Source organism: Vulpes vulpes, chromosome 16, assembly GCF_048418805.1.
Source record: "Vulpes vulpes isolate BD-2025 chromosome 16, VulVul3, whole genome shotgun sequence".
In the NCBI taxonomy this organism is placed as follows: Eukaryota; Metazoa; Chordata; class Mammalia; order Carnivora; family Canidae; genus Vulpes; species Vulpes vulpes.
This window is the reverse complement of record NC_132795.1, coordinates 82,846,710-82,918,798: the sequence shown is the minus strand read 5'-3', so window position 1 is coordinate 82,918,798 and position 72,089 is coordinate 82,846,710.

The window sequence follows — 72,089 nt, the reverse complement described above, 5'->3', positions numbered from 1 at the left end:
TTCAAAACTTAACATTTCCCACGCGTGGTGTGAAGTAAGCCTGCTGCCTTCCCATAACTGCCGAGAGTTCGGTACCTTAGCTGAGAACCCATTTTAGACTTGGCTGCATCATTTCTAGTGCCTAGATTTTGGCAAACAGCATCTCTTTCACCAGTGCTTCAGAAAGTGTGATTACTAAGTGAGATGCTGTTTGCATCCCAAGCTGTTGGAATTTCCACGAGTACTTTAATGGCCCATAGAGACAACGGGATGGAACATTTGGAATAGAGAGCATCCTGGGGTGCCCAGGAAAGGATGGCCCTCAAAGCATCCTTCTAAGAATGCCTTGAGAATACTTTGCTTCACTGACTTGAGTTTTTTTCTGAAATGCTTCAAGTACTCCCCTCTAGCCACAGGCCCTACCACAAAGGAAGCTTGGATGTTTTATTTGCATCTCTCATTCCTGCAAAGGTTTTAAAGTTATTTTACTCACTGGTAAAGGTAATAAACAGTGATATTCAGAGAGTGCACATTTAAGCTTGCCTTTCCTCACTACATAGAAGCACATGCTAATGGTCGCTGGATAATTAAAATTAAACCACATTCAATAGATAAACAAATTAAAGTAGAGCAAACTGTGTCCATGCCTCCCTAAACAGCACACACATTGTCAGAAAGGGCAGCTCTAATTATTCAAGGATATAGCAGAGCTATTGAAGGAGCTATTGATTTTTTTTAAGATAAGAAGCCGTCTTCAGTATTAATGGGTAGTATTTGTTTACAGGCCAAATTCTCTGTAATACTCGAGGAATTAAAAAGGAAACTGGATCAAAGCTACCTAAACTTAACACACTAATCAGGACTCACCAATCAATAGATCACGATCGCCATTATTATATTTAACATTTAGTTTTAATTACAAACTAATACATGAATTTATTTCCTTTGTAAATATTAATATATTTCTAACCATTCCCAGATATCCACCCTTTCTTCCGAGGTAATACCAATAGGTTTGGTGTGGACACTTCAGATAGTTTCTAATGAATTTTAAATACATTTACATGTATTTACCCATACATATTTTACAATATTGTATTGTGGAATTTTTTTGTTTGATGAATTGTTTTTTGGTGTCTAACATAATTGAGATTGTTCTATACATACCTTTTTCTAAATTGCATTTATCATTCAATAATGCGCCTTAGTGATTTTTAGTAATGGTACATAGAACTCTATCTCAGGATTTCCCTCCATTTTATTTCCTTTCTCTTTTAATATATTTGCATCAAAGCAATAAATGCCTTTGATTAAAAAAATCAAAAGGTCTGAGAAAGGTGGATAATAAGATACAACATTCTGCACCATGGTCACCATTCCACTTGTCAGAGGCAACCACTCTGAGTGTTTTTAACCACTCTGTGGTTATTAACTCCCGATGTCTAAATAATTCATGCCTGTATCATTAGTAATCGGTTATCAGTCCAGACACTATACTGATTTCCTGCTTGATGGAACATGGTCACCCTTACTCACACGTTAATACCTTCTCTCCCCATCTTTCCCCGATATGGCCCTAACGTTACGTTTAGTTTCTCTGTTAGGCTCCTTGTATAAATAAAGTACTTACACCTTTATGTTGCTGCCTCTCCCTTCAGTTCTCCTTGTCTTTTCACTCTTTCAATTTACTTCAACTTATTTCTGTGTGCAGTAAGACGGGTAGGTTAGCAGGGATGGCTTCACAGGACCCCACCAGAAGGGAACCACCTCTGGTTTAATATTCTGTGTCCCTTGTGTTGAAATGATTAATAATTTTTTCTTTGAATTTGTGTTTTGTAAGTCAAGTTCAGTGGGGTACTGGTGCATACGTAGAGGCTTATAGCATCAGTTCAAGGGGTCCCACCTCCTTCCCAGGACACGTTTTCTGAGTCACAACTTTATGCCCTGTGGGCCCCAGCTTCACACACCTTGTCATGGTCTGGTGATCCTTGGGACCTAACCCTCGTGACAGTGACTGGGTTGTATGTATGCATACTATGCGCGTGCGAGGTGGGGGTTGGAGGGTGACAAGTAGGGGGCATTTTTCATTGTTGCCCACCACCACCAGAGGGGTCCTGGGCATAGATGTGGGGAGGGTTGGGGTTAGGCATATACCCTAGATAGCTCCATAGTGCCTACTTGGGCAACTTTGTAGGGGGCATTTCAGCAAAGTGAGTTGGGGGTGCTTCTTGCCCACCTACTATTGGGGAATTTAGCGCATCTCAGCATAAGGGTTACAGTTTTTTTTTGTCACCTGTACTTCCTGGACCTTCCCTGCCCCTGGACTTGAATTCTAGTTTACACTGGGTCTCCCAAAGTACCTGAATGTAGATAATGAGATAATGAGAAAAGGAATCACTATGTCATTATGTCTTTAAAACTTAAATGTACACCTTACTAGGCTCTCCAAAGCGGTTGCTCTTATTTGAGTTACTACTAGAATTCTCCACACTTTTACCTCAGTTGTTAACATTACTATTTAAAAAAATTTAGCCATTCTTATGATTGGAAAATGACCTCCTATTGTTTTATATTATCTTGCTTTACATTACCTAGCAAACTTAACTACCTTTTCATATATTAATCAGCCTTTTGTATGGTGAATATTTTGTGTTCAATCCTTTGTTTTTTTCTTTGTGGGCTGTGTATTTGTGTGTATATATGTATGTGTGTATATATATGTGTGTGTGTATGTATGTTTGTATAGGTAGCTAATATTTGCCAGACAGTGTTTTATTTTTTATTTTTATTTTTTATTTTTGCAATTAGCAAGAGGGTTTATTGGACATTTGCGCAAACGGGCTCTCCGCCTCCGAAGAGGAAGAGAGCCCCGATTAGCAATTACAGGTATCTTTTAAAGGCAAAAGGAAAAAAAACCGCTTAAAGACAAAAGAACCTCGGGAGTCGCATAGCATTCAGGTTATTGATTTCACAGAGGGTCAACATGAACCTATTCAGGGACATTCCAATCAGGGTGTGGGGGGAAATGGTTTTCTTATTGTAAACAGAATGCTTTTAGTTGCTAAAATTTCAGGAAGACGCCTGGATGGGCTGCCTCTGGATTAGGGCTGGCCCTACTTACAAGGGGGGAGGTTTCTTCATTCCCTCCTCTTGTTTGGGCTGATTTTAACCTTAAAATCTTAGGGAACATTTATTTCTTCAGTTTGGAGGGCCCGACATTGCTGAGTTAATACCAGAGCTTGGGTAATAAACAATCTTTCTCGGATGAACTGGAGTGGCCAGTTGAGGACTCAGGGGCCGAAAGTTAGCAGCAGGAGCAGGATAACTAGAGGGCCCATAATGGTAGAGATTAGGGTGGTTAACCAGGGAGACTGATTAAACCAGCTTTCAAACCAGCCCTGCTGGGCCTCCCGGTCCCTTTGTCTTTTATTTAACCTTTCCCTGAGTTTGGCCATGGAGTCTCTGATGACTCCAGAATGGCCTGCATGGAAACAGCATTCCTCTCCCAGGGCCGCACACAGTCCTCCCTCTTTCAGGAGTAGTAAATCCAAGCCTCTCCTGTTTTTAAGTGCTACTTCTGAAAGTGAGGTGAGGGACTGTTCTAACTTAGAAACGGACTGCTCTAGTGCCCGTAGATCCTCATCTACAGCTGTTTGGAATTCTAAATAACGTCGTGAGCCCTGGATCAGAGCAGCTGCGCCAGTACCCACCCCAGTAGCGACCCCTAGTCCCAACATAACGGCTAGGGTTAGGGAGACAGTTTCGCGCCAAAAACGGGTGGGATGTTCATCATACTGATTTTCTAGAGTTTCAGCAGGGTGATAGAACACCCTGGGTATGATCTGCACCATGACACAGAAGTCGTTTGAGCTATTTAGAACCTTAGCTGACACACAGGGGGTGAGGCCTTTGTTGCATGCCCACCAAGTTCCCGGCTGGGGCTCCAGGTAAGAGTCAGTCCCTAAAATCGGGGCGGTAGTGTTGCAGAGTTCCTGGTAACCGCGGGTGAGTATAGTTAGCCTTGACAGTGATGTAATCCCAGGAGGAGGAGGGCCTCCCATCCTGTGTCCCCCATAGTCTCGCACCCCCAATTTTTACAATAGAAGTATTCCCCTCCTCCACAGGTGGGATTTAGCCTGCGATCTCTGTGGTACCGGGACAGACATAAAAGGGAAGAGTGCTTAGCATGGCCCTTCTGTCAGACGTGCCACATCCTCCCCATGGGTCTAATCCCAGTCGCCCTGGAGGGCTTTCTTCGTTAGGGGCTCTAGAGGTGTTGAAGTATCCCTCTAGGTCCCATGGGCTAGGGGCCCCTATGGTTAGCTTGCATAGGTCAGGATATAGGTTAGGCCACCAGGTTCCCACGGGGGCGGTCTTAGTTATAGACCAGACCTGGTCACCCCCAGACGTTAGTACCTGCCAGGTTAACCTTTTGAGGGCATGAGGGTCACCTTTGGCGGAGATGAAGAGGGCTAGGAGAGGCAGGAATATAACAACTGTCACTGAACAATTTTTGAAAGTCTTATCTTGAGCGGGTTTTGGGTGCGGTGGAGCTTCCATTGGGGTGGCTCGTCCGGTCCGTCCTGGCTGGCGTCAGCGGTGCTCCTTGATGGGGCGCGCTTGACGTGTGAGGCGTGGACCCAAGCAGCAATGCCGTCTACCTTTAAGGCGGTTGGGGTGGTCAGTAGTACAGTAAATGGGCCCTTCCAGCGGGGCTCAAGCGTCCTGGACTGATGTCTCCTGACATAGACGGAGTCACCGGTCTGGAACAGGTTGTGTCTCCGGGGCGGTAGACAGCCGCAAGGGGTTTCCAGATCTGGCGCTGGATAATCTGGAGCGCCTTTAGCCTGTCCTGTAAACCGGGAGTGTTAGCAAGAGGGTCAATAGCGGAATCTAGCAAGTCCGTTACTGGTGGGGAACCTCCATAGAGAAGCTCGTAAGGAGTTAGCCCATGGCGCGCGGGAGTGTTCTGGACTCGGAACAGGACCATAGGGAGGAGTTGGACCCAGTCTCTAGTGCCAGTCTCCAGTGTCAATTTGGTTAGGGTCTCTTTAATTGTTCTATTTATTCTTTCTACCTGCCCTGAGCTCTGGGGTCTGGGGTCTGTATGCACAATGTAATTTTTAATTTATCCCCAGTAATCTGGCCACCAACTGACTTACCTGGGAGACGAAGGCGGGGCCGTTGTCCGACCCTATTACCTTGGGCAGTCCAAACCAGGGGAAAATTTCTTCTAGGATTTTCTTGACAACCACCTGGGCAGTTTCTCGTTTGGTGGGGAAGGCTTCTGTCCATCCTCCTGTGGGCCTAGTGCAGCGGCTCGTGCTGTTTCATCGGCCATCCTGTTCCCCTCTGCTACTGGGTCGTTGCCTCGCTGATGCCCTGGACAGTGAATTATCTACCACGGCCGCCCCGGCTTTACGTTCACCATTTCGTAGAAAGCTACTCCCCTCGGTGTACCAGGTTGCTTCAGCATCTGGCAAAGGCTGGTCCGTCAAGTCCCCTCTGGTGCCATGGACCTCGGCTAGGATCTGGTGGCAATCATGCATTAGCAGGGAGGGGGACTCGGTTTCTGGAAGCAAGGTGGCCGGGTTTGGGGATGTAGCCGTTCCAAACCGTATCCGCTCAGAATTCAGTAACATGGCCTGATAATGGGTGACCCGGGCGTTTGAGAGCCATCGATCAGGGGGCTGGCGGATGACTGTCTCTACGGCGTGGGGGGGCCACCACAGTGAGGGGTTGGCTGAAGGCCAACTTATCTGAGTCTTTTACCAGGACTGCCACAGCCACTATTATTCGGAGACATGGGGGCCATCCTGCAGCCACGCTGTCTAATTTTCTTTTGAAAAGTATGACACGGGCCTTTTCCAGGGTCCCAGTTTCTGAGTTAGGACCCCTTTGGCTATTCCTTGGTGTTCATCAGCATATAGCGCAAATGGCTTGGTTACATCTGGGAGGCTCAGGGCAGGGGCGGTCAATAAGGCCCTTTTAATTTTGTCAAAAGCCAATTGTTGCTCCTTTCCCCAGTGGTAGGGGGTGTTGGATTTCGTGAGAGGATATAGGGGAGCTGCCAGCTCTGCAAACCCGGGTACCCAGAGGCGGCAGAACCCAGCACTGCCAAGGAACTCTCGTAGCCCTCTGGCATCAGTGGGTGCTGGGATCAGGGCTACAGCCTTTTTGCGGCTCTCCATCAGCCACCTCTGGCCTCCTTCCAGGAGATATCCCAGATAGGTCACTCGTCTCTGGCCTATTTGGGCCTTTTTGGCGGAGGCCCTATACCCCAGTCCTCCCAGTCTCTCGAGCAGGGCCCCCGTACCTTTTACACAATCCTGTTCTGTCTTAGCCGCTATGAGCAAATCAAACACGTACTGCAGGAGAAGGAGGTCCGGATGGCCAACTCGGAAGTCTGCCAAGTCCTGATGCAAGGCTTCGTTGAACAAGGTGGGCGAGTTTTTGAATCCCTGTGGTAGCTTTGTCCAAGTGAGTTGTCCTGAGAATCCCGTCTCAGGATCTTTCCATTTAAAGGCAAAAATAGGCTGGCTTTGAGAGCTTAACTTTAGGCAAAAGAATGCATCTTAGATAGAGCTCAAGGGTCCTTCTGCCTCAGTTAAAACTGAATGTTGAGCTCCCGTAGCAACCAGGAAGGTCACTGGTTGACCCCCCCACTTTAAGGGTTATCCGAGGCTCGGCGGGGGGGGGGGGGGGGGGGGGGGGCTCCTGGCCCTGACATCCCTAATCTTCATCCTCTAGGGACAGTACGGGAATGGGCTTCTTCTTAGGTCACTGCGTTTGGCCCTTCTTTGGACAATCTTTAACCCAATGTCCTTTTTCCTTGCAGTAGGCACGCTGGTCTCGTTCAACCCGTGGTCTTCTTGTCTCCCAGGTCCTTACTCTGTCCTGACTTACTCTGCCCTGAGCCCTGTACTACGGTGGCCAGTATCCCAGTCAGTTCTTTACTGCGTTTCCTCTCTCTCTCTCCTCTCTCTCTCTAAGTATACATACGGTAGCCCTCCAGTAATCTTTCCAGAAAACCTGCCGGCGTCTCATCTTTTCCCTGCACTATAGCACGTACCTTTGCCAAATTGGTGGGGCGTCGCCGTGCCCCTTTGAGACCCGCTAGGAGTACCTGGCGATAGAGACGGAGCCGCTCCCTCCCAGCAGCAGTGTCGTAGTCCCAGGTCGGGCGAACCAAGGGGAAAACGTCCTCGATTTCATTAGGCAGCTGGGGCGGCCTCCCATCTGCCCCGGGGACGTTTTTCTGTAGACGCGCGGTCTCTCCTCCGTGGTGAGGAGAGTCTGCAGGAGCTGATCAGGGTGCCCGCTGGGTCCTGGCTGAGAGACCGGGGCCTTCACCTGCAAGATAATATCAATATTAAAAGTTCCATTCCTGGGCCACCCGACGTTGAGAGTCGGCCACTCTGAGGAGCAGAAGGTGACCCATCTTCGTCTTCTGACTTGGACCGAAAGGTTGTGTGCTCCGCCGGCGACTTCTTTCCAGTGATCTAGAGCGAGGCTTAAAGGGGTGGTTACAGTTTGCCCCGCGGGTGTAGAAAAGAGGTGAGCGGGGAGGAGGAGGACAGGAAGAAAGACACAGAACAGACAGACGCACACAGATGACAGGACTGGCCCGGCGGATTCAGATGGGAGCGGTCGCCAACAACGACCGTCCCCGAAGAGGAGGGAGTGCCGGGCTCCGTTCCTCTTCCAGACCACTCCGGAGTCCGACTCCGGAGGGGGACCAGGGGTCTCGGGCACGTCTGCCTCCCCCGCTGGTCCAAATACAGTGTACAGCGTCCTGCAGGCACAATACAGACCCGGCACAGACCCGGCCAGTCAGACAAACGGACGAGACAGATATGACATTTAGCGAGCTCGGTCTTACCTCCTACCAGTCTTAGGATTGAGCCTGGGGCGTCTTGGATCCCGGACGAGCCCCCAAATGTTGGACCCTGGCTCACGGGTGCCAACGTGTCCCGGCGGACGCCCCAGAGACTCAGACCCCAGACAGGCAGATGCAATTAGCAAGAGGGTTTATTGGACGTTTGCGCAAACGGGCTCTCCGCCTCCGAAGAGGAAGAGAGCCCAGACAGTGTTTTAAGTTAAAGTATATTAACTCATTTCATCATTGCAGTAACCTTGCAAGTTAATGACTTACCATCCTCATTTTATTTTTTTTATTTATTTATTTATTTTTTTTTAAATTTTATTTATTTATGATAGGCACACAGTGAGAGAGAGAGAAGCAGAGACATAGGCAGAGGGAGAAGCAGGCTCCATGCACCGGGAGCCCGACGTGGGATTCGATCCCGGGTCTCCAGGATCGCGCCCGGGCCAAAGGCAGGCGCCAAACCGCTGCGCCACCCAGGGATCCCACCATCCTCATTTTACAGATGAAAAAAATTAGGTTACTGAGAGGCTAAGTAATGTGAAAGAGCTGCTGCAGCTAGCAACTCTTTATTTGTTGTAAACATTTTCTCCCTATTTTTGATTTGCATTCTACCTTTATTTATTCTTTTGTCTCACTGAAAATTTAAAATATTGATCTTAAAACATTTACCAAATGTTTTTAATGTCTTTTGGTATTTCATATATTTTTAAAAAGGTTTCCAAACCTGAAGTCTACATACATTTACTATTAGATTTCTAAGCATATCTATATAATTCTGCTTTTTAAATTGAGATTTTAGATTAATCTTGAATTTTTTTTGTGAAAATTTTTACTTTTTTTTAAAAAAGTGAAATGTAAATCGTTCCTATAGTTCATCTTTTTTGAATAGTCTACTTTTCACCCAATTATTTAAATGATGCCCATGTCATTCTCCAGATTCTCTATTCAGTGTATTCTTTATTTGGGAGCTCTTCCTTTTTTTCCTTTTTAGTTTCACACTGTGAGTTATTTGTAGCTTGGGATATGTTTGGATATCTGCCCTTTATTTTTCTTTTTCAAAATTGTCTTGCATGTTGTGGATTTAGTTTTCTCTATGAAATTTAACATCAGGTTACCAGGTTTGGTGAAAAGTACAGTTGTGAGCTCTACATGGATTGCTTTGAAATTATATTATTGGGGGGCTGTTGACATATTTATTTTTATGAGCATGGTATACTTCTATATTTATATGGATATTTTTTACATCTAGAAATATAAAGTTAAATATGAAATACAAAATAAACATACTAATATAAGAAAAAATAAATAAATATACCTTTTAAAATGAAGATCATGCATGTATTTGTAGAGTCTTATTTTTATCTAGGTATTCGATAGCAGTTGCTATTGCAAATGACATTGTTTTTCCTGTTACATTTTCTAACTTGTTATGGGTGGTATATAGGGTAACTGTGGGATTTTTGCTTGCTGCTCTGATATCTGACCACCTTTCTTTCTGTAGTTCAATTAATTTTTAAGCTGATTCTTATATTGATAGATCTTCAGTGAGTGTTGCCATCCAGGTCTTCCTTTTCAGTGACTTGCTGTGATTTCCACTATAGGCAGCAAATCCTTCTGAAATTTATTGTCGCAGAATTGCCTCTCAAGGACTCCACAGTCAACATATTTGCCCTTACTACCAAATTGGTACCACATGTTCTCTATTCAGTGCCTAGGTTTGTCAGTGTACCGCTATGTTAAGAGTAATTTAATTCCTGAATTATATTCTGGAAAATTTAGTCACCCATCCTGCCAAACAAAGACACTTAAAATAATGTTTTTCCATGGTCCTTAACAAGTTCATCGCTAAATGTTTCTATTTAAATTTGGTTTACTTGGGCTAAAAAACAGGACCTAGTTTAGGGCAAAGCAGAAAATAACCTTTAAGATAGCTTCAGAAATAAGACATGAAGTTAATTTAGGTGAATTCTTTGATGACTTGGTTGTGGGAATAGAGTTGCCCCCCAAAATGCAGCATACTCAATTAAATTTACACTCAGATGAATAACAAATAATCTTTTAGTTTAAGTATGTCCTATGCAAAATTTGGAACATACTTATACTAAAACACTATTTGTGTATATAAATTTAACTGGATGTCGTGTGTTTTTCTTTGTTATATCTGGTGACCCTGTCTCGGAAGGCTTTGTGAGCAGACATGGTGTGTACACACCAGTATCAGTGTGATCATCTGTTCTGATGAAGGAAGTAGCAGAAAACAGAAGAGAACCATGTTCAGACAAAAGAGCTTTCAAGACTTTATACATTACTCTGTTCAGGGTTTGAAAGATTACTTTTTCAGCTTCTCTCTCCAACTTAAGCCCTTAGGAAAGTGTGTGTGTGTGTGTGTGTGTGTGTGTGTGTGTATATACACATACATATAGATATATGTACACTTTCTGCCACTTTGGGGTTTAAATGTTTGCTTGGTTTTATTAGAGTTTTTATTTTTATTTATTTGAAAGATTTCATTTATTTATTTGACAGAGAGCAAGAGAACACAAGCAGGGGGAATAGTAGAGGGAGAATCAGGCTCCCTGCTCAGCATGTGGGGCTCAATCCCAGGACCCTGGGATCATGACCTGAACCAAAGGCATTGATGTTAACATTGATGTTAACCTGTCTGGGCCACCCAGTTGCCTCTCATTATAGTTTTTAATATGGATAACTGAAGTAATGAAAAAACTAGAAATCATGGACCTGAATTTTAGTATTACCTCTGTGACTATATAATGATGCAACTATGGTAGTCATTAAATTGGGACTGTTCGTAAACATACTGGTTTTCCTTGTTTAAGGTAAATGGTGGGATAGCACTTCCCAACCCAAGAGTCATGACTTGGTTTGATTAATAAAATAGAATATGACTAGAAACCTTATTTTTTTAAGAAGATTTTATTTATTTATTCATGAGAGACAGAGAGAGAGAGGCAGAGACACCAGCAGAGGGAGAAGCAGGCTCCACGCAGGGAGCCTGATACAGGACTGAATCCTAGGACTCCAGGATCACGACCTGAGCCAAAGGCAGATGCTCAACTACGGAGCCACCCAGGAATCCCATGACTGGAAACTTTAAAAGCCAAAGTTCCATTTGCTATGTCCTTACACCCACCACATTGATTTTGGAAACATGTTAAGATGGAATCTTGGATATCTTGAGTCTCTGAATGACTATGATGAATTGAGGTGCCCCTTCAGATCTATACTGATTATGTAGTGTGAATGAGAAAATGTAAATAGCAATTTTAAGGCTGTTTGTTACTGCTGCATCACATCACCCATGTTGACAGAAACAACTATTGGATACTGAAATGGGGATTGCTGCGTTAAAGCCTATACTATGTGGCTTTAGCCTGTTGGTTGGGTGCCAGTTGGTGGAAGACTGTTACTAGAGGCCAGATAAACATTAAACCTTCTCCTGTGATAATTTGGAAGGCAGTTATTGTAGCAACTTAATCTCTAGAAGAAGAGGTACAAAATAGAATGTTAATAATGTGTTGGTTGCTTTTTACTGTTTACTGTTTCAAGATACTTAAAAGATGAATTCAGACACGAACTGACCAATTTGCCAGCAAGAATAATAGACAAAGTCCGTAAATTCAAGGAATTGTGGCATTGGAAGAGAACTTTCTCCCAGTATCAAAGAGTAAAGAAAAAATTATTTTTTTCTAAGTTATTGAGGTTTTGGGCTTCCAAGACTGATTTGTTGACTTTCACTTCTCCTTTACTTATTCTGTGAAATGGGGTTAATTATACTTGCCTTGTGTACTGCACAAGAGAATTATAAGAATCATGGATTTGTTCATTGGTATACATTTATTGAACATCTTTTATGTGCTAAGCTTGTGCTAGGCTTTAGGAAATTGAACCTGATCTTTTCGTATATACTGTGTGATTATTAAACATAGTGGGCTTTGGCTCACAAAGGGAGCTCAAGTCACCCAGCATTGAGTGGGAAGCTGTGAAAGAATTGCTAGAAGAGATGAGGTGCACTTAATACCTGAGAGGCATGTCTAGTCAGAGACCATAATGAGAATGGTAGAAAAAGGAATAAAACAGTGAATCCGTAAGTGCTTGTGGGGCAGTGGTGGTGAGTATGATTGGGGGGGATCAGGGAAGACACTACTAGTCTCATGTATGCTAAATCAAGGGATTGACCTTTTAAAAATCAAATCCTAAGTCATCAAAGGATTTTAAATATGGAGAGAAACAGAATAAATGTTGCCCTTTAGAAATACCACTATGGCAACAGTAGAGGGTAGTTTGGAGGGGGAGAAATTACTGAGTAAAACTGAGGTAATATAGGGAAAATAGTGTGGTGGTGGTGGGGATGGAGAAAGGAGGAGAAACACTTGAGAGAGATTTAGGAAATACTATCATCAAGATTTGGGCACTGATTGACTCTGAGATCTTTGGTGTAGGTGGATGAGAGGTGGTGCTTCTGTGGATGGAATTTAAGAAGGGAATGATTTTGAGGGAAATGTGTATACAGTGTTGTCCATGTAAAATTTGCTATTTGTATTTGTCATACAGGAAGAAAAGCTCAATAAATAATTGGCTTTATATGACTTGCTCCTAGACCCAAGGTCTGGGCAAAAACCAGAGCTACCAGAGTCATTACCATCCAAGAAATAGATGAAACCTGGGTTTTGTTGAGGTTATCTAGAGAGAGGGATAAGGGCACAGGGCCAAGGATGAAGCCATGGGGAACATAAATATTAAATCATATATAACACCTGACTTTTATGGTGTACCTACCATGAACCAGGTTCTGTGTAGAAGATTTCCATGTATTATTTTACTTAGTTTCGAGTAATCCTATGAGACAGTTGCTGCTATCATACTTGTTTTATAGAGGAAAAAACAGAACGTCAGAAGTAGCTTGCCCAAGGTCATGGAGCTGGTAACTGGGGATTCAAACTCAAGTGATTCCAGAATCAGCAGGCTGAATCACTGCATTTAGGGAGCGAGCCATAAAAAAACAACAGGAAGGTGTGACCCAGGGGGTAGGCAGAAATTTGAATGGGGCCAGGGGCAGGGAGGGATGGTGGGGGGTGTGCACCAGAAAGGAACAGAGAAAAGATTGTCAAAGAAAACTCACTGAGGGAAGACTGTGAATGCTGTGGCGACATCAAGGAAAGAAACGTGTAAATGTTTCTCATGGCTGAGGCAATACTACTGAACACGCATGAGGGGGGAGACAGTAGTCAGTGAGTTGAGTGGGGACCAGAAGAATAAGGTACAGGTGTAGAGTGTGAACTGCTTTCTAGGACACTCCAGGCCATGATGAGCTGAGATTTGGAGTGTAAATGTGGGCTGTTTTGTTTTGATGTTTAAAGGGACAGATGTGATTGTGTTTAGAGGCTTAACAGAATCAGTAGGGCAAAGAGGGAAGAGAGAAAGTTGGTCGAAATGGGGAGAATGAGTCCAAGAAGCAGGTAAATGATCAGTTTGGATTGAAGAAAAGGCACTTCAACTGAGAGAGGAGAGAAAGAATGAAGGAATTTCAGACTCAGGAAAGCTTGCGGAGGAAGAATGTAGAAGGTTAAGCTATTTCTCCTACAGACAGAAGCATTTTGAGGGAAACAAAAACTGTGCACACACAAATTAAACCTTTTAAGGATTGGTAGTGTTGAATTCTTTTCAAGTTACCTGATAGAGTTAGAACAAGGAAATTTCAAACATTTGTGAATCTCTATCTGGAAAGGAGGTCCAGATTTTTCTTTTTCTTTTCAGTCTGTACATGGGTTTTTACATTATGACCACATTTGAATATGGACTTGGTTATAGTCAAGGGGAATTGCACTGGCTGCTCATGCTATAGGTTTAGATGAAATTAAAAGATTTCAAAGAGTAAACCCTGTGTATCCCCTCTGGGTACACGTCCTTCACTCGGTCTGCCCTGTGCCCTTCTAATGTTGCACTGATGCCTGACATAGGAAACCCTGTGTCTTAGCTCAGGCTCCTATAACAAAATACCATTAACTGGATGGCTTAAATAACTGCTATTTCTTACCATTCTGGAGTCTGGGAGGTCCAAGATCAGGGATCTGGCAAAGCTGGATTAAAAAAAAATTTTTTTTTAGTTTTATATATTCATGAGAGACACAGAGAGACAGAGATACAGGCAGAGGGAAAAACAGGCTCCCCTCAGGGAGCCTGATGTGGGACTCGATCCTGGGACTCTGGGATCATGCCCTGAAAGGCAGATGCTCAACCATTGAGCCACCCAGGTGTCCCAAGGCTGGATTCTCTTGATGCCTTTCTTCCCGGATTGCAGATGATCCCAGGATCATAAGCTCTCTGATCTGTTCTTTTTTGGGGGAAAGTGAGTTGGGATGGTGAAGGATAGCTGGATCATTGCCTTTTTTTTAATCTTATTTTATTCAAATTCAATAAATATAGTGTATCATTAGTTTTAGATGTAGAGTTATTCATCAATTGCATATAAAACCCAGGGCTCATTACATCATGTGCCCTCCTTAATGCCCATCACCCAGGTACCCCATCCCCCCACCCACCTCCCCTCCAGCAATCTTTAGTTTGTGTCCTATAATTAAGAGTCTCTTACAGTTTGTCTCCCTCTATGAATGTCTCATTTTATTTTCTCTCCCTTCCCCTATGATCCTCTGCTTTGTTTCTTAAATTCCACACGAGTGAAACCATATGGTAATTGTCTTTCTCTGATTGACTTATTTTGCTTAGCACAATGCCTCTGGTTCCATCCATGTCATTGCAAATGGTAAGATTTCATTCTTTTTGGGCTGAGTAATATTACGTTGTGTATATATAGACCATGTCTTCTTTATCTATTTTGTCAATGGACATCTGGGCTCTTTCCATAGTTTGGCTATTGCCATCTCTGGTCTCTTCGTATAAAGCCACTAATCTCATCACAAGGACTCTATCCTCATGATGTCCTCTAAACCTAATTACCTCCAAAAGGTGTCACCTCCAACTGCCATCACATTTGGGGTTAGGGTTTCAACATGTGCATTTTGGGGAAGATACAGATATTTAGTTCATAGCACCTGTAATCCTGGAAGACTTGTTTCCTTCTGAATAACCCCTGTTCCTTTTTTTTTTTTTTAAAAATATTATCTTGTTAAATCAGAATCTTGGTGATTTATACCTACTCAAAAGGGTTTAGGTGATTTTTTATTTTAAAAAATACTGTATTTATTTGCTTATTCTATGTGAAAACCCATTTGTCTTTCTAAATCACAAAATCTCCTTTCTCTGACCTAAAAAGTTACAAGATACATACGTACTTGCCCAAATTTAGCAGAACACATAACATAATGAACAGATGCCTCTTTTTAACCCGTTAGTTCTGTTTAACCATTAACCTCTTGGGTAGGCTTTTTGTTAATGTTAAAATTTTTGCAATGACCTCACAGAGATTTTAATTTTCTTTAGGCAAATTTCCTAAAATCTGAAGCAGGGGCTTTATTGAATACTGCCTGCCTGTTATTTCTTTAGAAAGCTGTTTTCCAGTCTGCTGTTGTATGTCAAAATAGCACTCTTATCAGCTGAATTATTGAACAGTTTGGGGGTGACTAGGGAGCTGGACAACATGCTCCAGAGAGGCCAGTTGGCATTTGGGAGAGTGGAGCCTCAGGCTACCTAGTGACAGACAAGGTTGCTCTAAATGAGAGCTGTTTTCCAAGTTTGTTGCTGGCACATCCATAATGTCTGAGTGATCCGTGATGAGTATGTTCATGTCTTGAGATGACAAAGACAGTCTGAAAATTCAGTTGTACTATTTGATAGGAAAGGCCATTTTGGAAGAAGATTTTTTTTTTTTTTTTTGGAGGAGGATTTTGAGCTGCCTTTTCACTCACAGAAGTAAATTACTGTATTTCAGCAAAAAACACTTCCTACCTCAACTGAGACTATTTAGTCTACTGTGATAAATACTTAAAAAGTTATGGCCATGCTTTACCCCTTCCTCTCAGCCAAGCATGTTTGGTAGGCTCAGTAGTCCAATGTGCCTTTGGGAACCACTTGTGACTCAGTGTGATGGTGTGGAAGGGCTGGGAGGACAAAACTGAGACACTGGGTATTGAGTCCAACTCTGCCACTAACTAGCTTGAGACCTGGTACAAGTCATTTAGCCTGTGTGGGCCTCAGTCTTTTCTTCTATGAAAAAAGGAATTGGATTGGATGAAAGTAAAAGTTGCTTTCTCAGCGTACAGTTTCATGGATCCTGTATAGCTAGAACACTTAGTATTACGTATTTTAGCAAAAAAATGCAGGAAACTAACAAAAGTGATATTTGAGTTAATAGGGAGGTTAAATTCGGCTTCCAAAATATTAATTATAATAGGAGGACTCATTTGGGGGGTCTTGATATATTGATTTTTCTTCTGGAATGCTATATATGGACAATGACTGGATCACATAGGAATGTATATGATGGAGTGTCCCCAAGAAGTATCAATTTAATTTTTTATCTGCTCCAAGTTTTTTATTGTGTTTCTTTGTAAAGCTAAACTAGAGCAACTGAATGCCCCTAAATTGCATTGGAATCTCCTTTCAAAAGAAACTCCTGGAACTCCTGGCTCCATATAGGATAATTATTTTGAGTTGGAGTAGACCTCTATTGAGACCAGTGGCCTTTCGGGCTCCTCAGCTACTCCATGAAGATTCTGGCCATACATCAGCTGGTATGTTTTAAGGTCTCTGAACCCTTAAAGAACTGGAAGCATTTAGTAGCTTTTCAAACTTACCACCATTGTATGAGATGAAGTATAATGTGGAGGTTAGTAGCATAAACCCTGGAGTTTGACTTTCCAAATCTAATTCTGGTGTCACCCTTACCAAGTGAGCTTCATAAATCCCTCAGCTTCTCTCCTCTAAAGTTTGGTTATCCGAAAATTAGAAATAATGGTGATGATTCAAAGAGTCAGTATATTGTAAGGATTAAACACACTTATATATTGAAAGGGCTTATAATAAATAATTCCTGGCACACGCAAGTGATATCCAGGTGTTAGTTATTATTATCGTTAATGTTAGTTACCTCATCACTATCATCATTAATCCTCAGGATTTATTAACAAGCACTTCAGCAAAACAATATTGAGAAAGTACTTTGTGAAAGACTGAGAGTTTGTCCATTCTTTCAGATAGTCTGAACTCTGTCCCATTGGTCAAATCACATCTGCAGATAACTAGAATTGTGGAGCCTGTATTGATGGTGTTTGTTATCTTAGGGAAGTTAATACACTAGGGTTTTCTTTCTTGTTCATATCGTGGTCTAACTCAGGTTGAATAGCTCCCCCTTGGAGATCCTCATCTGAGCTAAGGATAGAGCCTCATTGCATTGTGTGGCATTGCCATTTTCAACATGAATCTTGGCAGTCAGTGAAAGAACAAAGCAAGGGTTAGATGGGAGGTGCCCTGCTTTGTACAGCCAGAACCCGATCCTGTAGCCCCAGCCTAATTTCACATGGTTAAGTAGAGTTTCTGTATATACAGAAAGAGGAAATGAGGGTGTGATGACCTGTTACATACGGTCCTGTTGACTCCTTTTTACAGGGCTCTGATCAAGTCAATATAAGAAACCGTTCAATGCCACATCATCTTATTTTTGTTGTATAGATGCTATTAATTAGTGTTTTCTTTGTGTGAATCCCCAGCGCAATGCTAAATCTGATCTTAGTTTAAGAATAGTTCTACCTCTCCTAGGGAAATGGTTATAGCTCTTATGGAAATGGAATTGAGACCAGATTTCCTTTTTAAGTCATCAGGACACTAGAAAATTAAGACCCAAAATTTTGCCCATTTGTAACAATCACATTCCTTGCTTAGTTTCATGCCCCATAGAATTAGTTTCCTTATTCTTTTTTCTTTCAAAGGGAGTTCATGTTATTTTTGTTGTATTTTATAAATCCTGATATATAAAAGTAAATCTTTTTTTTTTCATTTTGGAACAAAATGAAATAAATAGGTAAACACACTTCTTTATGTAGAGGCATCTCATGGAAATCATTATCACAGAGATTTCCTTAAGTCATTTGAGAGGTAAACACTCCCGTCAGTAATAATGGCTTATGATAATTTGATAGTGCTTGTTGGAAGGTAGGGATAGACCCCATGGTGAGGCTTATCAGAACACCTCCAGTAGACTTGGTACAGACAGATAATTCTGTAGTAATGTACTCTTTCACTGCAATATTATCATAACTCTATCCTCTCTTTGTATTCTTATAGGGTGTTTGATTTTTTATCTCAAATGTAAATATTTATCTAAGAAAAGAGAGTCCCTTCTTCCTAGAATATTGGTTACCATAATACAGTTCAAGTTTCACATGTAGAAATGAAGAGTAGTTCTTGGGCTGAGCCGGGTGTCTTCCTGGCCTGAGAGAAGACAGGTACAAGCCTGCTATGGACAGTGTCTTTTTTTCTTTTGGGACCAACATTGACTAATTTATCCTAAGAAGATTTTATGTTCCTCTCTTTATTTTCCTCTTCTCCCTGTCCTCATTTTCCTTGGCAAACCAGTGTCCTGCTGTCTAAGGAAGGACAGAATGCTAGAGAGGGAATGCACTATGAAAGGCAAGTGCTTAAACTGTGTCTTGTCTTTTTCTCCACTCTGCATGTTTGGTGAATTTGAACTGGATATTGGAAAAGACTTAACTGGCTTAGCTAACGCAGTTATGCAGAGTTCACAAGTGGAGAGAGGACACATATTTACTTTAAAGACAAGACAGATAAGCGTGGTTGAAAGATGGTGTATTCAAAATTAGTTTCCCTTGGGCCCAGATCCCATCACCTGAGCCTCCAGCCATTTTGTGATTCACTTGTACTGTTCTCTTACAGAGGTCTTGTGAGTTAGATGATGTGGTGACCAGCCTCCAGATGGCCCCCGGCATTCCCCACCTGTCTATACTCTTGTATAGACCCTTCTGATGTAGTACCAGGGCTGGTCTATGTGGAAAACAGTATGGGGCAGAAATGAGGGTAATTAACTTCTGAGATTAGATTACAAAAGACTGCAACTTCCATCTTGGGTGTTGACTCTTACTCTATTTCTCATGGATCTCTTGCTCTCTAGGGAGTAGGCTGCCAAGTTGTTAGTAGCCCTATCCAGAGGCCCATGTAGAAAGGAACTGAAGTTTCAGAGCGTAAGACCCGCCAATGACAACATAGGTGAGGGTGGACGCACATTCTCTTACATCATTTGAGTCTTGAGATTACTATAGCAGAATGTTTGATTATAATCTTGTGAGAAAACTTAAGCCAAAACCTCCCAGCTAAGCTTCTTGACTTAGATTCTTGACTATCAGAAAGTTTTGGGGATAATGAATGCTTATTTTAGTTTCCTAACTTTTTTTTTTTAAAAGATTTTATCTATTTATTCATAAGAGACACAGAGAGAGAGAGAGGCAGAGACACAGGCAGAGGGAGAAGCAGGCTCCATACAGGGAGCCCGACGTGGGACTCGATCCCGGGACTCTAGGATCACGCCCTGGACTGAAGGCAGCACTAAACTGCTGAGCCACCGGGGCTGCCCAGTTTCCTAACTTTTATGGTAATTTGTTACACAGAAATAGATAACAAATACAGATGAGATAGAATGAATATAAATCTTTTCTCCCAAATATCAGAAAATAATTCATTGGGTTTTCTTAAACATTGTAAGATACTTGACTTTTCTTTCTACTTCAATTTCTTTGCTCTTTTCTGCCTTAATAAATATACTTATCACCTGACACAGTGAAGGAAATTAGATTCTCTACTAATGTTGAAAGCCATTTGATAGGATCTTTGGAGTGGTGATTGAAGAGATGAGATTGCTCCCGATGCTTAGTGTGGAAAGAATCTCCTCCGACAAATCTTGAAGTAATGGTCATTATTAATTATCATCTAGTCAGCTCCCTTTTCTCCCCCGCCTTCTTCTGGAGATTGAGAGGCGCATCTCTTCTAGTAAAATAAGCATTTAGACAGAATCTGCTTCTGCCTTAAAGTTAGCTTTTTCTCTCCACAAATTTTATTTTCTTCTTTTAGTATTTAGGATAATGAACAGAGAACACTATTCAGGATCCAGACATTCTGCCTTAAATTTTGCCAGGAGATGATGCAGAGAATCAGTCTCACTTCCTCCTTTTTTTGAAATACAAGAGTCGAGTAGTAAACTCCCTTGAGACAACTGGAGCCCAGTGTCCATTTTAATATTCTATTGGAGTGAAAACTCTTTAATATTTTACTAACGTTTTAATTCAGAATACATGAATTTGTCTTTTGTATATCATGATAAACATAATTTTACATTATCTTAAAAACTCAGATGATATTACTCTAAATTAATAAAATGAGAAAGTACTAAAAGGATCTGTGATTTATCAAAAGTTCCCCTCTATTTCCCATCTTCGTTCTAGGCTTTTTTTTTTTCCCCCCACAAGAGTAGGCAGTAAGTTGAATTCAAATCAATTTTCTACATATGCAGAGAATGGCTTTCATACGTTAAGGATGGCCCAAGATAAAGAGGTCCTGTGAAATTTCTTAAATGGGGTCATTAATTCTCTGTAATAATGAGTATAGGTTTTAAACAGCACAAAACAATTTGGACAAGCCTATGCACTTCTATTACTATTTAATAAAATTTGTTTTACTTAAAATAACCCTTCTGCTAAAACCGAATAGTTCCCCTTTATCTTGGGCTACACAGCATTATCATATGACATGGCAAAAATATTCAGAGTATGTTTCAGATTCATGCTGTATAAATGAAGCAGACCCCAGAAAATCACTTTTATTTGAATCTGCCTGAATTTGCTCAATCTGTCTTCATAGCACTTCTGCTGAAGTGTGTCTAAAGGGGCACAGATTTTTTACAGGGCTGCAGTGTATAAACAGGGGCTACCTCTTATCCTGAGAGTGGTTAAAAGTGAAGTTAATCTTCATCAGGAATGTGCCTTGTTTCTGTTCTGTTTGTCCATGGAAGACATTAATCAGGGCTTTCTTGGAAACAATGTTCTGGTATATGAGTTAAAATTGTAATGAATCTAAAGAGAGGCAAATGAAAAAGTCTAAAAATAGATTTCTATTCAGCATAATCCACACCCTTCTCCCTTAGTCACAGTTGTCTCAGTTGAAAATCAACCAGCAGTCAAGGGCATGGAGCTTTGCAAGGGCTTTGCCCTTTGCTTTAGAGCACAGATAGGCACACCCAACACCCTGCAGGATCACTGGTCTCTTGTGCAGAGCAATTAAACTGCCAGATTCCAGCTGTGCTGCACCTTTCAGATTTTCCTAACATTAATTTCTACATGAGCCAAGGCAAATGAGCAACTGGGAAACCTGATTAGTCTTCCCAAGGCTGCCTCTGTGGACTATCTCATTTCTCCCCAATGAAAGGAGTGTTCTATGGTTCTGCCGTGTGCATACAAAACATTCATTTATTATCTTAAAAGAAGGAAGTACTCCTAAATAACATACACATAATTCCCAATTAGGTAGTTTTAACTTTAATCATTATGCAAACCTAATGAGCCACCTTTAATTTTTGTTGCTCCCTGAGTTGGGTATCTTTCAAAAAAATATTTAAAGAAATATCATTATTCCAGAATACCCACAACAATATAAGATATATTTCCTCACGAATGCTGACCAGATAGGTATTAAATAACTCCAGGGATTCCATCATTTATGAATAAACACAATTTGGAAGTGTAACGTTTGGAGTTGAAAATTTGCCAAGCTCATTACTGTCATCATTGATTTGGTCAGGATATGTTCTAACTGAGGGAATTTCAGGTCTGCTTCTGTACTAGATACATTGGAATTGATGCACGATGACTGCCTAGGTGCGTGTACATTCTATTGTGCATAAGGAAGTGGGATTCAGCCTTTCTGGTGGCTCTTCCCGGCAAGATGCCCTGGCCCACGTGATGGTCACAAGGACCCTGTCATTCAGATTGCTGTCTGGCCCTACCATTTCTCTCCTTATGCATAGGTCTTGAGGGGCAGCAGGAGATGGAGGCCTAGAGGAGGAACCCAGTTTATGTTTGTTAAAGGACCAAGTCTTGCAGAAGAAGATGTGTGAGGGTAGAGGCCCGCGGAGAGCACCATTGGTCTGTGTTAGCTGTGTAAGTTTGGGAGGTCTTGAATGGGCCCCTCTTGTATCTGTCATCTCGAATTGCATTTGAGACAGGGATTCTCTGTTCCTGACAGTGCCTGTTGTCTAGTTCAGAGATTTGTTGATGATTGGGGATGTCTGGAGGTCTGAGTTATTGAATGTTACGTTTATGTCACGGACCTAATTTTTGCAGCCTCGAATGGAACTGCCTTAAAACTTTTGTGGTATAAGCAAAATCCTGTGGACTCCGTGAAGATATCTTTTCCTGTGCAGTTGCCAAAAGTGCAACAGAACTACTTGTGATTATTTGGAGTTTATCTTCCCCCCCCCCAAAAAAAACAAAAAAAACAAAAAAAAAACAAAAAAAAAACTCAGATATTGGAAGCAGCAAGAGAGAGAGAAGTAAATATTTTCCCAAATCTGAGTCTACGGATAACTATTTTCTTTTTCTGTTAAAAGTTCTACCACTTAATGACATGGGGTTTGTGTGTCTTCCTGAGGCCTCTGTTGTGTCCTTGTCTTTCAAAGTGGTCCCTTCATCGAAAGGAACAGGGGAGGAAGTCTTAACTTTTCCCTCATAGCATGAGTATTTAAAAGAACCATGAAGCTGGCATAGCCCATGAGTGGACTTCAGTATATGTGTACCTCCCCTGAGATGTCATGCAAACCTGGGGTATTTTTTTTTTTTTAAACCTGGGGTATCAATCCATGTATGTACATGTTTTTTTTTTTTTTTTTTTTTTGAGGAAGGACATCCATTGCTCAGTTGCTTACAAGAGTTTGGGTTCCCACACTGCCAAGAATCACTGTCATGGATGTTCTCAGCAGTATTTATGCACAGACTTTGTGATGGAACTATTAATACTACTGATGTTTTGTAAATGCTGGGGTTTTGAAAATGCAATTCTGAAAGGAATGTATTCGAAATGGTTTGCTATCAGACACACAAAATATTACTGGAGTAATAAGTCATGTTGCCCAAATAATCAAGACTGTGTGGAATGCCTCATGGTCTGAGCTTTCACTTAAACTCAGAGTTGGCTGATTTTTTTATTTTTCCGATATGCAAGTTCTTTGCTTGTTCTGCTCTCCTGGACTCCGGAACAGAAGTTCAGTGATAATGGAGCATTTGCAAATTATGTCTTTCAGTACACTGGAAAAGAAAGTTTCATTTTTTTTGTTCCTTTCAGTCTAGTAGAGCCCTGATCTCTCATGCCTGAAATATATTTTCTTTTGGAATCTGTCTTTTTTACTAAGTATTCATGATGAAAAAGAACTTTCTAGGAAGCAGAATAAGTCGAGCACATTGTGTTTCATCTTTATGATGAAATGCAGACTTCCCATTAAAAGGCAAATCTTTTTGAAAAAATTGAATAGAAGACATTTAAAAAAGAGGCTTACAGATGAAAGTTGGAGGACTAAGAAAAACTGATAAAATCAATTTGTGAATTGGATAAATTTCAATTTTTTTTAAAATTTTTATTTATTTATGATAGTCACAGAGAGATAGAGGGGCAGAGACACAGGCAGAGGGAGAAGCAGGCTCCATGCACCGGGAGCCCGACGTGGGATTCGATCCCGGGTCTCCAGGATCGCGCCCTGGGCCAAAGGCAGGCGCCAAACCGCTGCGCCACCCAGGGATCCCGATAAATTTCAATTTTTTAAAAAAATACACATGCACACACAGAACACACAATATAGTGAAAAGAGCACAGGATGCCAGGCCATCTAGTGTTGGTATAGAGCTTAATAAGCTTTATCTTATTTTTATCAAAAAATTTTATTTAGGGATCCCTGGGTGGCACAGCGGTTTGGCGCCTGCCTTTGGCCCAGGGCGCGATCCTGGAGACCCGGGATCGAATCCCACATCGGGCTCCCGGTGCATGGAGCTTGCTTCTCCCTCTGCCTGTGTCTCTGCCTCTCTCTCTCTCTCTCTCTCTGTGACTATCATAAATAAAAAAAAAAATATTAAAAAAAAAATTATTTAATAAGTGGTTTAGTAAATGATTTATTATTTCTTTTTTTTTTTGATTTTTTTTGATTTATTATTTCCCTCATTCAGTGACATATGAGTGTCGACATGGGGCTAGGGTCTTTGTTGATCTCTGTGAAAATATGAATGAGAAGTGATCCTCTTCGAAAGCCCGCTTTCAGTCTAGGAGACCGACTAAACATGCTCAGGATCAGTATTGTTACTGGAAGCTGTGTAATAGGGAGAGATCTAATGTGAGATCTTCAGATGCGAACTTGCTGCCATTGTATGTTAGCTTGGTGACCATGGCTGATCATGGCACCACCAGAGGTGGCATATAATTGATTTTTAAACCAAATTGTATCATTTCTCAGCATTGTTGTTAGTATGTAAAAGATTAAGTAGAATGCCCATAAATCCTGATAAGTGTTAATTGTTATGATTAATTTCTTTATTATTAAAAACATAGCATGAACAAAGTTGCTTGGGAGCACAGAGGAGGGAAACTCAGAAAAATGGCTAGAAAGTTTCTGGAAAGATAATATAGAAAATGTGGTATCTGAGCTAAGAGGGTAGGAGTGAGAAGGATATTCAAAGGAACACAGATGGCCTGTAAAAGCATGAGTGCTTCTGGTAGGGGTGGGTGGGTAGGATTAAGGTTATGGAGAAAAATTGCTCATATTGTTTTCCTTCATATATTGTCTTTCAAAATTTACCTTTTAAAATCTTTGTTCTTGATGTCAAAGAATACTTGATGTCTGAGGAATAATTGTCACTTTTAGGCTTCTTTATTTCCAACTAGCTAGTCTCCCAATGTGGGTTTATTAACTCCATAATTTCTCCAATAAATATAGATTTTTAATTGGAAATATATTCTAATTTACTCTTTTTATTTATGTTCAAGGCTATAGTTTTCTATTTTTCATCTTGACATTTATTTCATAGCAAAATTCCAAAAGAGTTCTACTTTCTATTACTACCTTTTATTGAACATTCTTTATTTTATACACAGTGTTGTTTCATATGTAACTTGGTGCTAAATGCTATTTCTTACTTTCTACTTAGAATAATACTATCTCAGTCTGCCACACCACTTTAGAGCAACAAGTTTATGGAATATATATGTGAGCATGTGTGCTTGTTTGCTTGTATGTATCTTACCATTATGTAAATGTGAGACAGTTTTAAGCCAAAAAAAGTTTTTTTCCCTAACTCCCTGAATCTTCGGTGAGATACCAAAAGAAGCAGGGTATAGAAGTAACAATATGGTGATACTAACTGGCAGCATGATTCATAAGAATAATGCTTGATCTCTTCACAAATACGTGCTGTCATTTCTATTATGGTATATTTGCCTGTGATGTTTTTTCTTTTAAATTTAGCCTAAACTCTCCAAGGTCATGAACCTATGATACTTGAAATTTGAATTGAAACAGTAATATATCCAGTATGGCAAATGACAGTTTCCTTGTTACTTTGAGGAGCACATTCATTTTGAATTGACTTAGAATGTAAAATAAAATCCTTATCAGTTAATGTTTTCAAAATCAATTCACATTGTCAATGCATTCAAATGCTTTTAGAGAATATAATACTCTCTGCACACCAGGGTACTCAGCAAGTGTTAGCCTTAATTTTCAGATATATTAGGAATCAGTGTACTTGAAATACGATTATTTTAGCGATACCTTTTTCACGTTTAATAAAATTCTTATCTATGAAAATGTCTGCAAAGAATTCAGTGCTATTAATCTAATTGAAACTATTTGATTTCATGGAGATGAATGTTAAAATGACTAATATTTTTTGGAGACAAATTTAATTTGCTTTTAAGTACTATAGCAAATGACATTCTTCTAGATGGCTGAATGGTATTGATGTTTATGTGTTCAGGTGTTGCACAAATTAAGGAGCTAAATCACTTTCAGAGGTAGGAGTTAAATGTGGTAGAGGAGTCATTAAAGTAATTTACAGCTGATGATATGTCAAAGCAGTTTCCTATGAAATCCTACAGAGATGGGAGGGAGTATGAATCATTGAGAATTAAAGATTTTTCATCTCTAATTACTTTAGCTCTCTTAGGAACCACTCGTAAATTTTTAATGTAAAAAATAAAAACAACAAACACCAGAGAGGGAATATCACGTTTGATATTGGCTCACCCAATTTTTGTTTCTCAAGACCAGAATTCTGGGATTAAGCTAAATTTGTGTATTTGATTTTTAACGCCTCCTCTCTTCATATTCCCTAAAACAACATCAGCCACCAATTGTTCATAAGGCCTGTGAGATTGCAATCCTTTGTCTTCTTCATTTGATGAAAATGAATGGGGGCCATCTAGAAAGCTGCCAATATAGGTTTTTCTTTTATCTTTAATGCAAGTTAACCCTTAGAATAGAAAATGATTTGAGTATCCCTGAATTTGTATTTATAAGTATGTTAATTTCTATTATTGTTTAATTTAATTGAGGGTTACAGTGAACATCTATTGTTCTGGTCACCCATCATCAACTCACCTTTTTCTGGATAAAATCACCCCATTTTTTCCTCTGGGAATCTCTCTGTCACCTATTCCTCTTTTAGGGTGGCAGGTATGTGGCCTAGATTTGCCCAATCAAAGCATTATATTCCTATAGCCACAGCAGTTGGCTCAGGAATGGATATATGAGCATAGCTATTTTGTTATTATAAGGACCTTGGGAATGAAGTTAACATGGAGAAGAGTAAGAATGAGGGGGAGGGGCCAAGTTTCAGTGACTTTTTGAACCTCTGAAAAAAAGAGCTAGATTTTTTAGTTATTTATTCCAAGAAGTTTCGCTTTTCATTTCTGCCAGTTTGAATTGGGTTTTCTGTCACTCGCAACTGAAAGAATTCTACCCAAATATGCACAGAATTTTTGAGCTGGAAATCAGTGAGTTGCAAGAGTAGTGGGGTTAAAATGAAGTACAACTTCATTCCTGTACCAATTTCAGAGGCAGAGTGGTTTTTTTCTTTTTCCCTCTCTAAATATCATTTCTTTCCAAATAAGATTGCTAAAAGTTATGTCTAGATGTAGGCATGTATAAAGAATCAATCTGGCAGTTTTGAAATAAAAATCCTGACAAAGTAATCCAACTTCTTTTATGTTTTCTGAGATAAATATCTTTTTCTATATTGTGCCTCTGAGAGGAAGACAAACCTAGGTCTCATTTTTTTTCTTTTTTGAATAGTTGCAGGGGAAGGTGGCAGTATCTGTGCCTGCTGTGTCCAATGGCTAGAGCAACAGAGAATAGCCTGGAAGTTAGCCCTGATCAGTCACCCAGGCTGAGAGGCATAGAGCTGGGCAAGCTGGGGCCATGTGCATGCCCTGAGCTCAAGGCACTGGGGCAGCCTGGCCCGAGAAGATGTCCAAATCTGTGGTGACGTGGAAGTATGCGTGCAGACCTTGGATAACCTGAGGAGAAAAGGGCCCTGGCTGAACTGACCTCATAAAATCAACTCTCTTGAACACCTTGCTAATCCTGCTTAATGCTGCAGGGTCCCTCTTTATGTTATTACTAGTTTAGGGCATGTATTTAAGTATCTATTAATTTTTTTCTAGCATTTATTCATGTTTTTTGTTAAGATCAAGGTTCTATGAACTCCATCTACCAGACTCTCATGTAATCAAAAGTCTTCAATAAGGTTTTAAAAATTAATTTTTCCTAGTGATTTTGGTTGTATTGCAATTATTATAAGATTGTCAGGTGATTGTCAGACTAGGAAATAATTATCTCAGAGGTTGGCTCAGAGAAATGGTTATGTGCTTGTTGGTGTGGGAGAAGGAGGGATGGGTGTGGATGCAGCCCAGCAAGCATCCCCTGGCTGAAAGTAACAAGCTTTCTGGAAAGGACTACAATTCAGATGCTAGCAAATCTCCATTTCCTGCTTGGAGGCAACTCTGTTGTTTCCTGTCCCTTGGTCTCAGAATCTATTCATCACCAGGAAATACTCCCAGAATGCTCTTCAAGGAGCTAAGGAAAAATAACAGCCAGCCTAGAATTTCACACCTAGCCAAATACTTTTTAAAGGATAAGGGCAAAATGAAAAAAAAAATTAGACAAAGACTAGGAGAACTTACTATCCACAATGTTTTATAAAGGAAATAGATATACTTTATCAAGAAGAGGAGTAAACACAGAGGAAAGGCATGAATTATAAATATAATGAACAGAAACAAAAAAGTCATAAAATTTAACCATCGATGGTGCTTCCTCACCAGTACAAATAAGGTAAAACTAAATTTCAAGACTGTAGCAAGGTAAGTTATACAGTTCAAGGGCAATTAAAACATATTTTCAGTAGGAGTATATAACGTTGAAGAACTTATTACTCTCATCTGTGATTTTTTTCTAAGTCTATCTTAACACATTAAGAGAGCCTTAAGGAAAAATTCCAGTCTTTAGCTTTTCAGCAACGATATAACAAGAAAAACAATTTTTTTAGCAGTCTAATCAAAGGTAGGATGAAGAGAACAAAAGAAGCCGTGAAATAAATGGTAAGCAGAAACCACAAAATAAGATGGTAGAAATAATGCAAATGTATCAGTATTCAGAACAAATATTTCAAGTAACAAATACTGTCAAGTTAGCTCATGTTGACTTCAGGTTGTATCATTCTGGTAGCCTGAGCTGATAGACACCTTGATCTCACCCAGAACACTAACAAATTCTGGAAAAAATAAAAGAAATTCTTAAATGTATAATACAAACAAATAATAACATAAAGAGGGACTCCAAAGCACTGAGCAGCCTTTGTCAAGTAACATGATATTTTTGTCTCCACCTACCTTTCATATGGATATCTCTTGAATGGTTTTGAACTCTGGGGCAGAAGAATATGTGAGGTTTCCTCAGTCCCCAGCAGAACAGAAAAGGAAACTTAGAGAACACACCCACACATAGGAAAACTCGATGTATGACAAGCATGTCATCCATCAGTGGAGATGATCTATTTAGTAAATGGAGTAGGCATAGGTGGCTATCTAAATAGGGAAGAAAGGGTAAAAGTAGATCCCTGTCTCATATCATACACAAAAATCTATTCCTGGCAGAACTGCAAAATATCAAACAGCAACATATAGAATAAAGAAAAGGTAAATGGGAGAATATTTTATAATCTCAGAGGAGAGAAAGAGAGAAACATTTAAACAAAAAAAGTACAAACCACAAAAGAAATAGCCAAATTTCACTAACTTAAAATTTAAACCTCGTTCATAGTAATACACCAATAATGTTAAAATAAAAATCAGTCTGGAAGAAGGTATTTGGTACACATGACTGTCCAAGAATTAGTGGCCAAGAACATCTAAGGTTCAGTAAAACCCACTGGATGAAAGTGGAAAAGGTGGGATAGATGATTCACAGAAAAGGACATCTAAGTGGTGTCCAGAGATTAGCAGTGATTTGCAACTGAATTAGTAAGCAGGAGCTGCAAATCAAAGCACAAAGTACAACTTTATACTAATAGAATTGCAGAAATACACGTGATGACGCTGATACACACCTATCTGTATGAACATGAAGTACAACCACTGAGGGCATGGAGAAATAAGGATCTCATCCACTGCTGAAGGGGATGGAAATAAAACCGACTTTGGAGAGAACTTTGTCAATACCTACCAAACCAGAAGATTGCCTGTGCCAATGGTAGAAGCGTGCCAGGAAATACAAACAGGAGGGTTCAGTGCTAAGTTGCTTACAATGGTGAAAAACTGACAACAGTCTAAATATCCTTTAGAGGAAAATTAACAAATTATAGCATATTCACAAAATAGAGTATTATAAAATCAAAGTGAATGAATTTGTGTTCCACTTGTCAGTATAGGACATAATGTGGACTTAAAAAAAAAAAAAAACAGAAGAAAACCTGTGAAGTGATACCTGTGGAATGGTAAAATTTTTATAAAGTTTAAATATGCAGCCTAGTTCCAATATGGGATGAAGAAGGCAATGATTTTATTTATGAAAAAGTAAAACATTTACTAAAGAATTCTGATAATGTGGGCAGTAGATATATGATGTGTATTTTGGTTTTATTATTAAAATTTTTTGGTATGAGGAAGGCGGGGGGTGAGGGTGAAAGGGTGACGGGCACTGAGGGGGGCACTTGACAGGATGAGCACTGGGTGTTATTCTGTATGTTGGCAAATTGAACACTAATAAAAAATAAATTTATTATTAAAAATAATTAAAATTTTTTTGGTATGTATGAGTATTGTATAATAAAAGAAAATAAACAGGGAGATAAGAATATCTAATCAGGACAAAATAGAAAAAAAAAGGTAAAAGATATCAATAGGTAATGCATTAAAGAGGAAGCCTGAATGACTAATAAATATATTCAGGCACAATTATAACCGAGTAAATTAAATAAAAGCAAAAATATAAGTTCACTCTATCAAATGGGGAAAAATGAAAATTTTGAAAATACCCTATCAGTGAAGGACTTTGATGGGAGGAAATTATAGTAAATTAGTATAATTCCTTTGTAAAACAACTTGGTGGTATATAACTTTGAAGATGGCCATATCTTATGTACAAACCACATTATCCTAAATATGCTTTCATGCAGGTGCACAAAGAACAAGAATGTTTATTACTACACTATTATATGAGTGGAAAACTGAAAACTAACCTAAATAAACTTAGAGGATTAGAAATATTAAGATCTATTCACATCATGGAACACTACATAGATAAAATTACTAGGTCTGGATAATGCATCAACATTGGCAAATATAAAAACTATAAATGCTTAACAAAAATAAGATTCGTTCAATGTTACATGCAACATCATACCATTTATGTCCATTAAAAACAGAATCTCTCTTCTGCTTTTGGTCTGTCATTAGACCAAGAACATGTTGTCCTAATTACTATTGTTTTACAATAGATGAATGTCAAGACATTGCGTGAGCACATCTCTCTACTTTGATCATCTTCAATAATATTTTGTCTATTTCTGGCCTTTTTTTCCCCCAAATAAATTTTAAAAGTAGCTTGTGAAAGTTAATTAAAATGTGTTGATATTTTACTGCAATTACATTGATTATATTGCTCTGATAATATAGAGAGAATTGATAGTTTTGTAATAGTGAACTTTCCTACCCATGAAGATGATACTTCCCTCTATTTTTTTTTTTTTAAGATTTTATTTATTCATGAGAGACACAGATAGAGAGAGACAGAGGCAGAGACACAGGCAGAGGAAGAAGCAGGCTCCATGCAGGGAGCCCGATGTGGGACTCGATCCCGGGTCTCCAGGATCACGCCCTGGGCCAAAGGCAGGCACCCAACTGCCAAGCCACCCAGGGATTCCCACTTCCCTCTATTTTTAAATTGTCTTCATCAATGTCTTTCAGTGATGTCCAGCTTTGTCCAAAAATATACTTTGCACCTTTTGGTACCCTGAACACCTTATATATTTGTCAGGTACCTTGTATCTCTGTTTGCCCCCCACATTTTGCCACCTACCCAAATGAACATTGTGTTTTTTTTTTTTCTTAAGTGAAAACAGTTCTCATTTTGGAGATGAAAGAAATTCTATCTCCTAACTTTTCCCTATTATTAATGAAGTTATGGGTGAATAGAGGACCATTAATATATGCCAGATTCTACCATAAATGCTGGTCAGAAATTAAGGGAAAATTAATTGCAAAGAAAACACTTCTATGGAGACGTGTCAGAAGCCATGATTTACTAGCTGTGTCTAGACTGTCTGCTCCAGATAATGGTTGGCAGGACAGCCTGAGTTATGACAGATGTGGCTGGCTGATGATCATTTAAAGGCAGCATTAATAACATGCTTTCGGAGAATATAAACATAGTTAAGGGGAGGGCTGCTCTTACAAGTACAGGAGTTGGAGATATTGCTCTGGTTCTGTTCTTCTTTCTCCCAAATCTGCTTGCCTATAAGCCATTCTGATGTTATGATTCCGAATCTGCCAAGTTCTTGGAGTATTTTCATATTACTGGCTTAATGTTACCCTAAACAGCAATAAAGACTTCTATTCATAAAACATATCCAAAGAGTTCTGATTTATGAGAGATACCAGTGTGGCGTTTTCCATCATCTTTGAGTCTACATATGGGCTCAGAGTTTCCATCTAAAAATAATGATTACTGTTGTGCCTCAACTGGAGGTAAGGCCAGCTGTCTTTAACACTTTGCACATGGCCTAGACGCTTAACACAATGTGAGGAAAAATAAGCAGATCATAAATAAGAAGTAGTTTTAGTAAAGCTTTGAAAACGGATCCATTGCCTATTTATCCATGTGGGGAAACTCATTTGGTATCCGCTGGCACATTTCCAAGAGTGTTTCTTTCTGCCCATTTGTACCACTAGGACCTTTGGGTGGTTTCAGGACTAATGAAGTAATTATCTATGTAGAAACCTTGAATTTGCCTAGCTCATCTCTATAATTCATATCAGACAGCAGTGAATTGGAGAGATTTTAGTTTCTGATTACAAGTTGTAGAATAAAGCTTCGTGGCTATCTATTTAAGAAATACATTGTCTTTTGGTTTTTCTCCTTGGGGAATTGTAGTATGCAGGGGCAAACAAATCATAAAACATTCACCTACCTAGTATGAATCTTATTCAACTATTATGTATTGGCTTACACACTCCTTTATGTTCCTTGAGTGCATGTTATGGTTTACCTGTCTTGGGTTGTAATTTCCAAGAGGATAGCATCCATGGTGGTGAATTGTTTTATGTTATATTAGAAGCAGGTAGTTGTATAACAAATGCTGTTTGAAGAGGATAGTGGTAATGGTGACTCTATATACATTTGTCTTCAGTATTGGCATAACTGACTGATTTGGAGCTTGATGTGATCGGTTGGACTGTAAACCTGGAAGTATCCTTGCATTTTTCCGTGAAATCAGAGAACTGGTTTCTAGCTTGAATGCCAAACAGAGGTGCAGAATAAACCTCTGGAAGAGTTTAGAGTGTCAGGGGATACTTAGGAAGAACCAAAGTCTCAAGATGTGGGATAGAGGCAAGGCTGTTATACCATGTGGTCATTGCTAGAGGAGGAAGCAAGGCCATTGACATGCACCTTGCAGAGAAGCTCTTCCCGATAAAAGCCAAAGCTCCTTAGCCATACCTTTGATGGAGTTTCTTACCTTAAGAGAATTTTAAGTGGAAGAAATATGAGCAATGCATGGATTTGAGTTGATACTAATGTATCAGTACTGGCTCATTCACTGGGGCAAATGTGTCCTACTAATGTAAACTGTTCATAATAGGGAAAATTGAGTGTAGGATGTATGGGAACCCTCTGGATCATCTTTACAATTCTTCTGTAAATCCAAGCCTATTTTAAAATAAGTTTATTTTTAAAAAGGAATTTTAAGAGGGATGCCTGGGTGGCTCAGTTGGTTAAGCATCTGATTCTTGATTTCAGCTCAGGTCACGATCTCAGGGTTGTGAAATGGAGCCCTGCGTTGGGCTTAGCTCTGGGCATGGGGCCTGCCTAAGATTGTCTCTCTTTCTCTTTCTCACCCTCTGTACCTCCTCCCTCTCTCTCCTAAAGAAAAAAAAAAAAAGGAATTTTAAGCAAGACCAGAAGACTAAGAACCTTAGTAAATAATAAATAGTAGTATGAAGAAAGCTTTGTCCTAGCACAGTAAAATAAAGGCTGCAAAACTTACCAGATGTAAGTTGTTCAAAAAAGGGGGACAGATCTGATGTGTTTGGAAATGAGGGGAAGTTAATTCATGAGAAAGTAGCCTTGGCTTAGTGCATAAGGAGGATGGGATGGGTCTGCCTACACCTGGGAACCTCCTTTCAGAGATTCCTGAAACTTTGGGTGGCAGAGTTGGAGGTGGGAATAGACAGGAATGTATCCAGGAGAGTTTCAAGTTTCTGGCAGAGGAGTAGGGAAGTACTCTGGTAGAAGGTTCCCTGAGATGTTTTTGACTGACAGCGAGCAGCAGAGGCAAGAGTAGGGATATTTGTCCACTTGCCATACAGGGTCTTAATTATTCTCCTTGCTCCATGGCTTTGTGTGTTTGAAGTTATCCTAGGCACATGTGGTAGCGGGGGCAGCAAGGGTGGCATCTGTTACTTTGGTGTCAAGATCCTCTGTGCCTTGGGATCAGAGGATGGCCAGTTAGGGATGGCAGCGACAGCCATGCAAGAAGTAAAAGAACAGATGTGAGATACCTCAGATATCTTTGTTCTACCACCCAACTCTGAGAATGGGGAAATTGAAGGGCCAGACTCATCCAAATTCTTCAACATCAGCACACGAGAAAACAGGAACTTCCCCCAAAATTGTGATGACTGCCTGAAATACAGCCCATATTCTCTCTGCCATGGAGCAGAACATCACTTGATTCTTCACCCACCGACCCAGCTCCACGTTTTTTTTTTTTTTCCCTTTTGGATTTGATCTTGTAACTCTGATGTTTATTCTGTTGGAAGCTCCATAGCATCTAGGTTCTGTGCACAGAACAGTGTAATGAGGACGATATTTACAGATGTTAACTCATGAACTTAAAACTTCTTGCTTAAGTCACTGACTGAACCCAAAGGGTCTATTCTCCAAGAACAAGTACAAGAGCAGAGTAGAACAGTGTGGCTAGACGAGTGGTTTCTAAGCTGCTTCTGCTGGCCATGTCTTGTAAGAAGAAATTAATTACAGGACAAAACCCTGTACACAAAACTACACATATGAAAAGCTAAAATGTTTACTAAAATAATGCTAATTCTAGCAATGTGCTATATACTATAATTTTCCTGTCCTCTATTCTATTTTACTTTTGACAATGCCTTTTGTAATTCACAAAACTTATTATATCCAGTGTGGTGCTATTTGCATTTAGAAAAACAATGGTCAAGAACAAAGAAGAAGCCAGGGACAAGTATGCTGTTTTTATAAAGTTTTATTGGAACCTAGTCATGCCCATTCATTTACATATTGGCTATGGTTACTTTTGTGTAGTTACCAAAGAGACTGTATGACCTAAAAAGCCTAAAATACTTAATATCTGTTCCTTTCAAAATGAGTTTATTGACCCCGAGTTTGGAACAAAGAAAGGTAGCTTAGGTATATAAATGAGTATACATATAAAGTATATATTTATACTTATAATTCACTTTCATATTTGTTTGAGAGAGAGAACACAAGTGGAGGGGGGGAAGGGACAGAGGGAGAGGAAGAAGCAGACTTCCCGCTAAGCAGAGAGCCTGATACGAGACTGGATCCCAACACCCTGGGATCATAATCTGGGCTGAAGGCAGATACTTGACCTACTGAGTCACCCAGGTGCCCTTCACCTTCATATTTTCATACACATTTATATCTATGTATGTCTATTTAAGTATCTCTAGTAATTTTTTAGTTGCAGTCAAAATATGCTATGGTCAGGTAGGATGAATATTCACTGAAGACATGTCTTGGGAATGTTTAGTGGTTACTGCCATTGAAATTCATGAATGCCATGAACATTGTAGGGTTGTCTGTTGAACAGTGGATTTTTAAAACAATGCTGGACAATTCGAAGAAAGAATGATAATGATTCCTAAATTTTTGGCTCAAAAGATAGACTGTTCACAGGGACCTTCTATACTAGTTAAACACACACACACACACACACACACACACACACACACAAAACACAAGAGATGCCTGGGTGGCTCAGCAGTTGAGCATCTGCCTTTGGCTCAGGTCATGATCCCCAGCTCCAGGAAGTGAGTCCTCTATGGGGCTCCTGCTTCTTCCTCTGCTTGCTTCTTCCTCTGCCTATGTCTCTGCCTCTCTCTGTGTGTATGTCTCATGAATAAATAAAATCTTAAAAAAAAAGTCCTACATTTTAGAACTTGAGGACAAGCATCACTTGATTCTTCACCCACCGACCCAGCTCCACATTTTTTTGTCCTTTTGGATTTGATCTTATAGGTTGCTGACAGGTAATTTCAGTTGTGTTCATGGCTTCAACAAATCTTTAAGACCGTAAGAGCATTGATTATTGGAAATGCTGTTGTAAGTTGGAACAAATGTTATCGAAGGCCAATTGTGCTAGATACTATGGAGAGACTCTTAGGATCCAGTGTGGAAGTCTTGGTTACACATATGATCGCAGAGTGAGAGGCAACTGGCAGTGCCTTGTCTCCCATCCAAGTACTAACCAGGCCTGACCCTGCTTAGCTTCCTAGATCAGGCGAGATTGGGTGCATTCAGGGAGGTATGGCCGTAGACTGGCAGCACATGGTGATTGTCAAACAAGTGTAATGGACTTTCAGGGTCAGGGGAGATCAGAAAAAGAGGAGGTCACATTGGAGTTGCAGAAATCATAGAGTGATAGGGACTAGGAGTTAGGGAGATGTGGGCCTGGGAGCTAGTTTCTACTGGCCTCTTGAGCAAGTTACACAAACTTTCTGGAGCTCCTGAGTCTTTACAAATAAAAAAAGGAGTTTGGTTACAAATAGGATGAGCACTGGTGTTATACTAAATGTTGGCAAATCAAACATCAATAAATAAATATATATATATATATGTGCATCTCAAAACAAAAATAAAAAAATATTTTCAGAAACATTTTATTTATTTATTGTTCTACATTTTATAGTTTCACAGTCACATAAGAAACAGGAATTAAATAAACCCTTAAGGAATTTAGGATTTTGCTATGAGGATTTGGTGCAGGACATTTCGAAGCTGGGAATCCTATGTACCATAGTGTGGAACAGGAGAGTGCCAAGTTTCTGTTGGGGGACGTAGAGTGGTTTGTCCTAAATCCTATACATAAAATATCAGAAGACAGATATTTGGAATTGTAAGTGATCAATACTACATGGTGGAGGAAGGGAGCAGTATAATTGGATTTGGCTTCATGGAGAAAGGTGCTGATTTCGATCTATCCTTTCTTAAGTGTGGTTCACTCGAATCCTTAAAGTTCCTTCACTGTGGCCTTTGGTCAATATCATTCCTCAAATTCTAGCAAAAAAAGACACAATCGAGAATTATTCCATGTTCTTGTATTTTTAACCTTTAAGAAGATTTCCTATCCTAAAGACTTGTCCAAAAATAAGGCATTATCAGCCCCACAAGAACCTGTGCCAATGGAGTATATGAGTCTGTAGCATGATTTTTTTTTTTGCATTTGTATATTTAGGAGAAATGTATTTATTATATAATATTTGGTGTCTTGCCAAAGTGACAAATAAAATCTCAAATTTTCTGAGTCTGAGGAAGATGCAAAATGACATTTTAGTATTAGCAAATTTACACAATTCTAATTTAAGCAAATTAGCAGCACTGTTTTAGGAGGTTAACAGCTTTTGCGCAGAAATGAGGTTAAGTAGTTTGTTTTGGTTTTGATAAGTCATCCTCACAAGATTGCATTTTTCTTATTAGCTGCCTTTTCATTTCAAAGGCTATGAGATAGTATTAAAGGGATTATCACTAATACTAGATAGTTGCTTTCTATTTACGCTTTTAATCAGGTTTCCAAATGATTTGTCTTTGACATTAAATTCAATATAACACTGAGTATTGCCATCTTGAAGCTACCAGCATGGCTTTTCTTGCTGTTTGCTCTCACAGAAATACTTGTATGATAGAAACTGTGTATAAATAATCACACCGCATATATTGAAGTGTCACTTTCTTCTTTCAAATTGAAGACCTTATCGATGGAAATGGGATTAACTGTATAATACAAGTGCTTGAATAAACACCATTAGTAAAGAGGATATGATATTTATTAAACTTCCCAGGAGACATAAGATAAGTAAAGAGTAGTATGAGTTACGAGTAATTTGTTGTATCATGATGAAGTAACAAACTAGCTTCGTGTGCCTGATTGATAATGGAGACAAGTTATTATAAAGCAATGTCTAAGGGTACATATTAACTCCTTAACCACTATTTATAACTGAATAATGTACTAATTCTAGGAGGTTTTGCCAAAAGGTCCACATAGTTTAGGTAGATTATATACATTTTTACCCTGCACTAGTTAGATGTCTCTAAAGTCCTAAATAACAATGTCAGTGTTCTCTATTCCACTCATCCAGCCACTTAGCGCCCTGGAAATCTAGAAGGAAGGTTTGTCATACAAGACGTGTAATTAGAAGATTCATTTAGATGTTACAGTTAATGGGTATATAAACCATCTTAAAGTTATTATCCTTCTAGACCTAGAGGGTAATACTGTAATCCTCAAGCAGCTTGTGGATCCCAGTGCTTTCTTTGCTGCCTCCCATACCTGGGATGTTAATTTTCCATTGTTGAATAGTGTGGTTGGGCAGGATTTCTGATACTGTTTATAGATATGCCATCATGTGAGTGTGATTGAAGCACAGTCATTATGTGACTTGGGTTTCAGGGAAAGGATGAACTAAAAGGGGAATATATTGTGGATGATGCTTAGAAAAATTAGTGCTCCAGGAAACAGGTTTGTTTGTTGAGTCTGACATGCTACAGAGGCAGCTAAAGATAATGAATGACCTTGGTTCAAGACATCTGAAGATAGTGTAGAAGTGGAGACATAAGAGGTAAGAGCCTTGCTGCCTATTGGTTGTTACTGGGGAGAAACTCATGAGGAGACCTTGAGCCTTGCATGAAAGATTAATTACTTTATGCATTCATTATTTCATTCATTCATCAATTGTTAATTGCATGCCATTCATGTTCTAGGCACTAGATATACTCAAGGGAACAAAGGATACACATTGGGGTGCCTGGGTGGCAGTTAAGCATCTGCCTTTGGCTCACGTCATGATCCCAGAGGCCTGGGGTCGAGCCCCACATCAGGCTCCCTGCTTAGTGGGGATCCTGCTTCTTTCTCTTCTGCTCCCCTTGATTGTGCAATCTCTCTCTCTGTCAAACAAATAAATAAAATTTAAAAAAACAACAACAAAGCACACACATTATCTCACTGTGAAATTTCAGATTCCAGTGAGGATGCACAGATAATGAACAAATACATAGTTTCTTTTTCCATAGTATAGGAAGCACTATAAAAAAAATGAAGGAGGAGAGATGGAACAGGGTATGACAGGAATGGGGAGAGAGGTTTTGTTGCCTTTTTATAAAGCTGGTAAGGATTGGGAGGTTAAGAACTTCCTTTCTGTTTTTTTTTTAAGATTTATTTATTCATCACACACACACACACACACACACACACACACACACACACACAGAGGCAGACACACAGGCAGAGGGAGAAGCAGGCTCCATGTAGGGAGCCTGATGTGAGACTCGATCCTGGGATTCCAGGATCTCGCCCTGGGCCAAAGGCAGGCGCTAAACCGCTAAGACACCCAAGGATCCCCCAAGAAGCTTCCTTTTTGAATGAGAGATATTACAGCATGTGAATAAAGATAGGAATGATGTAAAAGAGAAGGAAGAATGAAGGCTTCAGGAAACACCCTGGGAAGTTCCTGATTAAGTGTGGAACATGCATCTAGTACGAAAGTAAAAGCTCGGGTATAGAGGCATGGATAAATGAAATGATTAAAATGGAGGTTAGTGGAGAGGCCCAGGTAGTGATGATGCCATGATTTGGCCATGGGAGTAGGTGTTGAGATTTAGGTCAAGGATAAGATCATTTGGGGCAGAGAAGTTCATGGAATAAGGAAATAAGGCATTATTGGTTAGTTATGTAGTGGTTACTAAAATCACCAAAAATCATGGCAGCAGGGGTATTGGAGAGTATTCAGTGAACCAAATGTTAAATTGTACGTGGGATAGAGGACATGATCTAGGGGTTCTATAGATGACTGCAAGAATATTTACATAAACATAAACCCTTCATCATTTGGGAGATGGATACTCTTATCTGAGACCTCTTCCTTGAGCGGAAGGGAAGAGTTTGTGTTCATCCAGCAGGATATCGAAAACCAAAAGGTCTACAAAACTGAGAGTTGAGTGGGATGAGCTGAATCAGTCAACTGGAAAAATGGGTATGATTGGGTCATTACAATGAGGCAGGGCTGGGGCAGGTATGAGGCCTAGAGCCGAAAGATTGGAGGGCCGGGTGAGGGGAGTGGAGGAGAGTGTGGGAATCAGGTAACTGGAAGGCTATTTAGAGATAGAAGAGGTCAGAGCTGTTACATTTGGGCATCTGAGGGGTCCCTAAAGTGAGCATGGCAGCGGTTGTCCAGCTGAAGGGCTACGATCAGAGTTGCCAAAAAATATTGTCTTTCCTATATAGTGACTTTTTTTTTTTTTAACAATTATGAGCACTCCAACCACTCCAGAACCTCATCTCTCCATCCCAACCATTGCTTAGAAACACTTGTGCATTATCCTTCCATCAGCTTGATTTGGGCATACTGGGATGAGAAAGTTAAAAAGCATTTTTCTTAGATTAAGACTGTTAAAGCAGTTCTAGGAGAAGGACCGAGGGTTCTTATTTGAGATGGCCCCATTCGAGGGCCTTGGGAAAGACAACGCAGCATCTCCTTACCACTCCAGGGTGGATCAACTCACGTTAATTAACGTTAAGTAGGGAAGGGCGGGAAGTAGAGAGGTCCTGTTTACCCCTGGATGCTCTTGGGACCCTGGAGGCTGCTGTCATTTGTACTGACATTTAAAATTCTCTCAGCTCTTTCCATCATGTGATCTGCTTTCTCATTGAGTCTCTTTATGTTCATGGGCGGTGTAAGATTTTCTCCTGTCTAAAAAAGCTGCTCAGAATGCAGAGCCTTGCTTCTCTCCTCTTTTTACTTCCTGCTGCTGTTCTTAAAAATAATTGCTATATATAGTCAATCCACAAAACATGAGAATAGGTAGGACCTTTACAGAGTCTACATTATAAATTTAAGATTGCAATCTCTTCATTTTCACAAATGCCAAAGATGAGGGTCTCTGCTTTCATTTCGTTCCTGTCAAAGGACTAAATTTAGTTGGTTGACTTACTTTTTATCATCCAAACATTAATTTTGCAAAGCAAAGAAACTTTTCCAGATGGACTTTAAAAAGATAATATATCTGATCCCTAAAGCCCAAATCAGAGATAATACATTGGGGACTTTTTCTGGGAATTTTTTTATTTTTTAACAATCTCATTTATCATGTAGTAGATTTCCTCTCTATATGCAGAAGTAAGGTGTGTGGGTCTGCATTCATCTGTATTTTTTATTAAAGTAAAATAGGGGTCTATCTAGAATGTTCTATACTGTGTAGATTATAAAAGAATCCTTAGAACTTGGACTATCAATCTGGACATGGAAGTATTTATTTTCCTTAATTTTTGCTCCTTGTTTGTGAGAGAGATGAGCTGATTGGACATAAGAACCCCTGAAGGTTGTATGTGTGGGGGTAGTCAAATAACTCGGAGTTGGTGCTTTAGGAAGCTCTTGTCACAGTCTTAAAGTCACTGTCATTCATCTCCTTGAATCCCTAGGGAGTTTCCCAGTTACTGTTATGAACTTTCCTCACATGTATCCAGCTTCCATCCACCCAGTCATCCTTGCTTAGGTAACCTTACTTCCTTCTCACTTGGGGAGATTTTAAAACCGTCTCTGAGGCCCTTTGACTGCCTCAATTTCCTCACACGTTAAACTCCTTTCATCTTTCAAAGAAAACCACAGTGTTACAACATATGTGTAGTCTTGAGACATTTCTAATTGACTATTGTCCAAGCTGGTGTTAGGGCTCCCTGAGCTGTACTTCTGTTGAGATTCTTATAGAAGCATCTCTATAATGAAACTTGTTTTGTCTTAGTTCTGTGTTTACATTCAACCTTCTATACATTTTCGAATTTTTAACTTTGATTCATGTTTTTAAGTCGGTTTTCAAGGACTCATGGGTACTATACTTGCTGATGTCTAGTATGCTTGGGAATGTGTATTATGTTGCAAATTAGAAGGATCCTGATGCCAAGATTTCAAATCAGAATTTTAAAAGTTGTTTTACAATATGTAAAGCAGGTAGAACATTGAAGATGTATAATAGGAAAGAAGATAGGGTGAAATGTAGGCAGTATTACTTGGAAATTTCATTCGCAGTTGTCTTAGGAGCAAAATACGGAGTCATGTGCTAATTAATTTAGCAAATCTTTAGTGAATACCTCCTGTGTGCCAAGCATTACTTTAGGGACTGGGGATAGAGCAGTGGAAAAAAGGGGTAAAAAATCTTTGTCCTCAATGAACTCATTATCCTTGACGATAAACCAGATTAATCAATAGAGTGCAGAGTGCTAAATGCCAAAGAGAAAGACATTGAGGCAGAAAGGGGATAGAAAACTTGGTTTACAAACTGGAAATTTGATGGGCTAGGGAAATTTGATGAAGAGGTGATTTTTAAGACCTAGGGTATGAAGAGGGTAAATAATTTGATTTTGAAAGTGAGGGCTAGTGAAAAAATAACACACCCTTATGAATAGAGGTGGGTACTTTCTTTACTCTGTGTTTCGCTGCATTAGGGGTGGAAACAAAAGGGAGGGTAAGATACTCCTCAGGAGGTCTGGAGCCAATGGCGGTGTGCTCCAGGTCTGAGTATTGTTTGCACATGAATTTGTGTGTCTTTGGCTTAGATAACTGGTGGCCTAGAAATTAGTGTTGAAGTTGGAAATGACCCTAGAAACAATGTGGCTCAACCACCTCACTCTATAATGGGGAGATGAAATAGCCCCCAAAATACTTACTAAGTTGAATGGACCAAAATAGTATCTGTGAAGACCTAGCACTGTATATCTTTTTCCATAAAGAGTGTTGATTCATAACATTTCATTTCCCAGTTTCACCAGTGCCGTGGTGGTTATTAGAGAACTATTTTTAAACTAACTCACGAGATGTAACTGGGGAATTTGGGACACAATACCCAAACAGCCATTTCCTTTCTGTTATACCTGTTCTTTAAAACTGATAAACTTTGGCATGTTTTTTGAAACATGTTTTTTGAAGCATGTTTTTTGTTTTTTGAAACAAAGTTTTTGGCATGAAATTTTTGCCATGAAAAATTTTGAAGATGTTGACAGTATCACAAAACCTCTATAATGAAAGCTCTGGGTCTCTCATTTCTTTTCACAAGATTTTCTTCTAAGGGTTTTGTTTTGTTTTGTTTTCCATCCTCTCTCGAAGTAGACAGAAGAGCAGAACAGCTCTGAGCTATTGATTGGGATTTGGCTGCAGTTCGTGTTTCATTCTCTGTGCATCATTCAACCCTGGTCTGCTCTGCTCCTCAAGAGACATTTGATGGGGAATGAAGGTGTCCATGTGCCTGTCAGCAATGACCCGTTTCAAGCATGATGCATCCTGGAAGTTCTTCCACTTATTGCATAACACACCCTAGACTTTGTAATTGTGGATTTGGGTTTTTAGTCTTTTGTACACCTAATTTCATGGTTCTGTAGACACTGGGGTTGGGATTCGTAGCATTTTGGTTTGGTGAGCTGGTTAATTGTGTATGAAGTAAGCCTTTATTAATGCAACGAGATGCTTCCTCTCTTCCATGCACAGTGCAGTAAAGAGATGCTTTCTACCATGTGTAGTCATAGAGGACATTTTCAGAGACTGCTTTCTGCCAGGCCTACTGAAAAATTGTCAGCGTTTTGTGAGATCAGAATCACAGGCGATTAGAAGAACATTTGTGCTGTGATTCATGGAAGGCTGTTTACCTTGTCTGAGTGAAGAGTTGTATTTTGTGTGTGTGCACACAGCCGTGCATGCACGTGCATGTGTCTGAATGGTGCCTAATTACTTGGTTTTCCCTTCCTTTCTCTCATTGTTTCTAGAACTATCTAATCTTCCATTACTAACCCAGGACTTGACTTTTTAGAGAAAAAAAAAAAGAATACTTAAAAATATAAATACCCTTAAAGTAATCATGATTTAGAGACTGACGTTGATTTATTTTAACTTTTTGAGATATTTTTTACATCACCAACCCTAGGGAGAGAATGCTTTTAGTATGGCATCATCTTAAATATGCAAATTGCACCTTCTCTAGTTAACTGGTATGAAATCAAGTAGCAGATATTTCTAGCAGTAATGTTCTTCAAAAGGCTTAGCTAGCACAGGGCTACCTATCAAGAGTTCAATACAGGGGATCCCTGGGTGGCTCAGCGGTTTGGCACCTGCCTTTGGTCCAGGGTGTGATCCTGGAGACCCGGGATCGAGTCCCACTTCGGGCTTCCTGGATGGAGCCTGCCTCTCCTCTGTCTGTGTCTCTGCCTTTCTCTCTCTCTCTCTCTCTCATAAATAAATAAATAAATAAATAAATAAATAAATATCTTTTTAAAAAAAGAGTTCAATACAGAGATGGGGATTAGTTGACTGTGCATATTGTCACTTTCTTCTCATTCATTTTTAAGACTCAACTGTGCTAGCATGCATGCCAATAGAACATAAATACTTATTATGGGTCCATTGTGTATTAGTTTCTGAGGTATACAGTGGTGAGCAAGAGATAGTTTTTGCCCTCAAGGGATTCAGTTATCATAAGATGGTAAAGAAACTTCTAAGGCCACTAGTTAAATTATATACACTATATTAAGCATCCTGAATACATTGCCCTATTCATGGTGCTAGAGATACAAAGAGAGCTGATGCAGCACTTTGCCCTCAGGAAATTTACAGACCAATTAGAGGCAAAATGTACACACATGACTAGGTAACAGCAAGGTAAGGCCCTGTAAGCTGACAGGTGAGTCCTGCCCATCTTGTCCCTTTCTCTGTCTTCCAGACAAGTGGATGTCTCCCTCATACTCCATGGATGGAGCTCCTTAATCTTGCAGGGACTTAGATTTCCATACTTAAGAGTTCTCTCGTGCTTTCCGGTCATCATTTACCTTTATTTTTTAAACTTGTTTCTCACATTCACTCCTAGTTTCAGAGGGAGAATATGTAGTCCCTCTGTTCTCAGACTCCTTTCTGCTTGGAAGAATAATCATTCGGCACAGAGGATGGATTTTTTCAGGTATATTATCTCCACTGAACCATTTAAGTCACTTTTGCTCTCATTTTTTTGATCATTTCAGATTGCATCTGCAGAAGACCCCATTATTGCTACAAACTCTTTAATCAACTCAGTGACCTTCATCACATTATAGGCAAAGACCCATAGAGGTAATTTTAGCAAAAGTGAATCCCTTATATTTGATTTGATAAAAGGATAAAATCACTCTATTCAACCTAAGTGACCTTATTTGGACTTTTTATTTAACAAAATCCTGGATTAGCTTAGATTGTCAGTGACCATCCTTGCATAAGATAAAATATAATTGCAGGGCAATGTTAACGTCTTGAATTTGGTTTTAGAGGGGAGAGAGATACAATTAGCTGGAATAAGTGAGAGAGGAAAGGAGGGAAAGCGAGTTTTAGAGTAGACTTTATTTTTAGTTTCTTTATTGCAGATGCTAAATTCAGATTTCTAGATGTGAAAACAGTATGTCAGACTGCTTTGTTATGGTGCAGAGCGCATCATTTATTCCATAGATGACTGAACATGGGAATGGTCTTAGATTTTATGACTAAATCAGAAATATATTTCCTTTCTTGTAGATGACTGAATAACACATACTCCATAAAGCCCTCTGATCAAACATTTTTCTCTATAAAAAAGAGGTATAATCTTGTAAAAGGTTGGGTGGTTCTTGTTTTTGTTTATGTCCAGAGTTACATTTTATCCTTTCTTGTCTACACTATTGGAATTGCCTTTTAACTAGTTTTACTGCCTCTACCTTCTCCCTATTCAGTCAATTTTGCATTTTGCTATTGGAGTAATTTTTGGGAAACTCATCACTTTTATACTCAAAATACTGAATGGCCTCATGATGTTTGTACAAATATTTTATCCTGTTACTCTAAAATAGTTCACCTTAAAAATATTATTTATGAGTAGTTAATGTATTCAGTTTCATTGAAATGAACCCATTACTATTTGCCACACTTTATATAAGGTTTTCTGTTTCTTTTTTTTTTTAAGATTTATTTATATATTCATGAGAGAGACACACACACAGAGGCAGAGACATAGGTAGAGGGAGAAGCAGGCTCCTCGCAGGAAGCCCAGTGTGGGACTCGATCCTGGGATTCCAGAATCATGCCCTGAACTGAAGTCAGACACTCAACTGCTGAACCATCTTCCGAACCTGTTTCTAAGCCCTTTCTTTAAGTGCACTTTCCATTTTCTTAAAATGCACCTTTTCTGATCTCCTTATGCCTAAATCCTTTCTGTAACTTTAAGACTGATCAGGCCATTATTTTACAAAGGCTTTCCAGAATTGCCATCATCTCTCTTGCTTAAACTCTCAATGTACTTGGCACATTCTGATGGCATAACCGTTTCTATCCTTACATATATGTATATGTATGTGTATACATGTATGCATACGTATGTGAATACACACGCATAAGCAGGTTGTGTCTGTGATTGATTTACTTGACTGAACTTACTGAAGGAGTAATGGTGAATCTTCTCCATGTTCCACTTCTTTGAGTACTTTCTTTCATGCAGTAGATATTTAATAATCATTCCTAACTTAGAATTTGGTGTGGGGCTTATCTATATTAATCTGTGGCCAAAGATGTAAAATTCTGAAAACTCAGGAGTAAAGGGAAACTTAACATAAGTAATTTTACTGTGGAGGATAGCTATAGTGATTTTCATGTGTTTCGTGATGAGACTACAGAAGATGGTATGTGGTAGCTATTGGCCCATTCATATCAGCCAGAATTGGGGGCAGGGAAAGAAAAAGATCATCAAAAATAGCTCTTGCTAGTCTATGGTAATCTTGAAAAACTACCATCTGATTAAAATATGATATAATTAAAACACTGTGGTTTAAATCCAAAAAAGGGAAAGAATAATGGCACGTGATAGACTATGTGTTCCCAATACTATTGAGGAGGGACAGTGGGGTCAGAAACCAAAGGATGAACACAAGGGGGGGTGGGGAAGAGAGGGAGGCAAACCATAAGAGACTCAACTATAAAGAACAAACTGAGGGTTGCTGGAGGGGAGGTAAGAGGGGACATGGGCTAGATGGGTGATGGGCATTAAGGAGGGCACTTGTGATGAGCGCTGGGGGTTACATGTAAGTGATGAATCGCTAAATTCTACTCTTGAAAGTATTACACTAGTATTACACTATACATTAACTAACTAGAATTTAAATAGAAACTTGAATCAAAAGCAAAAAAATAAAGCCAACAAAGCAGTAACAGAAACTTCAGTATATTTAAGAGGACAAAGATTAAGCCCTAAGAAAAATAGTGACTGAAGTGTGTGGTAGCACAGAAAAAAGGGTGAAAAAGTTATTATAGTGGTAAAACAGTATGGATTGTCTGAAGAAAAAGAGATCTTGCAAGCATTACCAAAAATACTAATGAAAAGACAGTCAACAGAACAAAATTTAAACGTCCTTAATACTAAAGGAACACAAAACAAAACTGGGTAGCATATAGTCTAGAGATGGAAAAAAGTGCCAGGAAATCTTAAACATCATTCAGTAATGTTATTTATTAATAGTAAAATTGATAGTGTTCTTTTGGGTGTCCTTTTCATATATTGCAAAGTAATCCAATAATTAAACTGACATTTTCAGTGTATGAAAAAACAGAAATTGAGTCAAAGCAATTATGCTATCTTAATGTTAAGTTTGCTTTAGGAATATTAGGTTGATTCATGATGATAGGATTTATTTCCTATTTCTGTCCAGTGTAAGGGCCCGGGAGCAATGGCACTTTATCAGGAATCATCATTTTACTGTCCAAGTTTTGTTTTATAAAAACCATTTATCACAGAAAGGAATCAAGTTTCCTTGGAGAAGTGACTGATTGCAGGATGGAGGCAAGAAAAATATGAGGTGAACTTTAGGATGCTGTGTTGTGCTAAAAAGCAGGGAAACAAAGACTAATGGGTTGGGTCAAAGGGTCATGAGGGCAAGATTTAAGAAGTTCTCATTGGCCAAATTTGGAACCTTTTGTTCATCTTAAAGAATACTTGACCGTATTGATTGAAACAGGTGATGTACATCAGTATCCAAGAGGCCATGAAGTTATAAAAGAGGAGAAAGCTTTAAAAAATGAGTTGAATTTGAATCAATAGAGCCAGTGAAGCTGATTGTGCTCCCCATGTGGGTGGGCTGCATCTAATCAGATGAAGACTTGAATAGAAGAAAAAGGCTGACCCCCCTGAGTAAGAGGGAACACCTTTAGCTGACTGCCTTGAGTTGAGACACTGGTCTTTTCCTGCATTCAGACTTGGATTGAACATGATACCTTCTTAGGTCTCCAGCCTGCTGGCTTTTGGACAGAACTTAGATCACAGGCTTTCCTGAGTCTCAGGTCCTCATATTCCAACTGCAACTATCTCATTGGCTCTCTTGGGCCTCCAACTCTGCTTATCTTGGGACTTCTTACCACCATAACGTATGCCAATTCCTCATAATAAATTTTGTTCTCTTTTTCAGAAAAAAAAAATGAGGCGATACCATTAGAACTGACTATTAAGTTCTTTCCTTCTGCAAGTTGGTAGTTAAAGAAAAATTATGTATTTATCCTGGCTTTTTAGTGGGAACCATATTTGTGGCATTCTGAATGGCCCAATTTAGGAGTAAAAGTTTTCTCTACAGAAATATGTTAGGTAATATATATAAAACAAATGATAGAGTTTAAAATACACACAAATAATATTATATATTTACATATATTTCCTATATTTGCATATATTTCTAGAAAAACTTATTATTTTATTGGAAGTTTTCTTGTTTGTTTTTTTTTAAAATGAATGCAAAGAAGCATTCATTCAACAATCATTGGAGGACCTAATATGTACCTTTGAAAAGAAATGCTGAATGTTTAATGTTTTTGTATTTTGCAAAGCCAGGTCATTTAAAACAATGGCTATCGGTGCCAGTAAACTATATAATTTCAGAAGTAGAAGGACCCAGATGGGTCGTTTGGTCACTCCATTCTCCATGCTCCTTCTCATTTATAAATAGGGATACTTTTTGGCCTATTAGTAACTGAGGAAATAAAAAGAAATTTACAAATCTAAGAAACTAAAAAAATGTGGCATACGAAGATTTGGCTTATATTTAAAAACAAAAACAAAACAGTAAGCCTTTCTTTCATATTTGTTTTTAACCTTCAGAAAAATTAAGACACACACAGATGGCCAGTCTGGATCCTTATAAATTTATTTTTCTTTCTTTGACCAAACTGATATTTCCTCTAGATTGCTATCACACTTGAGCCGTGTGGTAGAGGCAGTAGTTCAGGGACCAGGGCACACCAGTGCCTTCTCCACTCAATAACCGGCAAACTAATTTGATGTTCCTATTGACTTGAATCTGTCTGCTTTATATCTTAAACCTATGAGTGTATGACCTCTTCTGCAGAGATCTGCTGCTTCTGGGCATTTTGTAAAGAGCTGAAATTGTCTGGAAAACTACTCTGTGTGCTTTGCAAAATAATGGAGAGAGTGTTTCCTCCCTGCTGCTTGTAGCAATTCCCCAATAATAAAATTGAAAATGCATATTTTAATTTTATACCCATTTAGTTTTGGAGCACCATCTCGAGGTACTTGGGTTTCTCACTATCCCTCCTTAACTGTTATCTTTTATGATTCATTGTTTCTCTCAGCTGTAATTTCTTTTAGACTCTGCTTCATAACAAATAGCTCCATATTTTCCCAAGTTCTTCTATTTTTTTTTTTGAAATCAAGTGGAAACAAAAGATAATATTAGGCCAGAATCTCAATCTTGAAATTCCATCCATTTCCTAATGTGTTTAGCAATGAGGCAATTAAGAAACTGGCCTTCTTTTTCATCATCTCAGAAAATTAGAGAGATTTTCTTCATGGTTAAATTGGATTTCTGAAAACAATTGAAAAGGCTTTTTGTAATGTATGCAGAAACTTTTGTTTTCCTCGAGCTTTTGTATGTAATTAGTCATTAAAGAAATAAAGAACTTAATTTTCTTTTCATCCTCCTCCCCCATCCCCTCTCCAACTGTCCTCCTGAAACCTGCCAGGGCCAAGGTAAGCTACTTTTGGTGTTTAGGCAAATAGACCATTTAAAGAACAGCACGTCTGTGTAAGGTTATGGAGTAGGTAGTGGGTTGTTCCCTGACTCTCATAGCAGCAGGCTTTACCTGGAGGCCTTGAACCCCTTTGTGGGTATATTTATTTCCCTAGGTCCTTGGTTTTTACAGACAGCAAGAAGTCTAAGATGGCTTAGAGAGGAGATAGCCTTCATCATGGGTTGAAGGATAACTTTCTCCTCACTAGGACTGTTTTTTTTTTTTCATGGTTTCTCTGTTTTAATTTTAATTTTTTAAAATTTAAATTCAATTAGCCAACATATAATCCATCATTAGTCTCAGATGTAGTGCTCAACAATTTATCAGTTGTCTCCTGGCTAGACTGTTATTTCTGATACTCTGACTAGAGCTGGAGACCTTAGGGTTCACCCATGTGGGTCGACTTGCTCTGTCTGATATCTTCTCTAACTGGACTCTTTCTCCAGACCCCGTCTGCTCACCCTGCCCTTGTACTCTCTATAATGTTTTCCTTGGACTGCGATGTTGTAGTCTGATGCTGTGTCTTTGTTCCAATATCTTTCAACATAGAATCTTGCACAGAGTGGTGGGGACTCAGTAAATATTTGCTGATGGAGAATGCTAACTAACTGTGGTCAGAGTGAGCCACCTCACTGTGCTGGATTGTTGAGAATATGTAAGGAACCCTAGTGTGAGAAAACCAAGAAGGATGGAGTTGCTACCTGGGTTATTTTCCTTTACATTTCCTCTCCTCCTCAGTCTGTATTCACTTTGAGCTTATGTGAGTGTTGGCCCGTGTATGAGTGGGAATAGACCATTCCTCTGAATCATACTTGCCTTGGCTATTACACATTTCCAGACTCTACCTTTCAATCCCCTTACCAGAATAATAGTGGAGGAGGTTATCAACCTTTTTATTTTAAAGATACAGTGAGATGTCTATATGAGCCTATGGTAGAGGGAGAAAGTTGGATCGTGAGAATTTAAGAGTGCAGTGAAGATGCACGAAACATTCAAATCTAAACTTTTTTTAATGGGACAGAACGGTTTAGGAGGATCATGAGTCAATAAATGCAAGTCCTGCCTTCAGTGTATGGGACTGAAGGGTCAGGGAGGCAAGGAGAGAGGCAAATATGCTGAAGCTTGAGATGCCCGAGTACTGGGGCTCCTGAGTTCCTCACTATAGGCACCTGTTCCATTCTGTGTGCCTATGGGAAGGCCATAGGGGAGCTTGCTCTGAGACTTGGGTAACTGCTGGCCTTAAAAATGAGCTTTTGGGTGCTGGGTGGTTCAGTTGGCTAAGCATCCCTGTGGCTCTTGATTTTAGCTCAGATCATGATCCCAGTCATAAGATTGAGCTCTACATCGGGCTCTGCGATGAGCATGGAGCTTGCTTAAGATTCTTTCTCTCTCCCTTGCCTTTTGCTTCTCCCCCACCTAGTGATCTCCCCCCCTCTCAAAATAAAATAAAAAAAAAAAGCTTTTGTTCTTGTTCTGCCACTGGCAAAGGGTCTCTATAAAAACATACATGCACTTCGCTGACTGCTCGGATGATGGACATAACTCTGCCCTTCTGTGATCATCAAGGATCCCTTTTGTGAGCCTCCTTCAGGAGCCCAGAAATGACTTTCTCTTTCTACTTTAAACTTAAATGCATCGTGTGGATTCATGTGGCTGCTTTAAGATAGGGACTTGTTTTATTTTGCTCCTTTTCTTGCCTGCACCTTATCTTGTGTTAGCCTTAGACTGGGAAAATGAAAACCCCGGGGGCAGTTGGGAGCTTCTGCAGCCCAGACAGCAGGGGCCTGAAGAGTGCTCTCCTCTCTGTGTTTTTATGTCCTTTCAAAATGTCAGTTAACACCTTTAAAATAAAGTCTGCCATCAAAGACACACTCTTCTCCTCCCTGTCTGGTGTGCCAAAGATAGACATTACTCTGTCTGCTTCAGTTCTCAGCTTCCTGTCATGTTTGGCAAAAATTTAATTGCCTCTCCTTTCAGAACAACTTTTATTTGTTTTCTTAGCCTCAACATCTCCTCTACAGGAGAAGTGGGGTGTTTTTTTTTGTTTTATTTTTTTTCCAGAGAAACATAGCTTTCGATTCTGCTTCTTCATGATTGGCTTCCCAATGTCTTCTAAAATGAAATTTTGTGCCCAGAAAAGATGCCACGGGAGCCAGGCAGTGTTGGTTTATTCAAGGGTGACAGTTCCCACAGGGAGCCAGCTCGACTCAGCCTCCACTCTAGGCTGTGCCTCCACTGCAGGCAGCAGCATCTCTCTCCTGCCTGGTAATACCCGTCACAGGCTGATTTTGCAAAGTGAATTAAATAGTAATTATAATCACAATAATACTTCTTCTCTGTCGGCTTTTCTTATCTTAAACTTACGTTCCTTCTCTTTAGAAAGCCCTTGCCCTTTATCCTGGTGATTTTGTATTAATCCTTTGAAACCTGGCTCAGATGTCATCAGGGAATGAATACAGCTTTCTTCTCCATTGCCGGAGCCCTTTACACATACACAGTGATCACAGTGCTGCTGCACTCAGTGCACGGGAGGGTGACTCTGTGCACACGGACCTGACAGCTCCACACTCGCGCTCTCCTTGCCCCAGACTGTGAGATGCTTAAGGTTAATGAACATATCTTTTACTTGATTCATTCTCAGATCTTCAACATCCAGCCAAGGGTCTGATACATAGTAATCATTTAAAAGATATTTATTAACTGAGTGAATGAAGGTGAATGGTACTTTTGCACACAGATATCACAGTTCATCCCATGGTATGTGGGATGCAAGTTGATATCCCAACAGGAACATGGATTGAAACTATTCATGGATGAACTGATTATGCAAGTGTTTACATAGGACCAAAGGATGAAGGAAAAACAAAGTTTAGTTATTAAATTAAAAGGAATGACTAGCTGTCTCCTTTACTGTTTCGTGAAAGAACTGAGAACTGCTTGAGACTGGCAAGCAACCGGAATGATAAGACTTAACAACTGAGAAAATGAGAGTACATATTCAGGAGGGTAAGCTGGTATACCAGCATGAGGAAAGGACTTTCAGAGAGGGTATAGAGAGTACAGGCTTTCTTGGTGTGAGAGGTTCTGAAGCAGGGATGCCACTGGTCTTTAATAGAAGGGAGTGATCCTGACTATAGATGGCCACCCGGGGGGAAAACATCTAGAGAGGTTGCAACTAGAACTGGGGACTGATGTTTCGGAAGAAATTGCTGGAAATCCAAGCGAGGATGAATCATGCATGGGCCATGTTGTTAACACTGTCCCAGACCAAGCCAGCCAAAAAAAAAAAACAAAAAAAACAAAAACAAAAACAAAAAACCCATCTCTAAGTTCATGACCCCAGCACATCTCTTTCACCATTACTCGGTGACACAGTGTATTATGGCAAGAGAGGGTCTCTCATGGCAAAGCAGACATCTCACCCATTAGCCATCTGACCTGCAGAAGTCACTAACCCTTGCTAGGTCTCAGTTGATTTATTTGTAATATGGTAATAATGGCATTTTATCCGCCTAAAGGGAAAGGATTGCACTGAATGATGTATCAAGCTCTTTAGCTACTATAAAATCCATCATATCTCCTTGGAAATTCAACATTGTGTCACTGGATTTTCTTAAGAGTCTACTGTTTGAATTATTTCATTATCGAGCTTCATGATAGATGTTCGCCACGTAGCTCAGATAAATCATGTGACCCACCTTGGGTGACCTAGCATGACCACCTTCGGAAAGGACTTTCTTGTTAGCAGCATTGAAAGCCTGCGTTAAAGCCAGATGAGCTTTATATTTTAATAAGATGGTTGAATGTTAAAAGTTGACTTCTCCTGAAGATCTGAAGTGTATAGAGCTAGAATGATATCTAAATATTACATAGTAGTAAAACTCTCACATAAATGTAATTTTCTTTTAACTTGAAGAGATCTTGGCATTTTGGAGCTCATCAAAGATATGTCTAGCTTTCTGAAGAATTAGACATTCTAGAAGGTTAAACAAGACTTCTAATGACAAGATAATATACATATTTTATTATATGAAAAATATAAATGAAGAAAAGCCAAAGAAGAAAATTAAAATGGCCTCTTAGAAATAACTATAACATCTCTCTTTCAGTGTATTTATATGTCATACATATCTACCTTTTCTGTCTTGTGTGTGTATGGAAACCTCTATCTACATACATATACATATACACACATGAATCCATAAGCGCCTACATATATATGTATGAATATCATTTTATAACTTGCTTTACCACTTAATAATTTAGCATTTGAGTCATTCAAATTACTTTGAATCTTAAGAGAAAAATGCAAACAATAAAGAAAATTGTAAGAGCATATAAAAAAATAAAATTTTCCTTTACCTTCCCTTTCTCTTTCTAAGCTCCACTCTGCATAGGTGACTGCTTCAACTCTTTCAGTTTGCGATTTTCTAATTAATATGCTTAAGAATGTATGACTTAGTTTCATTCCAATAGGTATTAGTCTTTTGCTATGGAAGATGAGAAATCAGGACTAAATTCCCACCTCCCTTTCTCTTCCCTCTACATCCTCATTTTAAAAGCTGTATCATTACTTTTCTTAGTCTTATTGTGGGTTCACTTCTAACTGTAATTCGTATATTAAATCAGCTTTGGAATATGCACAGCAGGTCTTTTCTATGTAGGATGAAGAAAGAACATACCTCATTTTCATTTAGCCTTCTCCTGCATTCCCTTAATTTTACATCATCAGTGTGTATAGCATTGTTCTCTTCACCTGTAACCATAATTGTGTTTTCTGTGCTTGGTTTTTTTTTTTTTTTTTTTTAGAAATTTTATTTATTTATTTTTAAAGATTTTATTTATTTATTCATGAGAGACACACAGAAAGAGGGGCAGAGACACAGGTAGAGGGAGAAGCAGGCTCCATGCAGGGAGCCGGATGTGGGACTCAGTCCTGGGACTCCAGGATCACACCCTGAGCTGAAAGGCAGATGCTCAACTGCTGAGCCACCCAGGTCTCCCTCTGTGCTTGGTTTTTAAGTTGATTATAAAAATTAAAAACCAATGAAATAATGTAGTTGGTAAAAGTTCAGGCCCTGGAACTGTATCACTTGCTTCAAAGTCTTCTATTTTGTGTCTAGGTTTTTAGTAATCTTTTTATTTATTTATTTTTTTAAGAGAGATTGCCCCTGCCTGTGCACACAGATTAGTGGATGGGGGCAGAGGGAGAGAGAGAGAGAGAGAATCAAGTAGATTCTGCCCCCAGCAGAGCCCAATGTGAGGCTTGATCTCACCAACTTGAGATCATGACCTGAACCAAAATCAAGGGTCGGGTACTTAACCAAATGAGCCACCCAGATGCCCCTGGGTTTTTATAATTTTGGAAAAGTTATTTAACTTCTCCGTGCCTTGTTTTCTTATATGTAAAATGGTCATAAAATAGTATCTACCTGATAGCAATATTGTAAGCATTAAATGAGTACTTGTCCAGTCCCTAGAACAAACGGTGTGCATGGTACATAGTAAGTGCCCAGTAATATTTCTTGGAGAACCCCAAACTATGAATGGGTCCATTTCACTAAACCTGTGCTGTTCAAACAAAAATGTTCTAAGCATTTAAGTGAAATGTTTTTTCATCTTATGAGTTATTAGAAGAGAGAAATGCCCTCATCACATTGTTAATCTCTTTTAGGAACTTACTTATTAAATTAATTTAAATAGAGATGGAGAATATAGCAACAGCATAGAGAGGCTTTCTTCTTGTAGATTATTAAATTTGATTTAATGTCTGTCATAAGGTCTTTTCAGAACCAGATTTGATTCTTTGTCTGGCCTCAAAGACCAGTTCAACATGGCAATCACAAGTAGAACTGGTTGACATTTTTTCTATGGTACATTCTCCATCTCTCATTATTCTGGCTTAATGCATCAGATTGGCTTGCTATGACCCTGACTTCTTAAGAGTTTTCTTCATCTGGAAAAATTACTTGGAGAAGCGAACTAGGTGGCTTTTTGCACCTTGAGGTTGGTGCTTCAACTTTATTATCTATGCACTACCTCTCTAGTACTTTATTCAAGGCCAAGTTTCCTAGACTGAAGTTGGAGTTGTTCAAATAGCCTTAGTGACCTGCTTCTGAAAAGGGCTGTGCAGAAAATCCCATTCAGAGGCATCCATGTGTGGATAAGCACTTATATTTGGGGAACAGTAAAAGTTCAGCATGTTTGCAATTAAGGGAGTTCTGAGGGAGTAATGAAAGATGAGGCTAGATAGGTAGATGAGTTGGGGGGAGATGATGGAAGAATGTAGAACAATTTTCCAATGAATTTTAAATTTGTTCTGTGCTATATAAAGAGGGAATGATGGGAACAGTTACTGTGGAAGAGTGCTGTGATCAGTTTTGTGTTTCTGAAAAGAAATCCTGGTGGAAGTTTTTAAGATGATTATGACAATGAGACACTGGAAAGAAAGAAGACACTGGAAGACACTGATTGGAGGCTATTAGATTTAAATTTTTGGCTTAAACCTTAACACCTAAACCATTTTTAATAGAATTAGTGGGTCATACTATTCAGTTAGATATGAGAGATTATAAAAAAGAACTGAAGTTTATAAGGTAAGCATTATAGCAGGTTTTGGGGAAGAAGACAAAGAATACTGGCTTTTGTATGCCTGTGAGATACTCAGATAGAGATGCTTAGTTGGTAGTTGGAAACAAGGATTGGAGATCAACAGAGGGGAAGCCTGGAGACCATGATGTAAGAATCATTCAGGTAGAGGCTGTGGCCAGTGATACTGGATGAGCTCTTTTCATAGAGACTCTATTGTGTAAGAGGGGGTCTGGGGACAGGAACAACCCATGGACCACAAGTATTCAACAGATGATTTGAGGAAGAGGAATCAGTGGTAGGGAATGTATCTTGTTCACCTTTGTGTGCCTAGTGTCTAACATGATCTCTCATACAGATGCTTATTGAGGGGCTTTGTGAGACTAAAAAGAGAATTTAGGAATGAAGAAATGAAATCAAGAGTACTAGCGATCTGGAAAGCAGAACCAAACAGAAACGCAAGCAAGAAGGAAGACTTAAGTTAAGATGAGAAATGTCCTTTGGATGAGCGCTTTAGTCATTTCCTACCTTCGTAAGATTGTGTGTTTTAGTAGGATGGTGGAGTCAGAACCATGTTGTTAACGAGCTGAGGGATTCATACCAGACAAGGAGGAGGGTGAAAAAGTTAGATTGTGAAAGGAAAAACAGTATTTATAAGATGAAGAGTAAAAATCTTATCTACTAATAAGCATTCATATTTGATGATTTTGTGGGGGATGGAGGGACCTGAGAAAGGAAAGACTATAGAATGAATAAATAAAATCTTTAAAAAAATCATTAAAAAAAAAGAATGGAGAGCAGAGGGCCTCTCACTTGATACTGAACATTCATTGCCTGGTGTTGGTTACGTGTTTGTGTCTGAGTGTGATTTAGTGCAAGAAGACCATCAGTTGTTAAGAGGCAAGGTCTCACCCCGTACTTCTATTCTTCCTCAGCCTATCTAATACGTGACATGTATGTGGTTATTATTGCTTGAGTTATAACCACTTAATATCACTGTAAAAGAAAGTATTTAGAGGTGATTTTCTGGATAATTGCTTAATTATTTGTTTTTAAAGTAGACTCAGTGTTGAAACAGTGCCACAGATCGCTTAGCAGTCAGCTCCAAGCCTCTTGCTGTGTAAGTTGGTATGTAGTTGTGCACTTGAATTGGTCTAATTTGTTTAAGTATTTGAACACTGTCACCTCTTTTTAATGGGAAAATTGGCTCCATTCTTGGTAACATTAAGAAGTTGCTAACTCTACACTTTGGATTGGGAAAGCATGTTCTCTCTTCAAAAAGATAAAATGTTATTCCCATTTCTCTCCATTTCACCTGTTCTATGCCTTTTTTTTTTTTCTTTTTTAACCTTCCAGAGGCCGAGGACTCTGCTGAAGCTCTGGGCGCACATAGATTTCTCTGATTGGCTGGCTTTGCAGTCTCCTGCCTATTTCTGCAAACCAGTTGTCTGCTTACGTTGAAGGCAAAGGGGAGAAATGTTTTTACAGTTATGCCTTGAACTTGATGGTACCAGTAGATGTCACTCTGGACAGCAGGATAGAGTATCCCTATTCTTAGCTCTGGTTCAGAATGGTCTGTGATATTCCTGCTCCCAACCACTTTCGAACATCTCAGCACTGACACATCTGAATTATGACATTCTCTGCATTGCCAGTTTTACTTTTATGTTGTGAAATAAGAGGGCTGGGAGAAGTGCCATTTCATCTCGTTCTCATTCAGCTGGAATGCCAAATGCTTACACAGTTACACCAATCAACTAGGCAAGAAAAAAATGGTTCAGGGAAGAATGGGGGAAATATATATTTTAAAGCAGCGTATCTGAATTCGGTGTTCGGGCACATTAAATTCTGCTGAGACTTAAGGCAGGGGAGAAGCAGTGAATACTTGACTTACTAAATATGTATCCAGATCTGGACTAAGCTGGCCTCTCCCTACCTATATAATATCACTTTCTACTATTGACCCAAATCACTGATTTTCAACCCAGGTCCTAAATTAGGGAAAAGAGGAACCTTCCTAAAATTTGCAGAAGTCAATAAAGTTAAGAAATAAACTTTCCTCAAATTGATTTTTTTTCCTTCCATATCCCATCCCTTCTCCACAAACCTTTGGAGTCTGCTTTAGCACATAACAAGATCAATGAGCAAATAGCAAACAGGAAATGTTGAGAAAAGGATAAGTTTAGCTGGGTAGATTCGTATTTTGTAGACATAGGTTTGTGGTTGTCATTCTGTATGTAATTTCATTTCATCATATTTTCTTTTAAAAGTGTTTCCATTATGGGCATTGTGTACATTGTATAAAGATTGTGTGTATCAGTTAGTAACGTTGTCATCTGAGCAAGAGTGAGGACAGTGCCCTCCGTGAACCGCCCTCCACAATTAGTCTTGGATATTCATTTTACCCTGTGCAAGCCCTGCCCACATTTAGGTCAAAGCTCTTGTTAGAGCTTGAATCCTTCACTTGGAATTCCCTTCCCCCTTCCTTACTAAATGTGTACAACCCCACCAACACTCAGGAGCTCAGGACCTCTCTCCAGCACCCCACTTCCCCATAAGGAAATGTTGCTCAAGCAATAGAGATTTTCAAAGAAAGGGAGTAACAAGATGGTACATGCAGAAATAAAAGACTTTTCCTTGGGAGGTAAACATGTGACAGTTTGGGGGCTAGAGTTAATGGCTCTGAGAGCTCCTGGGAGGAAAGCTCACTTCCAGCAGGTGTGATGGGACACATCTCTTACGAGGTAGAATGGACACTCAACTCCCTGAAAGCTGTAGTAAATAGGATATGGGTCCTCTAGGAAGAGAGGACTTGAAGAAAAACACAGAGATGGGCAAGGTTCGAAGGGGGACAAGTGACAGTGAGGTCCAGTTGTCTAGAACACAGGACTTACAACTCAGAGTTATTAGAGACAAGGCTCATATGACTTCCTACTGAGTTTTCCTTTCTACTGGGACTGAAGACCAAACAAATCATAAAAAATATTTTTTCAAGCACATGTGACTCTTCCTTCTCCATGTCAGTTGTGAGTTTGTGAGTCCTTCCATCAATCCCATCTTCCTTATGTTCTTTATATTATCTTTTTTTAAAAAAAGGTTTTATTTATTTATTCATGAGAGACACAGGCAGAGGGAGAAGCAGGCTCCATGCAGGGAGCCCAATGTGGGACTGGGTCACCATCCCGTGTCTCCAGCATCACACCCTGGGCTGAAGGCGGTGCTAAACCACTGAGCTACCCAGGCTGCCCCCTTTATGTTACCTTCTTGAATGTGAATCAACAAGAATTAACAAGTTTAATAATAATAATAAATAAATAAAAGACAGTGCCTGACTTTTCTATATATCTTGTCAAGGTTTGAGGGACTTGGACTACCACTAATCTTACTGGTGTTGTGTCAGCTCAAAATATGTTACAAAGAACAGGTATATAGAACGCAAAAGGAAAGAATTCTTAAAGGTATAATCCTCTTTTAGAGAGAGAGGAAGAGACACAGATAATACTGTTTAAATTAAGGTTTTCTTAGTATCTCCATTATAATTTCCTTCTTCAAAGGTTATATAGGTGTTAAATCTGTGACACTGTACTGAACAAGTGAATACCTTTCAATACCGGAAACAATTTTCTCCCTAATAACTATATTCTCAAGATGTCATTTTAATACTATTTTTTTTTCAGAGGTTAAGGACACATTTCTGTTTTTCCATGTTAAGATGACCTCAATGTTTTACAAAATGAGATAGGTGTGCTTCCAGGGGCTTTCTTTTAAAATTAATATTATTTAATCCTCTGAAATTAATGTATTTACTTAGGAAATATCCTGCAGAGAAATAAAAGGATGACTTTCCACTATATGAAAAGTTTCAAGCTAAATCTCAATCTTCTCTGTTGACTATCCAGTTAGATGAGGCAGTGAAGTATTGGATTTTCTTAAGAGTTATAAAATCCTTATTAATCAAAACATGTTACTGCAAAGCAATGGATTAATTGTTTGCTTTGAAAATTAAGGAAAGAGCATACAGAAGAGAAAAAAGATATTAAATAGCATGATATTTCATTCTGTTCTGAATTTAATGAGCATCCTGATCACCTTATTTGAATTTCTGACCTTTATCATATTATCAAAATTCATTATGTGCACAAAAATCTGTGGAGATTTCAGATCCACTTATTACAGATGTAGAGGACTTGAGAAAATGTGAGACTTTTGAAACTTTGTTAAAAGGATTCTGTGATGTCATTTAAATAGGGCACATGGGAAATACCTTTTAACATTGAGTCATGCAGTATTTACTTGGTTGTAATACGAAGTTGCAAAATAATTTAACTTCCAACATGGTCACCCTTTTTGCAGAGGTTTTTACAGAAGTAGACTCTTCTTTTAAACTCATAGCACTTTGTACTTATAATAAATGACAAGTGCCACATAATACGTGAGAACAAAGACCACAATTTTCCCACCTTTCTTTCACCAACACAGCCAAGTAATTGAACTTAGAATTGGTAAATAAATGTTTGTGAAGTAAATGTCATGACCCACTTGATGTCAAGTATTTAAAACCAAAGAGGCTAAACACAAAAATTATATTTCAGCCAAAAGAACATAGAATCACATTGCTGTGGCATCCTCTGTATTGTACCATAATCCTTTTGGCTCAAACTTGTATCTTTCAAAATTGAAATTAGCACGTGTAAGAATGCAGACAATTTTCATTTCCATCCCTCTACATGTCAGTGTATCCCTTTTCTTCCCTCTCTACATCTCTTCTGCAAAAGTAGCACAGGAGCACAAACTTAACTACTTTGCTTCTGATTCCAATCTGAAATGGTTTTCTAAGACCCGAGTATAAATGAATATGGAAATTCCAACTTTATAGTATAGATGTAGAAAGGAGAAAAATCACCTATAAATTATCTCAACTAGATCTAAATTAGATTCAATATTGTCAATGAATTTCTTCGTGCAAGGCTTTAGATTGGGAACTTCATGACTACCCAGAACAAAATTTAGTCTTCCCAGACAAAGATCAACTTCTTAGGTAATTTTCTCTCTAAGGCTCAGCAATGTAAGTTAGAGAGCCCCTGGCAGTAACAATTTGAACCAAGATAATGCCCTTTAGTGGAGCCACATCTATCAAGAATATTAATATTTGCTCTGCTGTTTTAGATGTACTTCTGAGATACTCTCAGGACAATAATAATTCTAATATTCACTAATATTTGAGTGTTACTTATGTGCAAGGCACTGTTTTAATCTCTTAACAGGTATTACCTCATTATAGAAAACCAATGAGTTGAGTAATTGTATTATTTCATTCTCTGGATGAGTAAATCAAGGAGTATATCACCCAATCTTATTGCCTCATGTTCTTTTAAAAAAGCATGTGTAGCAAGTAATTATCCTGACTAAGGGTAACTCAGGACTTATGCATCAGGGCTTAGATTGATATCTTCGCAGGATAAACATACTTTAGCTTGAGAAAAATGGGGAAATTTTAGATTTTTTGAGGATACTGATTTAATAGTATGGGGCTCTTAATACCAATTTTGCTCTTTGCCTCAAATTGTAAAATCGGTTTAGTATTGTTAAATACTCAATCTTTAACTCTATGTTATAAACTAAAATGTTGTGGTTAGTACTTAAGTCTGCTCTTTTATATTTAACTTTTTAAAGAATTTTATTGCATAGTTGTAGTTATTCATATTTTTAAAACAATGCTGAGTCTAAATAATATGAAGTTTCACTTTTTGGAAAAAAATAGATCCTAGTGTGAGATTTGACAAATATATAGTAAGTGCTAACCTGTACACTTAATAGAGATTTTTATAAGTTAGTTTTAGAAGACTTTTCATATTTAACATGGTGCTCTGATTTTGCTTAACTGGCCACTGGAGTTGGTATAGAAACTTAAAGCAATCACGGTATGTACAACTCAGTTGTTTTCTTTTCTTAAAGATTTTATTTATTTATGAGAGAGAGAGAAAGAGAAAGAAAGAGAGAGAGAGAGAGAGAGAGAGACAGACAGACAGACAGACAGACACAGGCAGAGGGAGAAACAGGCTCCATGCAGGGAGCCCGACATGGGACTCGATCCTGGATCTCTAGGATGACACCCTGGGCTGAAGGCGGCGCTAAACCGCTGGGCCACCGGGGCTGCCCATCTCAGTTGTTTTCATTAAAAAAATTTTGAAAATTAGAATCCATCTTAATATAAGGAAAACCAAAGTTAGGGAAAAAATGTGAGCTTGAGATTTCTTCTAAGACGGAGTTTGCATATGGCTAACTTCTGAATAGACAACCAAATAAAGCCTCCTGATAGTTCTTTGTAAACGGGAATTTCTATTCTTAAAATTTGGGGAATCCAGAGTCCTGAGTTCTATTTTTGTGCCTACCATGACTTTGGGGAAATTATACCATTTGTATTTCAGTTTCCTCAAACCAGAAAGGGAAGAGAGGAAGGATTGAATTTTATCATCTTCAAGGCCCTTTTCAACAATAAGTGGACCATTTTATTCTATTCTAAGCCAAAAATGGCCCAGATACTCTTTACTCTAGTTTAAAAGGGAAATTAAGCCAATCTAAAATGACAGTAATGAAAAAATGGCTAACATTCATTGAGCATTCAGCAATTCAGTTCATTCTAAGGGCTTAGTATATATTTACTGATTCATTACTCATACAACACTGAGCTTTTGAGCTCATTCCTGTTTAAAATTTAGGAAGCTGAGGCACAGACTTAGGGAAATTTGTGAAAGGTCTTGTACCTTGTAACAAGGTGGTAGTTCCTGATCCAGTGAGCAGGGTTAAACAGGCCAGAGCCCAAGCTGCAGCACTGCCATCCTAGAGGAATCAGAGTACTTCAGTGGAGAATGGTCCCTTCTCTGGGTTCTTATCTTTGGTAGGGATAATGGAAAATATGAAGAAATACTTAATAGCTGAAAAAATCAACTCTAAATCTCTTTGGGGACTACTTTATCATTTTAAATGATTTCTGAAACATTCTTCTTTCATGCTTAAGCAAGATTCTGATATAGTATCATATTGGCAGAGGTTGTAAAGTGTCTGTCAGGTTGGCATTATAGTGCTACCCTGGGCTTTTCCACTGTCCAACTGAAAGCAATATTTATATAAAAGATCACAGAGGCTGAATTGCAAAGCCTTTCTCATTCAGGCCTTGCTGGTGGCACTTAAATATATCAATTTCAAGCAGCCATGGGCCATGGCAAATAGATGGGGAAACAAAAGAAATGCTGCACAATATGCTCCTCTTTGATGAATTAAAAGAACAAAAGAGTTCTTCAAAACATTTTGTAGGAAGTGTGCCTGTGCATTTTAAATGGTGTTTTAGTTTTAAATTATTTGCTGTATATTTTTTCAATATAGAGGTTTCCTGGTATTTGTTCATCTTTGTTTGCAGATTATGAATTATTTTTACAATCATGGGTTAAAACTTGGGAGAGACATATATGGCCAACTGGCTATTCAAAATCTCTCAAAAGTGAAATTTTGGCCCCACCTAATTTTAATGTAATGTTTTATTTCACTGGGAGAAGGTTTACCTCCAACTGATCCATGCCACCTGCTCCAAAATCAGATTGGAGAGTTCAATTTTCTGGGACACTTTCAAAAAATATTCTCATCAGCCAGTGGTAAAAATTTGTTCTATTAAATTGAACCTTTTGAGTATCTGTGGTAGACAGATCCAGCCCTGTCACTGAGTTTTAATCTCCTCATCTTTATCCTCCAGTGAAAGAAGGATTCCCACACTCTGGCTGTGGGGATGGCCCAACACGTGACACTGACAATGGACAGATAAGTTCAAAAAGTTTGTTAGTCACATATCTACTGTCGAAGGGAGCAGGACTCCACATGTCATGCAGGTAGAGGTTGTACTTGGAATAGAGTCAACAACTATTCACTGTTACTGCTGTTGGAAGTAGGTTGTTTAGTGTTTTGAGGTTGGAATGACTCTTGGTTTTTTATAGGAGGATGTGAATGGCTTGAGAAAAATTCTATGAGCTGGAAAGAAACAAACTTGGTACTCAAAACAGGCCTCATCTGTTCTTGGCCTCTGGTGAAGAGGGCTGTGAGGCTGTGGTTCCTTATCTGTGGGAATGGAGGGATGGGTAATCTATGAACTTAATATTAGAGATTGTACAGAAACCTAAGCTTTCTGATGTTTATTCACATCTCACTGAAACAGGTGGGCTTGGGTACAAAGTATATACCACCCATATATGAAAAGGAATTAAAACAAATTTAAATGTGTTGGATCTTGTGAGCATCAAGAGTCAATTAGTTTCTTCACCTTCCCTAGCTGTACTTCTGGTATTCAGAAATTAGTGGCTAGGGGGTGGTGAGAAAAGATTGGGCCACCCTGCCTGTGTGCTTCTCAGAATTGCAGCCCACCCTTTCTTCTCTGGTCAATTTCTGGGAACATGATTGATGAGAACTTTACAGGTTTCTGAGAACAGAGATAATTAAAAAGCTCCAAATTCTATTAGAGATTAATTTTAGATAAGGACCAAGAAGTATTTAGGAACATTAATGGAATTTACTTTATGGAATCAACCAGATACATATAATGTTTTCTTGATGTGTATTCATTAAAAAACAATGTAGAACACTGAAGCATAGACAATTATTGTTTTGAGAGCTCTGGATAATTAAAGAGCAATCTCGGTTTATTAGCAAAGAAGTCTTTCAATTCATTTTGTCTTGGTTACTGGTAATGTTAGATCATATTTTTTTTTTTTAAAGAGTGAGGGTTATCTTAAGTCATTGGATACTTTAAGAGACGCTTCAGATGGAGAGGAGGTTAAGACAATTTGAGAAAGGAGTTAAGTCAGTAACAAAATCTTTGCATTTTGACGTTAGCAATCACTCTGTCTAGGTGTTCCCTGGTCCAGAGTATTTGTTATAGCAGCCCAAGCCAACTAATACCATTACATATGTACCAATATGCCCTCTTCTTCCTACCTTATAAGGATTTCAGAATCTCTTGGAATGGTATGGAAAATATTTATAAGAGCAGGGCTGGATACAAAATTTTGAGTTTCTGTGCAAAATGAAAATGTTGGGACCTTTGTTCAAAAGTGTTTTTGGAAAAAGGTGCCATTTTTAGAAGCTGTAGTATCTTTAAGTTACTAAAGTATACAATTTTTTCCTTTCTCCCATGGTTTGTCTTTTGACTCGCCATTTTTTATTTCTAAGAAAAGAAAAATGAAATAATTTTAGATTATTAGCATATGAATCACTAAACTGTACACCTGAAACTAATATTACACTGAATGTTAACTAACTGGAATTTAAACAAAAACTGGGAGAAGCCTAAAATATTATTAGCATGCATTTTTATCATTCATCTTTATAGTTAACACATGAATGAACACAGGTTTGAACTGCGTGGGTTCACTTATACACAGATTTTTTTTTCAACAAATACAATACAGTACTATATACATATATTTTATGACTTTTTTGTTTATATTTTTGAAGTATAGTTGACATGTTAGTTTAAATTGTACAACATATTTATTTAACAACTATTTGTGTCATGAATTGTTTACCATGGTAAATGCAGTTACCATCTGTCACCACATAAAGTTATTACAGTATTATTGACTATGCAGTACTTTTCAACCCCCTGACTTATTTATTTTATAACTGGAAATTTGTACCTCTTAATCCCCCTCATCTATTTTGCCTATTGCCTTATCCACCTCACCACTGGCAACTGCTAGTTTGTTCTCTGTTTTTCTTATTTGTTCATTTGCTTTTTAGATTCTACATAGGAGTGAAATCAGATGGTTATTTGTCTTTGTCTGACTTATTTCACTTAGCACAATGTCCTCTAGGCCCATTTTTATTGTTGCAAATGGCAGGAACTTGTTCTTTTTTATAACTGGGTAATATATATATATATCCCATGTTCTTTATCCATTCATCTATCAACGAACCCTTAGGTTGCTTCCATATCTTGGTGATTGTAAAAAAAAAAAAAAGCTTCATAAGCATATGGTACATGTACCTTTTCAAATTAGTGTTTTTTGTTTTTCTCAGATAAATACCCAGAAGTGTAATTATTAGATCATATGGTATTTCTGTTTTTAGTTTTTGAGGTATCTCCATACTGTTGTTGTCCATAGTGGTTGTACCAATTTATATTCTTACCAACAGTGCACTAGGGTTCCCTTTTCTCCCCATCCTTACCAAGTTGTTATCTCTCATCTTTATGATACTGGTTATTATGACTGGTGTGAGGTGATAGCTCATTGTTGATTTGCATCTCTCTAATGATTAGTAATGATGAGCACTTTTTTATGTGTCTGTTGGCCATCTGTATGCCTTCTTTGGAAAAATGCCTATTCAGGTCCTATGCTCATTTTCCTTTTTTTCAGAGGGGGGGTGGGTGGGGTAGTGATAGGAGCAGAGAGAGAGAGAGAGAGAGAGAGAGAGAGAGCCTGATGTGGGGCTCCATCCCACAATCCTGAGATTGTGATCGGAGCTGAAGCAAGAGTCAGATGATTAACCAACTGAGCCACCCATATACCCTGCTCTGCTCATTTTAAAATCAGACTATTATACAGCCCCCCCAAATGAATAATAAGTTCTTTACATATTTTGAATATTAACTCCTTATTAGATATAGGATTTACAAATATCTTCTCTCTCAGTAGGTTGCCTTGTCATTTGGTTGATGGTTTCCTTTACTGTGCAAAATCTTTTCAGTTTGATGTAATCCCGATTGTTTGTCTTTGCTTTTTTTCCCTTTGCCTGAGAAGACAGATCCCAAAAAATATTGCTAAAGTTGATTTCCAAAAGATGATTGCTTATGTTTTTCTTCTAGCAGTTTTATGGTTTCAGATCTTACATTTAGGTCTTTAATCCATTTTGAGTTTATTTTTGCATAAAATATAAAAAAGTGGTCCAGCTTTCCTATAAGCATTTAAGAGACTTTTTCTCACAGTGTATTTTTGCTTCTTTTATTATAGATGAGTTGACCATATAAAAATTGGTTTACTTCTGAGCTCTTAAATCTACTCTGTTGGTTTATGTGCCTGGTTTTGTGCCAGTACCACATAGTTTTGATTAGTGTAGTTTTGTAGTATAGTTTGAAATTGAGGATTGTGGTATCTCCAGCTTTGTTCTTTCTCAAGATTCCTTTGGCTATTTGGGGTCTTTAGTGGTTCCATACAAATTTTGGGCTTTTTTAGTTCTATTTCTGTAAAAAATGATATTGGTATATTGATAGGGATTAATTAATCTGTAGATTGCTTTGGGGAGTAGTAGGGACATTTTAATTTTTCCACTCCATGAGCATGGTATACCTTTCCACTTGTGTTGTCTTCAATTTATTTATCAGTATTTTTTATTTTGAGAATACAGGTCTTTAACTTCTTTGGTTAAATTTATTACTAGGTATTTTAGTCTTTTTCATGCGATTATAAATGAGATCATTTTAGTTTCTCTTTCTGCTATTTTATTATTAGAGTATTAGAATGCAATGCAACAGATTTCTGTATATTGACTGTGTATCTTGCAACATTACTAAATTCATTTATTCTAGTTTTTTTTTGGTGGAGTCGATGATTTTCTATGTATATTCCCTTGTCACTTGAAAATAGTGATGGTTTTACTTCTTCCTTACCAATTTGGATATCTTTAATTTCTTTTTCTTACCTGATTTCCATGGGTAGGCTTTTCAATACTATGCTGAATAAAAATGGTAAGAGTAGATATTCTTGTTCCTGATCATAGGGGAAAAGCTTACAGCTTTTCATTATTGGTATTTGCCCATTTGTAATATATGGCCTTTATTATTTTTAGATATGTTCTTTCTAAACTCATTTTGCTGAGATTTTTAATCATGAATGTATGTTGAACTTATCAAGTGTCTTTTCTGCATCTATTAGATGATCATATACTTTTTATCCTTATTTTGTTAATGTGGTGTATCATGTTGATTGATTTATGTACATTGAACTGTCCTTGCAACTCTGGAATAAATCCCACTTGTTTGTGGTGAATGATCCTTCTAATGTGTTGTTGAATTTGGTTTGCTTATATTTTACTGAGGACATTTGCATTTATGTTCATCAAGGATATTGGTTTATAATTTTTTCTTTTTTCTTTTGTTACATTGTTGATTTTGTTATCAGAGTAATGCTAGCCTCACAGAATGAATTTGGAAGCATTCCTTCATTTTGAAATAGTTTAAGAAAGATAGGTATTGAATCTTTAACAGTTTGCTAGAATTCACCTGTGATGCATCTGGTCCTGGATTTCTATTTGCTGGGAATTTTTAAATTACCAATTCAACTTCATTAGTAGTATTGATCTGTTCAGATTTTTGTATTCCTCCCTATTTCAGTTTTGGAAGACTGTATGTTTCTGGGAACTTATCCATTTCTTCTTGTCCTCTCTTGCCTTTTCAACTAACTTTGGGCTTGCTTTTTTCTTTGCCTCTTTAGATATAAAGGTAAATTGTTTGATATTCTTTTGTCTTGAGATAGGCCCATATTACTGTAAACTTCCTTCTTAGAACTGCTTTTGCTATGTCCCAAAGATTCTGAACTATGGTATTTTTGTTTTTATTTGTCTCTGTGTAGTTTTTGATTTCCTCTTTGATTTTTTCATTGACCCATTGCTTATTTAGTAACATGTTATTTAGCCACCTCATGTTTGTGTTTCCTCCAGTATTTTTTTTTTCAGTTGATTTCTAGTTTTATACCATTGGGGTTGGAAAAGATATCTGATGTAATTACAGTCTTCTTAAATTTACTGACCTATCCTAGAGAGTGTTCCTTGTGCCTTTGAAAAGAATGTGTGGCTCAAAGCGGCTATTTTCTTATTGGTTTCCTGTCTTAATAATTCATCCATTGATGTAAGTGGGGTATTAAAGTCCCCTACTATTGTAGTATTACTAGCAATTTCTCCCTTTAAGTCTGTTAATATTTGCTTTATGTATTTAGGTGCTTCAATGTTGGGTGCATATATAATCAAAATTGTTATATCTTCTTGTTGGATTAAACCCTTTATCATTATGTAATGACCTTTTTGGTCTCTTTTTAGAGTCATTGCTTTAGAATCTATTTTACTGGATACATGATTATTTCTAATCCAATTGGTTTTATGGATTTATTTTTCTTCCATTTGCATTAAATAAATATTTCCATCCCTTCACTTTCAGTCTGTAAGTGTCTTTAGGTCTGAAAAATCTCCCGTGGGCAGCATATAAATGGTTTTTGGTTTTTAAAATCCAATTAATCACCCTAATGTCTTTTTTTTTTTTTTTAATTTATGATAGTCACAGAGAGAGAGAGAGAGAGGCAGAGACACAGGCAGAGGGAGAAGCAGGCTCCATGCACCGGGAGCCTGATGTGGGATTCGATCCCCGGTCTCCAGGATCGCGCCCTGGGCCAAAGGCAGGCGCCAAACCGCTGCGCCACCCAGGGATCCCCACCCTAATGTCTTTTGATTGGAGCATTTAGACAATTTACATTTAAAGTAATTATTGATAGGTATATATTTATTGCGATTGTGTTGTTTGCTGCTTGTTTTTGTAGTTCTACTCTGTACCTTTCTTCTTGTCTTGCTGTCTTGTGTTATGGTTTGATGGCTTTCTTTATTGAATACTTGGATCCTTTTAAAAATTTTTGTGTATCTATTATAGGTTTCTGGTTTATGCTTACTGTAGAGTTCATATATAATACCCTAAGTGTATAGCAGTCTACATAGAGTTGATGATCATTAAGTTTAAAAATATTCTAAAAGCACTACATTTTATTCTCTCCTCCATTTTATATCATATTTTATACCTTTTTGTGTATTCCTTGACTAATTTTTGTATATATAATTGATGCTCCTATTTTAAACTCCTTACTAGCTTTGTCAGTCATTGATCTACTACCCTTACTGTATATTTAGTTAGGTTTTTTTTTTTTTGTTTTTTGTTTTTTTTTGTAATTTCTTTCTTTCCTAAGTTTCTTCTACTTATGGCCCTTTTTTCCCCCCCCACTTAAAGGATTCTCTTTAATATTTCTTGTAAAGCTGGATGGACTCCTTTAAATTTTCTTTGGGTAATACTTTCTGTGTCCTTTAATTCTGAATAAGAAACCTTCTGGGTAGAGTATTCTTGGTTGTAGGTTTTTTCCTTTCAAGATTTTAAATCTATCATGTCCCACTCTCTTCTGGCATATAAAATTTTGCTGAAAATTTAGCTGACAGGCTTCTGGGGTTTTCCTTATATGTAACTATTTGCTTTTATCTTGCTGCATTTAAGACTCTCTTTTATTTTTGTTAATTATTATATGTCTCATTGCTGGCCTCCTTGGGTTCATTCTGTTGAGGGTGTGTGTGGATAGGGTTTTTTCTCCAGTTTAGAGAAATTTTCAGCTATTTCAGGTAAGTTTTCTGTCCTCTTGTCTCTCTGTTCTCCTTTTGGGATCCCTATAATGTGAATATTATACTTGATAATGTTGTGGGAGTTGCTGAATCTATCCTCATTTGTTACTATTCTTTTTCTTTTTGCTGTTCAGCTTGGTTGCTTTCTATTACCTTTTTCTTCTCAATCATGGAGTCATTCTTCTGTACCCTCCCAAGTCTTGACTATTTTTATGACCATTACTTTGACCTCTTTATCAGTGATTGCTTACTTCTGTTTCATGTAGCCTTTTTTTCAAAATTTGGGACACACTCCTCCGTGTCCTCATTTTGTCTAACCCTCTGTGTTTGTTTTCTTATTAGGTAGGTCAGCTCTATCTTCTGAACTTAAAAGCACTGGCCTTGTGTAAAAGGCTTCTTTTGGTGCCCTATCACATAATCACCTCTGGTTACCAGAACTAGGTACTCTCTCGTGTCCTCTCTGCAGCTGTGTGTGTCCTTCTTTTGTGGCTGAGCTGTGACTGCAGGGCCTGCTTTCTGTGCAGCTGGCTGTAAGGCCCAATTACACTAACTCTGGGTGCACTGATGGGCAAGGTTTGCTCCCATACTCCCTAAGTATCGTGTAGGAGATGCTTTGGAGTGGTATCTGCTGGGGCAAGTGGGTTGCACCAGGTGGGAATGCTAGGAAAATGCTCGTGTTGGTAGCAAGGAAGATGGAGAATGTCAGCACTGGCTCCTGAAAGTGCCTGCCTACCTAGGCTGGGAGAGGGCAAGACAAAAGACACCCATCAACACTTTTGTTCCCAGAGAAAGCTCCTACAGATCCTGCCCCTACAGCACATGCCCTGCAATTACTTAGTATATCTCCTTCATGTATATCCCAGGGACTTTACAAATTGCTGCTTTTGTACTGCGTCTTAGGCCAAGTTATTCCACATGCTGGCTCTTTAAGCATGGAGACTCTGTTTCCTTTAGCCCTGTAGCTCTCCCAGAGTTAGGCCCTAATGATTTTCAAAGCTAGACGTAATGGGGACTTGCCTTTCCAATGTGGGTCCCCAGAGCTAGAGATTTTAGGGGATGCCAGATGTAGGGCCTGATCCCCTCACTCCTTCATGTTTATGATATCCCTTCCATGTGTGGGTTT